Raw genomic sequence first — 72,089 nt, 5'->3', positions numbered from 1 at the left:
TATTATCAAAATAAAATGGTTGTTATTTTCCAGTGTTTACTTACAACATAATTATGTGAATTAATGTTTGGTCGAAGTCCAGATTATGCTAAATCGTGTTTCAAGGTGTGACAATATAAAAACACCAAATATTTGTTAGTTGTGTAAACTACGTGGTATCACGTGTTGTAGAAATAGTAAATGTAGTAAGCATATGCTGTCTTATGCACAGCACCATTCACTTCTTATAGCTAACTGGAAGCCGAAGTCACTGAGTAGAATATACTCACTCGATTAATCTCCACCAGCAGAATTACCAGCAACGTGTTTTAAATACACAGAGCTATGCACAGACCTAAAAATTCCTTAAAAGCGTAAGGATAACCTGCCTCATACCCTCGTACGGGTACGTTCGACCCTTAAGACTTAAAGTCCCCTGCCACCCTGGGTTATATCTCAGACGCACTTGTGCGCTATTTATAGCCAATTGGGGCAATGGTTTGGACCCTGCGCACATGCGCTGTTTCTGATTTTGCCATTGTATTCTGATCGTTGCCAATTATCTGATGTTTCGAGGGAACATGTCTTTAAAGGTAGTCAATGACCATAATAACAATTACAGAGAGCTGTGAATACACCATTCAAACTGATCTGCAGTAAATTATCGCTACTATCACTGAGAGGGATGGGGCAATCTCGGCTTTCAAAAAGAGGAAGGTTTACCGTTCATTTCTCTTTCTGGGGAATCATGCCGACAATTAATCAGTCTAAATTCGGTTCCTAAGCTCCTCCACCAGTGGCTCCTGATTGGCTGGATTTGTTTCAGTGAAATGCTGCCGATTTCTCGATAATCAGGCATCGGTTCATCGCATGAGTTACCTATTATACATGTTCCTATGATCATTAATATGATATTAATGATCATAGAAACATTTTCCACATCTTGACATCAAAAGTTCATCCGAAAACAGCCTATTTGGTGATTTATCCGCAACTACTTTTAGCGCGCATTATGAGTGATTCGGCAATATGAATGTAAAATACACGAAATTTCTGAAGAAACGCGAGGTTGAGCCTCCATCTTGGATCTTTGTCGGAAGGATACATCACGTGACATTTAAAATGGCCGACGTATGACCGGCTTGATTCCCCAGAGAGAGAAATGAACGGTAAACCTCCCTCTCTATGCGAGCCGAGATTGAGAGCTGAGGACTAAGTTAATATGGCGTGTATAAACGTTTAATTCGTTGCCTGTAAATTTTGAAGTAGCTTTGAAGCAGACATATATCGCATTTACATTAAATAGTAAATCATGCCTTATATGCAGAAAGTGTTAATTCTGTCCGAACTAGTTATTTGTATTAATACTCCTATATACAAACCGCTTTATGATTTTAAAAGCTTGACTTTGTTTTTATTTGTGTTATTACCTGTCGTAGCCATCAGTCATTGATAATTAAACTGGATATTTATAGTTGGGTTTATCGGTGGTATTAAACATTAGTCTAAATAGTGATCTTATTATGGCGTGTCCAATAAAATAAAACAATACATGAGCTAGAGATCATAGTACTAAAAGAAGGCTTTCGCACCATCACTGTGAAATAGTTTGATAACGACAAATGTTTACAGTATCTATAATAACATTTTATAGATCGTTTTGTCTGTATAGTTTAATTGCATAGATACACGAATATTCAATATTAACGAATAGCTTTATTAGTCTAGAAAAGATAAATTACCACATGTCAATAACACAAATACATCTCACCACTAAATGTTACATAGATGTCTCTATTCATTCTGATAGACATGTCTGATTTTTAGCTATGAATAGAGGGTTTAATAAATCTATATTCCATAATCACGCCATTATATTTACAGGGAAATCATTATTGCCGTGTCTGACTCGAGCTTTTACGTACTGAGTATCTTGGGGCCAGGGCAATTGTTGATTATTGTCAAAAGGTGAATGGCGGTTCATTCATCATGAGATGATGATACTCTACATAGACGGTAATGTGGGTCTCGGTATACAAACATATTATTTACTTCTATAGGATATTTAATGGTAGTAAATATTAATCTTATTAATAGTATACATCATCTTCTATAGTATATTTATTATACTTATTCTATCATAAATAAGCATCACTTTGTTATAACAAATAAACACCGTAAATCAATCAATAAATTACTTGAACAAATCAAAGATCCCTGGTTATATTATTGATGTATTAATGCGGCGGGACGATTTACCCAATACTACCCAATACTACCCTATACCACCCGAATACCACTCAAATATCACCACGTACTACCCAATACTACAACATAATGGTGCCAAATGAGCATATTACTTGATTTTTTTCAAAAATAGTGAGATATATCGTGGGAAATGTACTTCAAATGTGACGACCTATGTCTAACTGTTCCATTTGCCTCCCTATATCACCCAAATCAAGCAAATAATAACCCAATATCAAATGATATGTCAATATTGCATCATTATGTTGTAGTATTGGGTAGTATGTGGTGATATTGAGATGGTATTGGGGTGGTATTGGGTAGTATTGGGTAAATCGTCCCACCCTATTAATGCATTTAACGGAATGAGCCGATCTACAAGATGGTATTTAACAGAAAGCGTCGATCAAGAAGATATTATTTAGATGATAATTTAGCCTTGAATTTCAGAAATCAAACTTTTTAGGAGATGGCGTCAAGCGGTGAATGCAAAAGGGTCGTGTATGTAGGGTAGGATCCATGCAGGAATTTTTGCAGGAAGGGGTTTGTCAGGTTCCTGTTAAGGACATTATTTGACAGTTGACAATGCACGATGCCATCATCGTCTCCAAGTTACGTAGGCATACATACACACAGAGAAATCACCCACCCCCCCTGCTTGACGTTAATTTTTATTATGAATTAATAGGATCACAATGTGATTCAATTTTATTGATAGTAAAGCATTAATTGTGATGTCACATGTCTATATCATCATCCCGCGCTCTGGATCCGCCCCTGGTATGGATGATTTTTGATCGTATTCAAGGACATGGCACTACATTTCCAATATCTTAAAGTAACACCCTTGTCAAGATGTCGTTCCATTCAGCTAATTGTTTTGACTGGTGTTGGGCACCGTATACATTTTTCTAAACATTTGAACCCACTCTCTAATTTTGTCAAGATTTATTTCGTTTCTAGCCAAGACATATCGTTGACCGGGGTGCATTCTACCCAGTAACATATGACATGCCGAACTAAGATACTGATTAGTGTGCTGCGCAAGTGGTGCTTACTCTTTGCATAACACTTTATACCACTTCCTTTTTTCAGTTGAGAATTGAACCAAATTCTGTATCAAGATGGTTGTATTTGACAATTTCCGTTTTTCACCCACTATTATAATGCTATTCTATAATAAAGGGAACAAGTTGTGCACTGGACAGGGCTCTTACATTGCTAGAAAATCTGACTCTCACCGTTTTTGGGTTTCCTTAGCTGAGCAAATTGATTATACAAGTGGACTGGTAGCTCTTTTGGAGTCGATGTTCCTGATATTACCTACTAGACTCAGTATCTGAAATATCAAACTAAGAAATAAGACTGTAACGTTATTCTATATTATTATCAAGATGTCGGTATTGCATCTATCAGTATAAATAATGTATTGTTTTGTTCAATGAAGTGAACACGACTAAATGATTTATTGTTTACATTATTCTCTAGAAGAAAAACGTTATGGAGACATATTGGATTCACTCAAGACAAAGAATCAATTTGTCAATTAGGTATGAGTAATAAAATAAACCATACTATATTAAGACTGCCGTTAATCTAGAATGTCATTGATAAGTCATCTGGAAAATCAGAACCAGCAAGGAATTTGTCAACAATGTAAAACTAGAAATGGTTTAGCAAAGTACGAGAAAATATTATAACCACCTTTCTATCGCTTTCGAGACTTTTTAAGTATCAAGAGGCTAATAAGAAACATTTGCGCAGGCGTGCTCATTGAGGTAGAAGCCGGTGTGTGTGGGTGTGTGTGTGTGGGGGGGGGGGGGGCTATGAACGTGCTAACAAGATGTTAAACACCCTCCATTTTCTTTCCTATCCAGTATGTTGTACTGTTCAGTTCCCCACTGACTGTGTTCTACTACAATATTGTTCTTTAAATTCAGTTCAACCTCAGTTTTAATGGCGGTCTCCTACTGTTTTATTCTCTATATATCGTCTTCTTCTAATCTTAGTTCTCAGTTTACAAAATCAAGATACCGTGTAGAAACAGTGTGCACATATTTGATTTAATGAAACGCGTGATTACAAAAAAATAGAGAAACTTGACTAAGAAAAATGTAGAGATTAGTTTCAAATGTCACAACTGCGAGGGCGGATTTTTTTATATCTAAAAAAATCTCAAACTCTCATTTTAAAAGATTTGGCAATGAAGAAAAGATGGTTGTGAAGAGATTTATCTTTTCACACAGAGTGGCATAGGAGTGAGGAATCTTTCTCAAATATGTATTTATACAAGGTTTTACATCAGAAATATGGTGCCATCAGCTTAAATAGCGGAAGGTAGATAATATGGATCGAAATTTCAAATCTCAACATCCATATTAAATCTGCTAGAAGATAATTGTTTAATATATAATCATGATACGAGGGCTGGTTGAAAAGTTCTAAGACTGAAAAGTATAGATCAATTCGGCTGAAACAAACTTTTGCCATCAACAAGTACAATCCTTGAATGAATCATAGACATAAGAACTGCAACTTTAGTGTTATTATTGTCTTTATACTAGACTATCTTGTGAACCTACCCATTGAAATCACAAGAAATGGACAAAACTGGCTATTGGGCAGTCATGTACCTGCAACTGAAAAGACGAAGTCCAACACAGATACATGCCGACATGGTCTCCACTATAGGGGATACTGCCCCTTCCTTTTTCACAGTAAAGAAGTGGGCTGCAGCATTTAAGCGTGGCAGAGGGAATCTTGACGATGACCCGCGCCGTTTTGAAGCAGATCCTGATAATTTTTTGGCTAGTTTTGTAACCATGGATGAGGCCTGTTTCCAAAAATGAAAAAGGAACTAGCCGGTCGTAATTTTCCTAGTAACGATGACGTCATGTCAGCCGCGAACGACTTTTTTAGGGTGAATGAAGAAAAATAAATAAAGACCATCGACTTTGTACAGGTCTTTCACAGAACTTGTCAGCCAGCCTAGGTATTAACTATGGTAGTACTGTCTACAATATGGTATAATTATACACAATATGATATTATTGTCTACAATATGATATTACTGTCTACTATTGTCTACTATATGGTATTATTGTCTACAATATGATATTACTGTCTACTATTGTCTACTATATGGTATTATTGTCTACAATATGATATTACTGTCTACTATTGTCTACTATATGGTATTATTGTCTACAGATTAACAAGATCTCAGGAGCGACATATACTATATTTATTTTTAACTAACCTGCTGCCATGCTTAATTCAACTTTTAGAATATTTAGAATCAACAGGAATACAACGAGGAATGATAAATCTCTGATATAAATAAATCTAGATGATTTTAGAATAATTATTGTCTGAGGTTTTGATTGATAAAATAAAAAAGTCAGCCGAACGAGACACCAATGTCCATTAACGATATGACGATATCTATGTTATATACGTTATAGGTATAGCTTTAATATATAATTTATATACTGTACTAATGTGTAAATCACGCCCTAATGACCTCATGCGGTATATCCAATCTGTAGTCTAATCTGCCAATCGGTCTATAAAAGGACCAATATATTCCCTGCAATGAAGCAAGCAAGCATTTAGAATCAAAGGTATACTTACATTCTTCTAAGAAAAACCTGGTATCAATTCTCATTTATTCCGAAGTTCCTAACATTCGGTTTGTATTTATCGCCTTTAAAGAGGAACTATGTGTGATTTAGAGAAAGAGCTTTAATAGTACAAAAATAGATAATAAAAATTGAATATATTGAAAATTTCAGTTCAATTATTATATTTTGAGTGAAGTTATTAATGACTGCTTTTATCGGGTTTCAGATAGCTAATGTTAACGCTGTTAGTGATTATTGCCCAGAGGTTGCTATCTACCAAGTAACATCGGCGTCTGAAATATAAATCCAAATACAAGAGAAATGGTGTGCTTACTTTTCTATATACCCCAATTCGTAGTTTAAGATGAACTATTATTAGCCTGTTATTTGGAGAAGCTTGTAAATGTGGCTGATTTTAGTCATCTATAGTTTATCGGTAATATTTTATTAGTTAAATGAAAAGATATTTAACCTTTAACATTAAGAAGTGTGAAACCTCTTCATGGCTAGACGATCGATGTCAGTATTGACTTGATAATCTATAGAGACAATAAGATGAATATGATAATAATTATTACTTGTCACATTTCGTAGACGCACTATATCAACTGATACTTCACTTAATACATGAGAATACGACACTATTTAAACTATTATTGTAAAGTGACACTTCACTTAATACAACAATAACTAATGTGCCACTTATATTACATTTAATACTTGTACAATAATAAGTAAACTATTACAGCATTTCAACTTGACACTTAAAATTACGTATAACAATAACTAATTACAAAATTTCGAAGTGATACATGCACATGTACAACAATAACTAAACTATTTCAATATTTCAAAGAGACCCTCATAGTTGAAAAATCATACACCAATACCTAAACTATCACAACATTTTAAGTGACATTTACTCCTAATACGTGTACAACAATAATTAAATTAATACAATATTTTAAAGTGACACGTACATGTAATACATATACAACAATAACTAAATTATTACAATATTTCAAAGTGACACTTACATGTATTACATTATACAACAATAACTAAACTATTACAATATTTTGAAGTGACGCGTACATACATGTACAACAATAGTTAATTACAATATAACAATGTGACACTTACACAAATTACATCATTATACAACAATAACTAAGCTATTACAATATTTTGAAATGAAATAAAATGAAATGGGGGTTAACGTCCTACTGTTCTGCTCCGTCATACAGTGTGCTATGAGGGAAATTTTGACCGGGCAGCGGCACTAAGGCCTACTCTTATGTAGAATTCCAACTGTCAGGGGATCTTTAACGTACACGCCAATGTATACACGGGACCTCGGGTTTTAATCACCTTGGAACGACTAGACAGCTTTCCTTGTCATCCCTCCGTCCTGCACCGCTGACAAGGGGAAACCACGCCGGAAAATCCCGATGACCTTTCTCGGTATATGCAAGGATCGAACACACGACCTCCAGACTAGCTTACACACTTAGCCACCGTGGCCCCCACAATATTTTGAAGTGACGCGTACATTTAATGCATTACAGCAATAGCCAATTACATATACAACAATAAGTAAACTATAACAAAAGTGACACTTTACCCCTAAACGGGGAAAATGTGGAGATATGCCATACTATAGAAGTAGGTTGAAAATCGTTGTTGAGCCAGGCAGGGTAAGCTTACTCTTCCGGACACCTTTTACCACTGTTTGTCGTGTATTTTGTACACGGTGAACAGTCCATATGCTGATTACACTATTTTGCCTTATTACACTATTTTGCCTATACCGTTTTTTTAGGACTTCGAATTTTGTCTAATGGTTTGGATTGTTCGTACTTGGTTTTATTTTATTATAACTTGATGGCCAAACTTGACACGATTGAAAAACAATACATGCACAACCAAAACAAAAGTATGTTCATGGTCTGTTACATGACATCTTCGCCATACTGACACTTTTTAGTTATATTTTTTTTTTCCATTGACATAGCTAATTTTTTTTGTGTGCCTAATTATTGTTTAATGATACGGTATCAATAATACCCAAACCCTGTGGATTTGCTTGCTAATATGATTTTCATGTTATACAAACTACATTAGAGCCGCTGGGCAGCACATCGTTATGGAATTATGGACTCCATATGTTATTACATCCTATAACGTAAAATAATGGGCAAGACCAGTGAGCTGTGGGTTACAGCTACAGGAAAGGATTTTGAGTACATAAACTGATGTACACATATTTCCACTTTAAACCGCAATTAAAAAAAATCTTTGAAGAGATCTGATGTAAGAGTTTTAGGTTAAAAAATCTTCTGTGGTATTGATGTAGAAAATATAATGTCTAAGATGTCGTTGTTATCAGTATAGAAGACAGTAAATCTATGTCTTCAAGCAATGGATGTGTTGTAAGTTTAAAGATAAGACAAGTTTGTCTGTAACATCGTATAAGAGACTTAGAAGAGTGTAGCTATCAGAGTTCAAGATGGACATGTTTTAGAAAGTGTTTATGGGAATTTATATACATCAGTGAAAACCGGTTTTCTCTTGAGAACATATTGTGGCTTCAGGCTAGGATATTCCATCTATTAACTTAGAGTATCGTTTTAGTCACCTTGGAAACGATAATGCAACAGAAAACTAAATAATCAAAGACGGGTCAATAGTCGGTATGTAATTGTTTTGCACCGAATAGGATCCTTTATATTCCAATGCCCAGGAGAAGGGTAGAGACGAATATAAAAGCGTGAAATTAAAGTTTTACAAGTAGTGTCTACTCTACTAGGATTAGAAGAGAGAAAAGTTTAGTAGAAAAGAGTGTTTGAATTTAGGAGGGTTAAATTTCCGAGTGGTCTAAGGTATACGCTTTAGATCATAAGGTCTATTATTGAGCCAAGTTTCGTGTGTTTGATCGCCCAACCTCTTGGGATATCTCCTTGTCCTCAGGTTGCAACCAACTTCTTAAACATACATTATGCAAGAGCTAAATCTGTCTATTGCAGGTCTTTCTTTAGGCCTGGAATGTTAATTAGACATTAATTAACTTATCCAGACCATAATCAACTCTCGATGACATCGCTAGCCTGCGATGTTTATTGGATTAGGTTCCGATTTCCTGTTCGATTTCCATTCATAATTTAATTATTAAATGGATAATCGAGGCTATGATTTTTGTCTTAGTCTTTAGTAATGATGATCGAGGCTAAACCAAAAATTCAATCGCTAAAATCTCGGTTCATAGTTGATCAATTTGACTGAAATTTTCAGCAAATTCCATTTAAATTATCTAGTTTTTAACTATTATAGTGAGAACTGACAGCTCTTTATCTAATCTCCCAGAATGTATCTTTAAGCGAACCATTCAAATAAAATTGGACCACAATGTTAGTGGCACTTCTTTCTCACTATTATGATCTACCCAGTCGCCTCTACTTCGGACGGAAAATCAAGTCCAAACTATCGCTTCGTTTATTTATAAGAAGTGAATGGTGTCTTGAAAAATACAAAAAATACAATGTGTGCTTACTCTTTCGAAACATCTTAACCACCTATTTCATGACATTATTATAGATAAAATTGCAACGAGCAGCTGCTTTTTGTTGATTTTTTTTTAAAAAGAACTACGTTTTGATAAAATCGGAAACAATATTCTCGGTAATGGTTTCCTGATGTCACCCAAGGCACAAGCTCCGATGGCTTTATCGGGAATGGAAGTATGATTGTTACTGTATTACTTACTGTAATAACGAATATGATCAACATTAGATGTAATAAAAGAATGGATAAAATTAAGTATAAGAGTGTAACGACGGTGGAAATTTCAAAATATAGTATATGTAAGTGTAAGTTTAACTAGTATCTTATAAAAGGTAACACCGGTATAAACCTTTCTAATCACCAGATGCTCCTGTTTATTTACATTATTTCATCACTTTGTATCCAATATTCCTATCTAAACAGGTGAACTCACATTACTTCAAAGTAATATAAATACATATGAAGAGCAAATCCACCTTAAATAACATTGATATTTGCGCATTCAAGGCGAATTGCGTCCTGTGCTCAATTTTTACAGTAAAATAAATTTACCTTTCTCGAATGCGTAGGCCCTTAAAGTTCGACATATCGAAGAGCATAAATACCAAATAAATAGCGTTAAACTTCTAGCGTACTCTATCCGACTAGTTTCAAGTTCCCGGAAATTATTTTGTAGTTTGTCTCTCTATTATGGTGTTCCATTCCAGTCACTTACCGCGTCTCTTTTTTCAGTGTTAGGCTATAGATAAAAAAAAAAACCTACGTCGACTTTTTAACACGACGACGCTTACTAAAAGTAAGTTTTATTTTAGATGGACTTCCCTTACTAAAAGTAAGTTTTATTTTTAGATGGACTTCCCTAAGGGAGACTTCATTATTATACAGTTATTATATATTCTTAGTGACTAATAAACCGGGTTCTTAATAATTTAGCTGTAAATCCAATATTATTCATCATTCACAAACGCCATCAAATTAATGATATATACGATGCAAATACCTACCATGTGTCCAATACTTACTGCACTGAAAAAAAAGTACCAAACGGCAAATGATTTCTCCTGGTACATGCGCATTTCATCACCAAAACTATAAACTATATCCGTTTAGAAAAAGCGACGCGAGATCCGCGACGCGACGTGGGAAGTGGCTGAAATAGAACACCATACTCTATTTATTAAGATTTTGCTCATCACTCTCGAGCCTCTTTAGAAAGTGTAAAATTGTATCAGATCACCATATAAATGACTGGGGTTAAATATCGAGTATGGAATATCGAGAGATCATACATAGTGGGCAATTATTTCAATATAAGGATAAAAGATTAAAGATGAAAGGAATAATTTATAAATCATTAAATAGGGATATCAGTTAAATTGGACGAATCATAAAGACACAGTTCTTCTTTTATTGATTTCAACTGATTATAAATAAACTATAGGAAAAACTTGGGTAAAACGGGCCGCTCTCTAATTTACTAGTTCCACTGCATGCAACAACATGCTTTTCGCATTACCAGTATATAAAATCGTATGTAAATCAAGCACTGTTGTGCATATATTTTTTCACAAAATGGCTACGGAAAGTACCCAGGATACAAATCGGAATTACGGAGATTATTGATTGTATAACACAATCATTATCGAATGTAGCTTTAATTCCCGATACTTTTCCAGTTTGTTTTATCCTATTCACTGTACAAGAAATCAGTATAGTATTAGCATATGGAACTAAGATCTGTGTCTTAATACTAATACCACCCAAGTTAACCATGCATAGATGTAAATATTAGAACTGGTCCATGTAATCCAGTCGGTCTATGTGTAGTTTTTAGAAGCAGGATATAGGATTGTTATGTTTGTCTAACCCTCGTGATATTTGACTAACAATAAGACAGCCAGGGTATTATTGAAGCTTGTGTATTAATAACAAATGCCATGGAGGATAAACCAAGTCGCGTGTACCGTCTTTTTATATACTGCATATCTCATTCACAGACTTGGCACACATATTATACATATGGTCTACATGCAGATATGAAGTAGTAAAGCACTGAAATAAGATAAAAAAAAAGATAATGAAATGCTTGTGAATTAATCTTATCATTAAATTAAACTCGGGTATTTTAAGAAAAGCTGGCATTATGTTTACTATTTATCCGAAAGTTTAAAGGACAATATTGGTGCCAGTCATTATCACATATGTGTTAGAGCTGGTTAAACACATTCCAAATATATTTTTAACACAGAGATCATTGCTACGATAGCTGAGTAATACAGGTTTCCCGTATCGGAAGTGACGAACGCCAAAGGAAAACATGACTGACTGAAGCGACGAGTGATAACAGATACACGGCCGAATTTCTACTCACTAATGATTCCTTCGAAGACCAAAAGTTGTTATATGGGACTGTAAGAGGATATCTGACAATTCAATAAAGTTTAACCAGCTCTAACACATATGTGATAATGACTGGCACCAATATTGTCCTTTAAGTGTTTATATCAGCGTTTACTCCATGTTATGTAAACACAAATACTAATGTTTAACTCGTTTTAATATCAGAGAAGGGGTTAACATTTGTTTACATAATATCGAAACAAGATAGATAACAAATAGAAACATTAAAATCAATGGGGAGATGTTGGTGACCTGTATTATTTGCTTGATAAAGACGAGAGTATCCTTGTCGAAACGTCGCTTAGAATTAAACTCAGTAATTATGTACCTTGTGTTAATATGTTCAATTGCTAAATGCATATCAAGGAAGATGTTACACATGTTCAACAAATAGACTTTGTCGGGCCCGTCCAATCACTCACTAATCATTTATTACACACCCTTCCTTGTTGACCACCTTTTGGTCGATATAGACCAAAAAAAAACCCCGCTCTTGTCGGTTCATGTTGATTAGTATGACCACCCTTTTCGAATCGCGTTGGCATTACTACTGATTGTGCAAGATAGAAAAACGGTGTTTCTTAACTATTGTTTCAAATTCTAATGTTTTTTTCATGCGAATTAAACCCCAAAGTGAGTCTTCAAGTTTTTCACAAATATACATGTATATACCTCGATAATCCAAAGCACTGCACAATTTTCAGAACGAATTTTCTTTATCAATGCCATTATTTACCCGTGAACCTGCTAGTATGACTAGATCCTGAAGGATAATTTGCCAGACGTAACATGCGAAAGGCATAATTGAATATCCTTCCAAGTCTTATTGTTTAACGTCCGAATAACTCGCTCAAGTATAAATTAGCTACCAAATTGAAAATTGCCGCTTTTAGCTGGAAATAAAAAATTGCTGTATCCAAATGTTGGATAGTCACGTCATTCTACCAAAAATCAATTATTCTACATTTTTATTTATATCTCGACGGAATTCTTCTACTTTATCACCAGCCATAGCAACGCGTGCACTTCGACTGCGGGATCTCTATCACGTGGTATAGCGAGCAGACGATTCCCTTTCCGTAAAGCTGTTGAAACATTTGAGGCATCAAAGAAATTCAAGAGAAGATCTATTATTGTAATTATTCTGTATAACATATGTATGAACTTATTAACCATCTTCGGTTTCGTTTGTGTCATCATCGACATTCAAGGTAAGGTCACATTACAAATTTAGAAGTTAGTTGTACGTGTATATGCATTGGTATGTTCATGTGTCACTCCATGGTGCGTTAATTCTTACGTTGTGCAGCTATGACAGTTCAATCAAAATACAGAACTTAAACCATACATGTAGGAGGCAGAATAAAACGTGAAAAAAATAGACTTAATAATCTCGAAGGTCTATACTTATCTGGATTTCATCTCCGCATTTAGTGGGTTGTTTTTAAAAGAGAAAAGAATTTGCAAGCAGATTGAAATGGTTTGTTTTATGGTGACAGCTTATGCACATGTAAAAGCAGGAACTTTTATTTACACAAGAAACAGGATTTCAGAATAATCAATGTAAGGTCATACATGAATTCATTATAACAAAATAAAGATGTCAAACTCTTGTTATTCAATTTTTTAAGCGTCTACTAGTATGAGGGAATTTTCTACATAATGTCCTTTAGTAATGATGTAGCTAAAATTGACACAAAAAAATAATATAAGCAGACAGAATATTCTCGGCTATCGATAATCGATTTTCTCTTGAGTTTTTTCTCTCTCAGAGGTCATGTTTTATGTTGGATAACATATTTGAGATCGGAAGGTCGAGGTAAATTGATACACGCATGGTTTAAGTTGGGGATGTTTTTGCCGTGAGTTTTAGTGTAATTAGTATACGCTAGTTCAATCTGATAACATCAGTAAATAATGCACCTGTTTCCGTGCCAATAATATACAGAGACAGGTCTGTATTCCCTCGGCGTGCTGTATTACTGTATTATCATTGAAATCTTGATGAGCTTGTGTGATGTTTGAACATAACGGAGAGCAAATATATATTCCTAGAATAGATAGATCATAACTGAAAACTCGCCGTCACTGTTTCACTTTATCATCAATTTCAAGAAACCGTGAAAATAGATCTTTCACCGTTCATAATTATATCTACTCCCCTGCCTACCTTCTGCTATCCCTTGTGTCAATAAGTTTATCAGAACACGTTGCTCGAATTAACTACTTTAAGATAAGTATATTTCCTACCTAGATAAAGCGTGAACCACTCAGCACTATTCACTTACAGTACTAGCTTCATAAGTAATCCACTTTACTGCAAATAACGATGCTTACATAACTAATTGCACAAATTTATTTGGAAATTCTTAATACTAAATCTATAAGAAAATTCTTAAAGATACACACTGACGTAGGACCAATATCATTTTTCATTTAAATTAAGCACCAGTAATGCCAGAAAGGTGTTATTTGGATATTAATTGAGATGAATAAAACGGTAGGTTAAATTAAATCTTGGCATGGATGTTAATGGGTACTATTCAAATGTTTCAAATTTGTACATGGACACAAAGATGGCGGCTTAAAAGAAAGTCGTAATTTACGTTATTATTGATCCATCTGAATAATGTTTGTACCAATAATTTTTATTGTTTATCTTGTGTGTTGTCCTTGAAAACAGAATAAGTAAGAGTTTCGGTGACAGGTTTGGGATGGGCCATTGAACTCCCTTTCTCACCAGTCACGTCCATTTCCATCCAATGGCACTTAACAATTAAAATATATTTTTAATAGCTTTTAGGTGAACTATGTTACTTGTAATATTCTTGATTAATGCGTATTGTTAACTTACTGTAAACAAATGGTATTTTGGTAACCAACCAGTTTAAAGGGCATATGGCTCTATTCTTTGGAACCTTAAATGTGTCTAAAAGCCCATGTTAATACGAATGTATATAAAGTGATTTATATTCAATTTATAAAATATTTATTGTAATTTCTAATCAATTAGGCTCGGGGAAATACATGTACAGTCCAATTTGAACGAAAGTCGTTTACGTCTGCTTAGTCCATTTTTAAATTATTATTTTGTTGTTTGTCAATCAGCCATTACTAATTACTTCCGCATTGTCTTATAGGATATGTTTTGCTTTGTTGGTTACAAATGGCACTGGAAACCACAGAGTACACGACTCGTATACTGATTTTGCAGTGTTCATTGTGTCTTAAATATTGGATATTAGGATCCCTTAATTTCACGGCAAAATAACAACATCAATATTGATTGAAATGGACCAATATTGAATTCTAATTCGTATGTTAAATTTCTAATAACATGGGAAGTACTGAGTTATTGATTTAGCCCCTTTAAGAATTAATGTTGTTTAACTTTATATTTGAGAAATGTGGAGATTAAATAAGTTTGTAAATTATTGCTATTACTATTTTTATGATGCATTACTAATTGTACCGTCTATAGCCAATAGTGGTTTTCAAGTTCAATTGACGTTTGTTCAAAATATTTTGCTCGCAGGAGGTAAGTGCTTAGATTTTCGACAATAGGGTGAGCATACGTTGCATTTCTTTTCTTATTGAAAATGATAATACCTCTTTAAATCATGAACACGCCAAATTAAAAGTTATAGACTTTTCGTCTACTCGATATCATAGCAACTTGTTCATTTGTAAATGAAAGAACTTAATGGCCCAATCATTAATCATTAGTAACGGTGATAAACTGCACTCTATAACACCATGCTACTTATAATTTTGGAGAGGACGAAAATAAACATCTTCATTTATTGGCTAATAGTTTTCTGATATGATGTAAAACATATTTTTTTACCAAGGCAACTAAACTTGCGCCCAACAGCAGCCAAGTCATCTGAGCAGTTAGGGACCCATCATAATTAAGGTTTCGTAGGAAAGGGGAATAACTCTAGAAGTTATTACCGACAATTAATGAAAATCTATAGGATTCACCTTTTCATTACGACCGACAACCAATATAAATTTCCAATAGAAAATACAAAAAAATACTTAAACAATATTTGTTGTATAAAACATGTCTTATGAAATACTTATGAAAGAGAAGTTACTGTAACTTTAAGGAAACGAGTGGATGAGTGCACCAGCAATGGGAACGATTAACTTGGCAATGTGTATTAATTCATGTATTCTATTTATGGTTGATTTATTTATATACTCTTCAAAAAAGTAGGGGATATTCAGAAACAACACAAAACTGCGGAAATGCACTGCTGTTTTTATTAGAGGTAACCAGTGTATGTTAATAACAGGCCAATTGCCTACACATGAACATAAACAGTTCATATGGGCGGCTTATCTGACGGCCCCATTTCACTCGCAAAGAGGTACACCGCCAAAAGTGAAAATGGACGTTTTTGATTTTTGTCTTAATAATGAGTAATTACTCCACCAATCCTCATACATTCAGCAATTCGTCGTGGCATGCTCCTATTCAACCGTCCAATCACCATTTGGTGCAATTTGACCCACTCCTCTTGCAGTGCCACGGCCAATTCTTGCAGTGTTGTCGGTTGACGTTGACGTCGACGAACACGTTTCCCGATCAAATTAAACGTAACACACTAAAGCAAAGATACGCTAAACAGTAAATCTTATGCAGGAAACGATAGGAAAGCAAACATGGATAGATAAACCAGCACGCGACAGTTTTCATCAACCCTTCTATGAAGTGTCAAATTTGACAATGAAGCCCTCTCACGTGTATGGCGCTATTGTGTGTCGCATGTGCAGCTCAGTGGTTCTGTTGAGGCGATAAATTCTCCATCTGTGAACATACTCTCAAAGCGTGTCAAGTGTCCATGACTATTTATCATATCACAACCTGCATAGGTATTTGTATTTCAATATCCCCTACTTTTTTTAAGAGTATATATTATACAACATGAGTCTATAATTTATGTTTGTCTGTCAACAAGTTTAGTGGTACGGATATCCTAATTATGCTCGAAGGAAACTAGGATACGAATAGAAGACATTACCGACAATTCCAGATATAATTTTTGAAGATACTAATACGTATTCACACGTGTATGCAATTGTGTGGAATATTCAAATTTCAATTTTAAATTTTAATGGAACTTTGTTTTTCTTTTTATACAAAGAACCCATTATATAAAGAACTCATTACATCAATGATAAAGTGGCCAGATACACTGGGTATTTCTAAACCTAGTTACCATTCAAGATAACAGTTAATAGTGGAAGTTATCGAAGAAAATCTCTCAATATTCTATGAAGAGGAAATGAGTGTTATTTGCGAGATAATGGCAACTCATTAAGTAATGGCACTGACTGGCATAGAATTAAGAATCTTCTAACTTGATTTACTCCAAAGGTGTATTATTTAATAACTGGTATTTTAACTGCTAAATATTCATGTAAAAATAAGGACCAGTTGCATAGTTCTTACTGTACAGGGATATTGCAACTGTACTGTAAATACATGCGATTTGCATGGACATTAAGATGGCGTTGCGAGCTATCACTGAACCATTAATGTGAAAATTTGTATATTTTTTTTATATTTAATCACACAAAAATGTATCTTCGCAAATGTGAATGCAACACATGAGCCTGCATAATGGAGGAACTGTACATAGGAAGCGAGTAAATAATTGCTCCCATCAGCTTGGTAATATTTATTATTGGACGTGACTAGCATAACTAATGTAAAGTTTTCAAAAACTTATTATTTTACGGATAACCTTTGAAAGAGTTATAATTTTGAAACCAAATTTAAGATATACGTTTGGGTTTTTTTCGTTGTAATGAAACAAAAGCGAAATATCACAAGGTCACCAGATTCGAGGGTACCGAGTTGTAACATAATCAGAACATCTAATAACTATGGATTAGACTTCTTTAATTCAGCAAGACGGTAACAAACATTAAACTACACTACATGTATAACAACCAATACATATTATAATATTGTAATCTTTACGGCCATCACGTTTGCCTCCATGGTTCTCTGTTGAGCTACTCAACTCAACTAACTGAACTGACCACATCAGAAACCTAAACCAATTTATAGGTAAGGTATGAAGTTACATATTATTGATATTGAATAAAAAGAATTATGATGACAGCTGAATACTAATAAATAAATAAATTAAAGGTCGGCGGGTTCTCCGACATGACCATTTCAATATGGCAGTAGCTTATCTTAATAATTATATTGATGTTGGTAACAGCGGTTAGGTCAAAAGGACAGCAGCGATTTCACCCTTTGTTACACCCTTTATCTAAACTTCTACCTAGTTCTTAACGTTTAATAATATTGAATACATATTAACACTAATTAGATTTAAAATATCTGATATTCAGTAATTTTCAGTAAACTAATTATTTTCAATCGGGTCATAAACTTGATATGCTCATTAGACTTTTGATATTTTAATAAAATTGGACAGGAAGATTTGTGCAACACTCGTTTGTAAGAGCAATAAAATGTTTATTTCTAGAAAATGTCTACTGTTTTAGATAAGAGGTATAACTAATTACACGCACGGCATGTCTAAGTAAATATAGATCTGAGAGTCTTCAGTAGACAATTCAATAATCGAATAGATAATATTAAAATAAACGTTGGTTTGTCAGGTTATAGATTTCTGTGTATAAGACGGCTTGGTTACTTCGCTATTGCTATTATCGCAGTGATTGGGAGATTGAATTGAATACCCCTTATAGAGAATGCTCTCTTGTGGTGGGTTACAGGACTAAATTGCGATGTCCAGTGTTAGTAAAAGATCCTTTGACTGTTGAAATTTAAATGCTGTCTGGGCAAGATTTCCCCCATAGCACACTGTAAGACGTATACCCGTCTTCATTAGACCGGTAGGTGCAGGAAGTAGGACTTTAAACAGCATTTAATTCAATTATTCATTATCTAGCAGCTTTGATATTATTCCCAATCGTTTAAATTCAGATGGTCTGTACTCTTCTACTGTTCTATGAAACTGCCATTAGTATTTTTCACCGTTTTCCTTTTTAAACTATACAACCTCCGTTGTGTGTATATACAAGAGTTGCATGAGACTCACGTCCCTAATTGGCCTATTTATATTATTTTCTCCTTTGTCTATTCGGGCGAGCGGATTAGTTAAGTTATCTTATTTGGGTGAGGAAATATTCAACGAGCAACTTTCTTTTTACCTGTAGAAACAGGTACAGCAATAATAAGCTTGTTGCTTCTTTAAACTCTTAAAACACCATTATCTTGTCATCTATCACACATATAAAATAAATATACTGTTTCACCTCAAGTAAAAACTAACATTATCAGCGGCATGTACAGTTATTTTTGTACACTTTTAACAAAAACACATGGCTTTGTCTGTGATATCATTATTTCAGCGATTTAATCAGTTTAAAAAAGTTAGACAAACGTAAAAACAGCGAATAACAACAACCACCATTGCCAAAAGCGCTAGTTGTGCATTTTGGCATCGTTGTGGCATGTTGTTAGTACTTTATAATGTTGAAACCATGTACACATAAACAATTCCCGAAACGAAATACGCATTTATACAAATGTACAAAAAACTATTCTTAAAACAAATAGTGCAAGAAATTCAAAGACGTTTTAATAGTCGTTGAGGGTATTTGACTTTGAAATGATATCCTCAAGTTATTTAGCGTTGCCAAACATGCATATATTTCTCATATAATGAGGAACAATATTTTGCCATAACTTTCGTAGAATGAAGTGATTTCAACCGAGAGCGATGGCGGTTCGCATAGTATGGCTAACTATAACGCATTTCCTTGTGTAGTAGTAATATAAGTATGATTTTCATAATAAACCCATTTAATTCAGCTTCGAAAAACCTGTAGTTGAATAGCGCTGCGATCTGGGCCCCGTTTCTCGAAATCTAAACTAAAGATAAAATCCAAATTTTAGTAGATAATTATATCCAATCAAATTACTAAACTTTGGATTTTATCTGAGTTAAAATTTCGTGACACATGCCCCAGGACACTACGTGACGTATGCCTCTGCTTCAACTGTAGCTCAGTTGGTTCATCAAAGTAAGATGTCAAACTCCATTTCATTTCCTAATGTATCAGTAAGTGCGATTTTCAGAATGAACCCACTTCGGAGTCTGTCAAAGGTTCTTGATTGGCGGCTAAATGTAGATTTCATTTATCTGTGCTTCCGTTACAGAAGAAATTCCGATTGATGGCTTGATTCAGTCTCGACAAAAAAAGTTATCTTGTAGAAGCTAATGTGTCATAAAATGCGGGGTTTGTCTGATGAAGTGAGGCAATATGATCGCAAAATTACAACATTAGAGATAATATTATAAAGTTGACGAATATTTCAATAATATTTGTGTTCTACTTACATTTTGTTGATATTTTTAGAATGCAACCCCATGGAGTAAAACATAAAATATTACAGATTCTTCTATCTTACATTTCTCAAATACTCAAGTTCTTTTTATTAGTTGGCCTGAAAGATGACTGGCGCTTGTTTATAGAAAATAAAGTTACCGTGATATAAACAAGGGATGTTATTCAAGTTGGCAGCATGTACCAGAGCTAGGAGTCATGCAATTTCCAAATTAATCTGCATATTTAAGTTAACAATTAATATGGTTGAAATCTAATTAAAGACGATAAATTATTCTGACTCTCATCTGAAAAAAAAAACCCTTATAAATTTAATTGAATATCATGAAATGAATATTATGAACAAACTTTATTTGTTAAAAAAGGGTGGAAATGGTTCAAAGGCCATTTATTTAATGCTGTCCAAATTTTTTGCCAAAAAGTATTAATCGAATTTTACTATCATGTATTTCCGTATGTGTTATTGGAATTAAACATAATTATTCGTGAGATACAGCCAGCCCTAATGTATCAATGTCAGATTATTGGAATTTAATGCACAACTTCCTCTGTTACCATTATTCAAACATGGCCATGGCACTGCCTGATTTTGATTAACGATCCGTTACTTCAGAGAGTTGCACCTTGTGCTGTATATTATACTTGGCACATTATGATAAATTACATCCACAAGAATGATGTCAGTCACGGCAACCGTTCAAAGCTTCTCTAGTTTTTTTTTTCTCTCCTGAAAATGAATTCCATAATTTTGATTTATGGTATTGTGTTATTTTTGTATGCTTTGTGCGTGTTACATGAAATAAAGTGATTATTATGTGTGACATATTCGTAATGAGAAGCATACCGGTTCAAGGATTAAAAGGAGTGAATAATCTAAATTGCTTTGAAGTTAAACCAAGTTTTTTTTTTCAATTTATTATCCTGTTCTGAAAAAAAGAAATTTGACGCTTATGACTTTTGTGTGCCTATATAGGTGATATATTGTGACATTTTTACTCTATGGGCTAGAAGAACAGTAATATGGATGGTAATGTAACGATAAGTTTAGATATTTAGAGTATTTACACTTAGCCAAACAGCGAGCTTACAGCATTAAATTTGGAAAATTGAATATGGTTCCACTACACTAGTGATTCCCAACGTGGGGCCAGGGGGCAATTTGAATATTTAGGAGGGCAATTTGAAAATGATGTCAATAAGAAAAAACTTCAGTATTCCATTATCACTTTTACACCAAAGCAACTTTTGGTACAAATTACTGTCAGAAACGCCTGTCTCCCTTCCTCCATATATTATCGTGCACTTTGAAGAAGAAGGTTTAACCCTATTAACTGCTTTGTCTTTGAATTTGTAAATTTCCAAGATGTCGCCGATAACGTGATGCTTGGTTCCTGGTATACTCGTACTTTTTGGTTTTAGAAACAAGTTGTTTGGGAATGTCAAGTACTAATACACTATAAGTTTTGTATTACATTTATGGATGTATACTTTCATTGTCCTTTAGGATCGATAAAAAAGTGGTGGCCGTGTCAGGTGTTCTAAAATGAATAAAGAATAAACATACCCTGCTTGGTGCACGATGCCACACCTACTTATAGATAATCTCAGAAATACCTACTTGTTTGAAACAAAGTATTATTATGATGTTAGGTGTTAGGAAATGTCGCCAATGAGCGGTATACTTTTATCACTTATTCGCAATGTCCCTTTAAGAAATAGGTTAAAATATGTTAGGCAAGCTTGTCGCGTGCTGTAAATTAATATATTTGTGTTGAAAGACGTTGATTTCCTGTGAGACCTAATCCAACTTTTCATCACTATGATAAAACTATTAACTACGCCATTAAGCATTACTTCTACACATCAACCTATACAGAAAACAGACAATTTTAAAACATCCATATTTAACACTCACTAGGGTGAGATTGCTATGAATGCAAACAGCCAGTAAACATTGAAATTCGATGAAAAATACAAAGCCGGAATGTAGATGTTAGAAATTAAACGTACAAAGTCCAACCAATAGATTAAAACCCAAGAGCAGTATACCGGGTTAATATTTCAAGTAATGCCCGCTCAAAGATGCACTTTGTAAGAATGAGATACAGAGCTGGTAGTTTGAAATAAATAATGAAAATGGAATATATTGAAAATTTCAGTCAAATTACTTTATTCTGAGCAAAGTTATGAAAGTTGGAAGTTTTAATAGCAATAGCGTAGTCTCGATTAAACAAAGTCTCGATTATATATTTTTAAATTAAGTTAATAAATGGCAATCGTGTTGCAATCCATTAAAAATCAGGACCATCCGATGCTCTAGCGAGTAGATTATGGGATTGTCATGTGAATCAATGTCTGATTAATAATTTATATAACATATTATAACGTGTTGCAATCCATTGAAAATCAGGACCATCCGATGCTCTAGAGAGTAGATTATGGGCTTGTCATGTGAATCAATGTCTGATTAATAATTTATGTAACATTTGTGGCAGATATAGTTATTACATAATATGCCTTTAAGTGTTGTATTTTAATACTGTTTGTTTCGCTGTTTGTTAAGATTCGCGCACATTAGCATTTTTTTTCGCTTAACAAAAGTACTTTTGCGCTAGCGTTATTTTTGGAAGGATGACCACAAAATGTTAAAAATACCCAGCGCTCGAGTAAAGACTATTTTGGAACGTCCATACGGGTAGTGGGGATTTCGGTCTATATTAGATTACTTTGGTATATGCAATTTGTATTTCACGGGACATTCAGTTTGATACTTTGACAGCGTAGTTCCAAACGAAATCGTGGTGGTAGTTTGTAATTGTATTAAAGTTATGTCGACTATAATAAGGTAGATTGTAGGATGTCTGGTACCATTCACTATACATTATAACATACACTGTTCGTATTTGGTTGTTTATTACCAATAACTATCCGTTCACCTTCAAAAACCAGTTCAAGGGCGCGGACGTTGATGACCGAGTCTTCTTGTTAAAAATTATACTGAATATTTCATAAAAATAGAAAATAGGGGAGGAGACAATTATTAAATAACGTATATTAATTAGACGCCAGGGGCCAGAGAAAAGTTCCTTAACCAGTTACTCCATTGTAACCCGTCATCAGTGTGTTGAACATGATTTGTAAAAGATTTAATCTCAGATCCTTTGCCATTATTAACAAAAGAAAAATCGAAAAAAAAAACATCAACGAAAAACTTTATTCAATTTTAACTCCTTTAAAATCATAAAAGAATAAATGCCCGCATCGATTCGAGTTGCGTCCGTTGCCAGATAAATGTCACTCCAAACTGATTAATACCATGATCAGTATCCCCACATCAACCATCAAATTTACTCAAAACGTTTCAAGACTCTAGGTTATCTCTATAATGCGATTTTATCAATAATGTTTTTTTATGAATCTATAATCGTTTAGATGATTAGAAGTGACATGAAAAACGATTAATTCTTAACATTAACGCGTTAACATTAACTTGACCTTTTGTAACGATTTTCCGAGAAATGGGATATCAAAGACATGATACATTTTCTAGACCAAAAGCATTTCGTTTCTGACCAAAGAAAAACAATTTGTTTTTTATACATACTTCAGAACAATCTAAGACATTTTACTTCGTTTCGTTTAAAAATATATATAATCACCAAAAAGATATACCGACGATCTCGTTTCACATTAAACCTAAAAAACGACGGAGACGTTAAATCGTTAGATCACGAACTGAAAAGATTTATTCTGGATTTTTTGAAGGCGTCGTGAAAGGACCAATTTCTTGATCCGAACGGTCGCTCAAATATACTCGCGATTCATTAAGTTTTATTGACTGCTTGTCAAAGGTTAGGAATGCGCTTCGTGTAAACAGTTTTTATCGTTCAAATAGGCTGGTGGAGGATTCGTTAATCCAATCTCTAAAAGCAAATCGCTTATAATAGAGACGTAGAGAGTGGGAGATGCAGATTAGTTCTCTCTGGCTTTACTTCTATCCAATCGATCTTCCACTAGTCGATTAAAGGACCTTGCTTAAATTTGATGGTCGTCTAATGATTCCTTGTCAAACACTGACTGCCTGTTAGCTGGAGGATGTGTACGTGTTAGAGAAACGGGTGGGAGATAAATTCACTACAGGAGACGCAGTGTATATATATATACGAACCGATGTCGATCGATGAGTGGAAGTTTTAGGGTCGTGTAAACAAAAACACTGTGCACTAGTCCTAAATAACAGTCCGTCTATGGTTGAGATTTCAGCTCGTGTGTAGACATTACAGTTGGTTGTTCGTTGTCGAATTTTATACAAACCGGTCTGTGTTTCGAGTTACCTTGTATTGAAGCGGTAATGCTCCAATTTACTGTACAGACTACAGCTCTCTTAGATTTCACGTGCACATCTGGGAGTTATTTACCTTAGATGTAATATATAAGACCGCTATCCTTTCGGAGCCATGTTATACTTAATTGACCGTATCAGCGAAACCCATCGATGTTTTATACGGTTAATTACTTTCTTTAAGTATGTGATTATCGATTCTACTCTTATCCTACATTGATAATGGATTAAGAAACTGTCAATATGGAGGTATTAATGCAGGTATGTCGAAAAAAAGTTATTGTTTTTATTTCTCCAGAAATGGGACGTTTTGATGTTGTTTTTCAGAAATAGGACGTTTTGATGGGTTTTTTTTTTCATAAATGGGACGTTTTGATTTTTGTTTTCAGAAATAGGACGTTTTGAGGTTGTATATATTTTTTATATACAGTATTTATATATTTCTTTACCTTCCTTGTTTTATTTGTTATTCTGAAGATCACGTTCTAAAGTTAGGAGAGAATGTGGCTGGGGTTAAGGCGAGCACACGTAACAAATATTTAAAAATCAAAACACAGAGAGGTCAGCCGAATAAAGTGTTGAGTAAAGAAATTTATTTCACGCAGTACGATAAAACTTAATGAGATTCGACTTTTATCGCACTAAAGAGTAACAATAAATCCTGTTGAAAAGACGTTGCTATGTTTAACACTAACTACGCCACTGCTGGATATGGTAGGTTTGATTTCACTTTTAGATCGAAATCTGTTTTAGATACGACATTCATTGCTTTATGACAACACCAACAATTAATGTTTTTGAAACTACCTTGCTTCTCATATATTATATTTTCGTTAGTGAAAATGGGTATCTTAAATTTAAGTCTCTTCCAACACAATTGATTCTTTTGTTGAATTGACCAGACCTTACTTAGACCCTGAGTTGCTATGACAAATTTGTGCATGATTGGGCTTAGAGATAGTTTATTATTTCAATAATCAGGATCTGCACATTTCTTGTCCGCATCTGTGTGTGAAGATTGTGTCGCGGAGTACATAACATTCTGATCGAAAACACACATAGGAGTAAATAACTGTTTCTACACAAAACACACGATTTCAACATATTCAAACAGTCGCTTGTTTTAAACGATCTAAAGAAATAACGAACTAAATGTAAGCAAGACTTGCCAATAGAATTTCTCAGACGAATATATTTTTTTCTCTATCGTTTCAGGTTTATTTGCGGTATAAGAGTAGCTGAGATCCAACAACAAAGAAATTGTTCTCGAGAAAACGACCTCATTTATTTTCATACAACATGTGTTTAAAATTGAAGTAAGTAAAAAATATATGTTTAAACATCAGGCTTGTGTAAAACCAATATAATGATCAAAGACTGCCATTGATGAAATATCCACTTGACCTATCGACAATCGTATTGGAGCATCGTCGTTACTAGTATAAACATTAGAATGGTCAATGGACGTTGAATCACAACTCATGTCTGAAAAAAGCATTTCAGACTCTACATGTATATAACCCATAAGTTAATTTGAAATTTTATTGCGAGTAGAGACAGATTCATAATTTGTTTGGGTATTTTTAATATCGTATTGGATATCTTACATTCTGATTCAAAAATATGAATTGGCATTAAATCACGCTATTCATGGGTGTTTCTTAATAAAGGTTCCCGTTTTTAAAGAGTTATAATCATAAATATAGCACAGATAAGCACCTTTATAATGACATAAATAAACAAATGTTGCAGCCAAAGTTACCATTGTGATATGCCACTCGTAACACGATCAATCATGACTGAATCTGTTAATGATTTTGGGGATATCGCCTTTCTGGTGTATACTTCAGACTGGTTCCACCGGCTTATTGGGGCACGATGTTATCCATTGGACATTGTATTTTTACTGGGGCGATAGGTTAGGATCGGTTTTGCATGATTTTTATTTATAGTTTGTGAAAGAGAAAAGGTCAAGGATCTCTTTAAACAACCGTACGTCATCAGACTGGCTTAGGAACTTCTGGAGACAGAGTGCAAAGTAATAATGAAAGTATTCGACACATTATCGAGACATTCGAGTATTATTTTGTCTAGTTTATGGCAGTACTTGATGGACATACTAACGATTTAACATCAGTGCCCATTAAGATTCTCCACTGATGCGAGGGATGCTAACGATGAGTTAGAATTCCTGTCTCTCATATCTTATACAGGTTCAGAACGGCGACTTTCAAAGGAAAAAATGGCGGCTCTTTACACCGGAGATGGTAATACAAGTGGTATAAATCGTGAACTGTTGTCAGATGTAAATATCATCTGGTAATGATAACACTAATAGATAAACCTTGCTGTCAGTGCCGTAGATTAGCGTATTGTATATCTTACACATCTTACCCTATCTACATAAAGGGAGTTAAAAACGTATTGGCATTCCGAACATACAAAAACGGGAAAGAGTGGTGTGAAAAAAAGATAGACTGAAAATGTTTGGATATTCGCTTTGTTAAAAAAACAAAATAAGTGTTAGTGTTCTCCAAATAAATAGATATACGTTCGTGCGAGGGGTATATAAATCTATTACCAGCAATACGATAGACACGTCTTTTTACAAATGTTTAATAAGCCTACTTTATTTTACTATACTGATGGGGAGTGGGGTGGGGCGCTTTAGTTTGCAAGGTCTGTCATGGGTCAAGTGGCGTGGTTTCGACTTCTTGCTTTTATACGAGCAGGATTGCGTTAATCTCGTGGGTTTTTTCCGGGTCCGCCGGCCCAAGCGCGCGAGTTATTGGAATAAAATTGAACTATATGTTGTCCCCGAAATAATCTAGTTTGTGTCAAGTTAACACAAATTGAACAAAATATCTCAATTTGATATTACGGGGATATTTGATGACTCAGTGACTAAGACGTTGGCTCGCTAACCTGGAGGTCCCGTATTCGATCTCTGCGTTAATTGAATTGACCGAGAAAGTTCATGGGGATTTCCCGGCGTGCCCCCCCCCCCTTGTTAGTGGTGCAGGACGGAAAGTCTGGCAAGGGACAGCGTATGGTCGTTCGGATGGCACGAAAAACCGAGGTCCTGTTAACACATTGGCATGCACGTAAAAGAACCCTTGGTAGTTGGAATTCGATATAAGAGAATGCCGTAGCGCCGCTGTGCGGGCCAAATTTTCCTCATAGCAATTTGTATGGCGTATGTCGGTCTTCATCAGCCCAGTCGAAACAGAACAATAGGACGTTAAACCCCATTTCATTTCCGACTATTTCCCTGTTGTTTCTGCCCTTTTATACAATCTCTCATCTCAAATATCATCGTTAATTTGTTTCTAAAACATATGGAGAACACAGCGTATAAGTATATTTATCAAAATTTTATTATTTTGGGGAAAATACCCGTGCCGTTATAATACAGCAAATCATCTTTCACTCAGAAACTACAGAGATTTGTCCGCTTAAAACCGTACGGATGGACGAGAACGACACCGCGTATCAAATTAAGGAATTATCTGTCTTAGCGAGGATGAGACTCCACATTCCTCATTGATTAGGTTGGCTTTATTATACCGATGGAAACATCCCTTGCGGCGTTCAGCTTATAAGGAGACGCCAGATGTGAAATTAGATTCGTTCACGACACAAGAGAAAATGATCAAATTTCTCGACTTAATTCTAAAACCGTAAAATCTAATTATTTTCCTCGCTAAAAATCTTTTAGATCGACTCTACAAAGGGTACTCTTTATTCACAGCAATAGCCTTGAGAAATTCTCGTATCACCTTCCCATCATGCATTATATAATACGGCTAGCTAATTTAATACTCGAGTAATAAATAGATAGAAATGTCGATCATCATATCTGTTTACAATAATATGTTTGAATTGTGTGTAATAAAGTGTTTCGTTCAATCGTAGGAGAACCCCTTCTATACCGATATCCTAATATCCATGAATATAGTCCACAAGTAACCTTCTAGCAATAATAATCGATGTTCCGAACGGAAATAATAAAATTCTTTATGAGCTCCACTTGCCAATATATGAAACTAAATAGGAAAGTTATACCAGTGAATAGTTATGAATGGTGCTTCTAGCGATAATATGTAAATACTGGATATGAGAAAAACTGACCCCCGCCCCAGTCCCCAACCCACCTCCTTATCTATCCGAAAGATTTAAAGGGAAACGTTTGTATGCTATGTCTTCTAATAATGTAAACGTTTCGTAAATGTTTATTTCTGCCCCCTCGTTGACAATAGTATATACTCTTCAAAAAAAGTAGGGGATACTCAGAAACAATACAAAACTGCGGAAATGCACTGCCGTTTTTATTAGAGGTAACCAGTGTATGTTAATAACAGACCAATTGCCTACACATGAACATAAACGGTTCATATGGGCGGCTTATCTGACGACCCCATTCTACTCATAAAGATATACACCGTCAAAAGTGAAAATGGACGTTTTTGATTTTTGTCTTAATAACGAGTAATTGCTCCACCAATCCTCAGACATTCAGCAATTCGTCGTGACATGCTCCTAATCAACCGTCCAATCACAATTTGGGACAATCTGACCCACCCCTCTTGCAGTGCCACGGCCAATTTTTGCAGTATTGTCCGTTGACGTTGACGTCGACCAACACGTCCCCCGATCAAATTAAGCGTAACACACTAAAGCAAAAATACGCTGAACAGTAAATCTTATGCAAGAACCGATAGGAAAGCAAACATGGATAGATAAACCAGCACGCGGCAGTTTTCATCAACCCTTCCTTGAATATGTCGCTATTGCGTGTCGCATGTACAGCTCAGCGGTTCTGTTGGGGCGATAAGTTCTTCATCTGTGAACATACTCTCGAAGCACGTCAAATGTCCATGGCTATTTATCATATCGCAACCTGCATAGGTATTTTCATTCCAATATCCCCTACTTTTTATACGCCCACATTTTCATGTGGACGTATTATGCCGTCGCCCCTGTCCGTCCGGACGTCCGTCCGTCCACAATTTGTTTGTGGACACTCTACAGGTCACAATTCTTATCCGATTTTGACGAAACTTGAAATATAGGTTTATCTCCAAAAGATCTCGGTTCCTTTCGATATTGGCATGTATCGGATCGAAACTTCATGGATTATGGCCCCTGTTTGTACGAAAAATCACGTTTTTAGCTTGTGGACACTATAGAGGTCACAATTTTTATCCGATTTTCTTGAAACTTGAAATCTAAGTTGATAATCCAAAGATCTCGGTTCCTTGCGATATTCGCGCATATCGGACCGTAACTTCCTGAATTATGGCCCTTGATTGTAGGAAAAATCACTTTCTTGTTAGCTTGTTCTCTATCCATCTCTCGAAAATGTGGGCGTATCCTGCCTGGCAGCCGCTGGTTTTGAAGAGTATATAATAAAAAAAACGGCTCAAATTTCATTTTGTATGTAGTGTCTAAAAACGAGTCATTTCGATGGGACAAAACCCGAGGACCCATGTATACTTTGGCGTGCACGTAAATGAAACCATGACAGAATTTGAAATGAGAATAGACCATAACCCCGCTGTCCGGCAAAATGTCGCCCATAGCACACTGCATGACGCATGCCCGTCTTCATTAGCCCAGTCGGGGCAGAATAGTACGACGTTAATCCCCATTTCATTTTATTTGTCTAAATGCCACTCAACGTTACTCGCCAGACGATATGATATAGATATACCAATCTATACATCTAACAGTGATAAAAATGCTGTACTGCAGCTGAATTGATGAAATATTGATAAAACTGCCAGTTCTTTCAATCTTACATTAATCTAGGAATATGACATAAACAGAAGTAAAGATCAATGAAAACATACTTAAAATATACGTTAATAAGAAAATAAAAATAGTTTTTATCTGGGCACCTCTCAGGTCTTTATGAAAGGTATTTAACTTTAAACCTTCTTTGAAGAGGGTGGGGTAAGGGTTAGTGTCATAGTGATCTAGGGTGTCGCGCTTCGAGCTCCCGCGGACCGGACACCTCTGGGTCGTGGTTTCGATACCTGGTGTGAGGGTATGTGACTTGGAGATGCGGACGCCTTCTCTGGTGTCTTCACTCAGGAAAGGCCCCTGCGCGTGCGCTAAGATAATAAAAAATACGGTCGTGGTTTCAATCCCTGGTGTGAGCGTATGTGGCTTAGAGACGCGGGCCTCTTCTCCTGCCCCCCCCCCCACACACACACAGGAAAGACTCCTGCGCGTGCGCATATGATAGAAAATAATAAGGCATGTCTGCGATATCACCCTGCGGACCTTGAAATTGACACAAGTGGGTCGGAACTCATATAATACTGTAATATGAATGTATATAAACTGATATACATTCAATGGTTTCCGTTTTTACTCTAATTTCAAATCAGTTATGTTCCGCGAAATAAGCCATCAGTCTCAATCGAATGCAAATTTCTAGCGCCTGGTTATTCCAGTCTACATACGCCGTTTGGTTTGGTGCAATATGTCTAGCCTCGTTCCTCGAGTCTCTTGCTAGAATTGGGGCTGAAACGCATTATGGTACACGATTCGCGTACCAAGGGTAAAATGGTTTTTTTGTCTTAAATATTGGATATCAGAAGCCCATCCTTTTCCGGTAAGATCACAGCATCAATGTTGATTTAAATTGACAAATACTTTGTGTTTTCAATGTTGAAGATTTTGGATGATATTGACTTAGAGACTTAGCTACTTTAAACACTACGAAGGACAACAACACCTTCTTAAATATGTCATTGTATTTTATAGTTTCTGGATCCGAGGTATTTTGTTTATGAGCAGTAACGTCTTTTAATGACAATGTAAACAGTAAATTATTGTAAATATAAACAGCGAAGAAAACAATGTGAATAATTGGATTTTAAACATAAGAGTGGAGGGACGTCTGTGCACCGAAAGTTTCGTATTGAATTACTTCTGCTATACTGTTGGATTATTTCCCGAATTTTATACAATATTATATAATTATTTACCACCGGATGGCGCCAATAGGTCCAATTCTATTAGAAAGATGGTGCATAGTTTCATAATGTTACGTTTTATATTGTAATTCTATATTATCTCCTGTATATTCAAATTGGCGACATTGTCGTATTCATCTGTACATTGATTGTATTATAGGAAGCAACATCTTCTTCGCTGAAATGCCATGTCAATATACCCAAATCTGTGACATTCATAATATCAATATCAATATCTAGAATTGAGAGAGAGAGAGAGAGAGAGAGAGAGAGCATTATATGTATTCTATTAATATCTATTTGTTTGTATATTTTGTAGGTAATACAGGGAAGCTTCTGTTATATACCAGTATTCTTATCAAGTTAAGCGTGTGATATACAGACCGTTTGTGTTACATATCAAATACAAACATATTGAATAAAGGTGTACGTGTGGTTATATTTGATATAAACCACCTTTCTTATTATGATGACTAAACAGAATATTACATAACTTCATGATGGGAAATTATTTCGCCTGATTATTCATACATGGTGTATAAATTAAATGAATAATTTATGAGCTAACAGTTATATGTTTATAAATCAAAGAAAAATGGTATCGGTGCCGAGTAAAAAATGATACATAAGCATTCCAGACGGAATATACCGGTATTCTTATCTTTGATAGAAGCAGGGTTCCTAGCAATGCGATGATATATATGCCTCGTGATTAGCCGTATAGTCTACGAATATACATATAGTACCGCGAACTTTCCCTTTCTGATGTTATATAAGTCAAATGTAGGTGGTGTGTTTCTTAGCTTCAGGGGGTAGATCTGAAGAAATTCGTCACGAGTGATGAGCTATATAATAACAATTACAGCCAAGCCACTTACGCCGGTAAAAGTAATTCCTAGTAAACAGATGGTGCCTGCTCACTAAAACTCCAGATGCTAAGCCAAAATGAAACACATTAAGCCGGCACCGAGAGTAGGTATGTTAATTCGTATAGCCGCCTAGTGCAAACTGTGTACACAGTGGGAACTATGTATTAATGAAATTCAAATGCTATTCTAGGAACGGGGATGTTTTTTTTATCTTGGATATTTTCGTTCTCGAGTGCTTAAATATTTTGATATCCAGAACGCAGTGTTTGTAAATAGATGAAATCTGATCAGAACGGTGGATTTACATAAAGATCCAGGAAAAAGTGGACAGAATTCCGATAAGTGCATAAAACAGGACAGGATTGTCAATATTAAATGTAAGAAATGGATTAAAAATAAAGATCTTTGTGAACATCTTTACCTTGCTTGTCATCTGTGATTTATACACAGATGTGACGAGTTAAAGAATAATTGAGATGTCATAACGGAATTTAGAATTGTGTAGTGATTCGTCAGTAAACAGTATTATATTTTAAAATGAGTTGTGTAGTGATCCGTCAGTAAACAGTATTACATGTTAAGAATGGGTTGTAACGTTCTACCAGGCTATATTTACCGGACAAGAAGACGGAAAGCCATATGGCTGTGTTTTATTTGTTCTGTTATTTTGTTGTTTATTAACTTAATTCCTAGAGAAGCAACTCATCAAGACGACGACTATGGAGTTGATCCAAATTACATCGCCAGGTTTAAAGAAAATTTGGAAAAGCAATCAGGACAAAAATGTGTGCATCCTCAATTGGATCCGTTTCATCCCTCCGTTGTTAACTTCTTTCATGATTACCCGAAGGTGACTTGTAACACAGAAGACGACTGGGTTTATGTTGTGAACGGTACGTTTCATATATCTCGCCGAGCTACTCGAAAGTATGGCAAAATTACGTGTGAATATGCCCCGGTTGTTCGCGGTCCTAATGATTATTCAGCTCGGCACATGGAGCATATTAAACCTATGCCCGATGGCGCGGCAATGGTATCAGACTTTTTCAAAGCAGCGTGTGTGTCTATAAATGCCAAACGCTATTTTAATATTCATTCGGGTATCGCCTATAATGAAACATTGCACAAAAGAGCGGAAAAGGTCAAGTTGCCAAAAACTGCTCTAGGGCTAGATGTTTTAATGTTTGGTTTTGATTCTCTATCTCGAATGACGTGGATCCGAAAATTACCCAAAACAAGAGAGTATTTTCTCAAAACTTTAAAAGGAATAGAATTAGAAGGATATAATATTGTAGGAGATGGAACTCCTCAAGCCTTGCTGCCGATCCTCACGGGAAAAACAGAGGAAGAACTTCCGGAAGCGCGGAGGGGACAGGAGGGCGCAAAGCCTGTGGATGATCATCCGTGGATTTGGAGAGATTTTCAAAAAGCTGGCTACGTTACAGGTTGGGCGGAGGACATGGCTTTTATAGGTACATTTCAGTACCGGATGTTAGGTTTCAAACATCCACCAACCGACCACAGCATGCGGCCATTTTATCTCTCCGCTGAACGAATGTATGGAAGAAATAAACCATTTTGTTTGGGTTCAAAATCGAGACACAAAAACTTCTTTAACTGGCTTAGAGACATATTTTTAATGTACACTAAAAAACGTAAATTTGTGTTCGGATTTCATGCGGAAGCTAGTCACAACGATAATAATAAGGTACAAATTGTGGACGAGGATTCGGTCGAGTTTTTAAAATATTTAGAAGAAAAAAATTATCTGAATAGAACTATTTTAATCCTTATGAGCGATCATGGTGCGCGATTTGCCGATATTCGACAAACGGCTCAGGGTAAGGAGGAAGAAAGGATGCCATATTTCGCCTTCCGATTTCCTCCTTGGTTTGAAACACAGTATCCAGAAATTGTTAAAACATTCAGAACTAATTCTCGTCGTCTAACAACACCTTTCGACGTCCATGAAACATTCCACGATATCTTAAACTATACAGGTTCAAGAATGGGGGATTTATCTCAACGAGGAATAAGTCTATTTCAAGAAATACCAAAAGAAAGAACGTGTTCAGATGCTGGAATCGAACCACACTGGTGCGCATGTCTACAATGGAAAAGTGTGAACCAATCGGACGCAGTGATACAGCAAGCTATTTCTACTGCCGTCGCAACTATTAACGATTACACGGAACCGCATCGTCATAAATGTGCTCTTTTGAAATTATCTCGAGTGACTAGATCTGTGAAATATGCTACCAATTCAAATATTTTGAAATTTAAATCCAGTTCCGATCATGACGGTAGAGTGGCAGATTTGTCTAGCCGGACTAAAGGTGATGAAAATTATTACCAAATAACATTTTTGACGACACCAGGTAACGGCCATTTTGAAATGACCGTGAGACATTCGCTTAATACAAGTGAAATCACCGTTAGTGAAAAAGAGATAAGTCGTATTAACAGATATGGTTCCGACCCAGAATGTATCCAATCCGAATATCCCCACTTAAGGCCTTATTGTTATTGTTTATAACATATGTAGATATAGTATATATTAAATTATGTAATATCCATGATATCATCATCATTATAAACACTAATTACATTTCTTTAACGTTAATAATTATTACCTGGCGCTCAAGTCGTTATGTGAAAAGATAGTCAGTATTTTAAACTCTTGTCATTATTTGAAACTCTAGTCAGTATTTGAAACTATAGTCAGTGTCTGAAACTCTAGTCATTACTTGAAAAACTCGAGTCATTACTTGAAACTCTAGCAATTGTCTGATACTATCGTCATTAATTGAAACTCTAGCGATTGTTTGATACTATAGTCATTAATTGAAACTCTAGCAATTGTTTGATACCATAGTCATTACATGAAACTCCTATTCATTATTCGAAAGTAGTTATTATCTGACAAATTCATTATTAACGCAATAGTAATAATCTAACACAATAGTTTTAATCTAACGCACTAATTACTTATCTGATGTTAGATATAAACATTTGTTTATTGTTCATCTGTCACGCAAGGTAATAAAACCATATTATATTTCTTATTTTTTTGTGTATAGTAATAGGAATGGTATAACTGTAATTTAAGAAAACATGTCAAGCCAGTATAATAAATGCCACAGGGGAAATAGAACATACGGTTTAATGGGAAGAACGTTCAAATTCATAGAAATCTATTTGAAAAAAAAAACCATCTTGATTTGTCAGATACAATGTCTGTAGGGATTATAATAATTATGTCATTTGTATATAAAATATGGTTTTGTCTGTACATGAGCTTTCAAGGATTTAACATTTTAAGTGATCATTATTTGTATAAGGCATATCGAACACAAAATCAGAGGATATATTCCAACAAAGTGTCTGAACTAGAAATTGTAATCTTCTACAATATCAATCTAATTAAAATATAGATCTATATTTCGTTTCGTTTTTTATACTTTCGATTGCCCACACTACATGTGTAGTAAAGACAAGTAAAATCGAAATTTTGAACTATAAAAACGAAACGAAATTGGATCTGTGTTTTAATCAGATTGCTACAATATCAGAATTTATTAAAGAACGAGTCTCACATCTACATGTATGTTGATGGATGCAAATGTCAACGAATCTTGGAAACCTTACACGAGTCTTGTATAACTATCTAAAGTTTGCTCTAATTTTTACAATATTAACTTAACTATCAGTTTTGACTTTGGATATAAGGGTGACCATATTTCCCTGAATACCAAAATTATAGAGATGCGTGATTATACATTCACTCATATAAATCGACAAGGGTGTTTCCTAAATGAGTTACATAAATAACATAATCCCAATAAGCAAATCGAGCGATCAATTAGGAATAGCTTGATATTTTGATTTCAACCTGAGGGCAATTCGGCAATTTCGTCACATTTTGGCATTTTATTTGCGTACTTAATGGGCACCTAGTGAAATTTGGCCTGCTGCTATAAATTTATACTAATATAATATTATGTATTTAGACTCATTATATACATGTACATGCATAGACTAACGGCATAATATGGCCTCTTTATCACAGTTCGACACAAGTTTGGTTTAGTTTATTATGCAGTAACCAACAGTTTTACTGTAGAGTATGTTCAGCACTTGACATTAGAACAGAAGACAATAAAACCTATCGACACTTATTTGAGCTTCTCCACGGAGTCAATTTCATATACCTTTCAAAATGCGCTCACCATAAAGAAAAAACGTTGACTATAACTAATATAAAAAGTAATACAATAAACTAGGGCTACAAAGAAAAGTATGTGTCTGATGATACAGATTTCTCAATCCATATTATGAGATTGATGGGTACAAGAATGGAAATATCACGTCACTTCTAATAGTTGAAAATATAATTATTTCAAATCCATCTTAGCATAACTCCAGTTCGTATAATATGTTAAATAATATGTTATGGTCCTGATGTTACGTCAAAATACAGCAACTTTTAATAGATGTAATATTAGGTCATGCTATTTATGTATTAATCAAATCATCCCAAGTCGTAAAATTATGTTCTCTCGTGTGTAAGATCATTGTTATTTTCATATATAACATATTAACAATGTACTGTTTGATGTATCACATATCATTTATGTATATATTTTTCATTTTTTATTTATAAAATAGAAGACCGATTGTTTTAGACGTTGGCTATTAAATAGGTTTATTTCATGACTTTTGTGTTATTATATTATGAATACTGATAACTCGAAGTTTTACAGAAAAATGTGCTGAACAAATGGGGCAAACAGTGAATACAACCAGCACCTTGCGAAGTGAGTCCTGCGAGCCCACATGGTTCAGCTCATCATCTGATATAGAAAACACCGTCAAAACAAGATCATCTGAAACTTGCTACGGATTCCTGATATTACTGGAGTTGGACGAATTATTTCGTTGCCAATAGTTTCTGGCGAAACAAATGCCTATAACAAACGGGCGAAGGAAACAGGTCAAGAAATATACTAAGGATGTTAACCCTCAGTAAACAGACTACAGTCCACATAGATTTGGCCATCGGAATGGGCGATCGGTATTTTGAGATGAAATTAATTGGGTTTAACGTCACAATTTTCTGCAAAAACCAGGATAATGAAAAAGGGCACATGCCGTGTAATGCGCTATGCGGGACACTGACTATAGACAGTGGCGTTTTTTGCGCTTACTTTTAATCGCATTCCAACTGTCAAAGTTTATTTCTTACATGTACGCCAACTATTAACCCCAATATTTCGTCCAATCCGAATGACTAGGCGTTGTTTCTTGCCTGACCCTCCGTGTTGTGCCCCAAGCATGGAGAACCCCTGTTGGTAAATGCCGAGGAACTTTCTCGGCCGTCACTGCATGGGTAGAACCAAGGATCTGACTGGGCCAACGGGAAAGATAATTTGATAAAACATGGTGACGACGCTGAAAATTATTCGCTAAATCGGTCAATAATTTGTTATATATCTTAAATTTTTTGACATTTGCACAAAGTCGTTTAGACTTCATTACTAAATTTGTACAAATCGATGGACTGTTAAACGTTAATATATAAGATAATATATTAGCTTCAATAGTTTTCTTCTCAGGACGATGGTAAAGTAGCGGTATTCGAGCATACTATAAGGAGAGTCTATTTCCAGGGTGGTTTGGGAGTTAAAAGACTGTTTTACATGTACGCGCGTGCTTTCGCACGTTACGTGGAAATGGTCCCACTGCATTTGTATTAGACCGACCTTTTCTTTTCACCGGCAATTAGGCGCACAAGGAAACCGGCCTTTTTTTCTTTACTGTCATTGAATTGCATTGACAAAGATCAGATATTTACATTCTAATTGACAGAAATTGAAGATTCTGTGCAATTAATGGTCGTAGTCTTATCTATATAGGCTATTATAGTTCCGTAATCGTTACTAGTAAGTATTTAGAATATTGCGTACGCACACACACAAAAAAAAAGAAAATCAACAAAAAAGGGATTTGTTGAGGCTTAGGCTTACCTGTTTTACAAAATATTTTCTATTAAAACCTTGTTTTGTAAAAGATTATTTTGATAATAAAGAAATTGATCTAAGATATGCATTCTAATGTACTCCAAATAAATCTATTCTATACCAGTTTCAGTAAGTCAATGAGCATTCAAATTATTGAAATGTGTTGAAACTGATAAACTCTGAAATAAACCTTTTTAATAAGAAATCAATAATACACCTTATTTTATTTATAAGTTTAATTCCTTATCTGATTTTTCCTTTTCCCTGCTCGAAAATGAAAGCTTTTATGTTTTCTTCTTGCTTTCTTAAGAATATTGACGTTTAAGCTTTCAAAATTAACCCTGCTTTTATATATGACATGGATACTGGATATCATAGATCAATGGAGATTGAAGATTTCCTAAAAAGCAGAACTATGATATCGTAAGATTGGAAAGGGTAAGTCATAGCAAATACTTTAGTTCATTAGAATATGAAATTTCTATTATATTCTCATTATCTTGTCATGAGGATTGCCCATTTTCATAAAAGGAAATAGATCGAGTTTTCATCATCCGATATCATTTTATTCCGCTGGGTTGTTTGCTTATCTCTAAGAATATCATCTAATGCAGTACAGCTATAAGTCCGAGGTAAAGATTCGATGGTTGTTCATTAAATTATTAATTATAACCACTGACAACGGCAGCAATAAGAGATATGAAGAAAAAAATAAGAAAAATAACTTATATTATTACCTTTGAACCCGTCAGTAGGTGTATAATACGAAAATGTACTCGATTCCGCCTGAAGATTTCATTATAGTACGTACGCAATCTCAAGTCACAACAAGTAAATTTATCTATTGATAAACGAGCAGACTATTATCATGGTGGACTTCAATGAAAATAGATATTGCGGTCTTTACCCCAACTCAAGCATAATTGTGGTTTGCAAACCTTTGGAGTTTTGTTGTATGTATACTGATTGTGACACACTATTATCAAATGACGTGTATGTATTATTCAATATTCATAATCAAAAAAAAACCCAACAAAAAACAAAAACCCCTTAAACATGTGTTCACAATACGTATTGTGACTTGAATCTGAAAAGAAAAGTCTGTAAGCAAACCTGATCTAGTCTATAAAAACAGTTCTGCTGTTAAATGTCTTTTGAGTGAAAGCTGCAACGACAGCAAGAAAGCAATTATGCATCCGGGCAGATTGTTCCTTGAGCGGAGATTGATCATGGTGTGTACAGATATACTAATTTATTAAACGTTTGCTACGTTACATTGCATCATGTTACGTTACGATCGCTTCTACTGTTCGAATACGGGGCTGTTGAATAGTGAAACATCAGTAATTAGATATTGGTGCAATATTCTCCGGAAGTTGTCACAAAGTCTAGGCCACAGTCTTGGCCTGGTTTAAAAAATCTAAGGTAAACATTCTACTTCTAAAATCATCCCAATGAAACGGAAGTTCACGTATTGACTTTAGTAGTTTTAGTATTTTTGGAATAAACAAGATATAGAAAACGATATGAATAAAATCTCTTTCAAACTAATCACGTGGAATTGTCTTGTAATTGGATTGTTTGTAATGTAAAGCACCGAACTAATCTGACTGGGTGGAGACACTAGAGTCCCCGTCTTCATTACCCCAGCCGGAACAGAACAGTAAGACGTTAAACCTCATTTCATTTCATTTCATTTCGATACTGGAGTCATGTCTCGGGTGATTCAGCATTGCATTAACACAACACAAACTTGTGATTTAAACCACCATGTATACAATACACGATTTTAAGTCTAAAGTTGCAGGAATTGGAAGTGGGTGCTATCTGGAGTCTTTTGTATTGCTAGAGGAAATTCTATACACGACAAAGATTCAATCCGTATGAAGTTGTTGAAATTGATTAATTTCAAGGCGACCGAACTCAACGCGCTTTACTTGTGATTAAACTGCCACAAGGGAAGAAATCGCAAATCGTTGCACATACAGCTAGTGTCAAATTATTCTGGCTGGAAGAATTCAAGACAGAATTGTTTCTAATTTGCAAAGGAGTTGTATTCCCAACAGATGTCGCTCAACATGAAGTCTTCTGTTAGAAATTAACTTTCTAAATTATTTCTTAATATGTAGGCGTTCTTTCATCTCATTTTGTTCTGATGTCCATCTTGCCTGATACAAAAAGGATGTCCCAGCAGATTTAAGCTTGAGCGAACAATATTTTCCACTGAGCTAAGCTTTAACTGATACTTGACAAAAGAATGTTACTTGTGTATTATATAGTGTGAAAAAAGTCATCAGTTGCCAAGAAGTGTCAAAGCGACCCTATCTTCGCCATAATATTATCCGATGGCATAAACGATCTACGCAATTTTATTTAGGTAAAAATAAAGCATTGGATTGGGTTGATATGATATTGTACTTGTTTCGAAAGATAACATTCATTGGTTTACTGTGTCGACTGTAGAACACACACGTTATATCAACAATTCTTTATCTCATCCGAACGTTGACATAGTTTAACCTAGATAGTGCAATAAATAACTGCATAAAAACAGGGAAATCGTTTAAATAAGGGAGCACACCTACTCCTTGAGGACTACTCTTTTTAAAAGAAGTCTATTAGCTACCCGAATTCTAAGATGGCGCCATTTTCAAGGTCGACTTTCAGGCAACGAAATATCATTTTTTGCGATAAAGTCACACCAAAGTGTTATATTTTATTCATCCTTAACATATATTTTAAGTTTCTTCTAAATCGGACATAAATTAATTGGGGCTCTAATGGCTCCACAGACTTTGTACATAATTCACATTTTGTCTAAAAGGCAGGGGACATAACCCAAGACATTGCGGTCTGGTGTAGACCAAAATCGGATAAAAATTGTGAGATCTCCGTACATATTTTACAATTACATGTATACGTAAACGGCAGGGAGCCATAACCCAAGAAGTTGCTGTCCGATACACACCAAAATCGAACCTATCCGAGATATGTGGGACATAAACATACTGGCTATTAAGTTGGATAAAAATTGTGACCTCTAGATTGTCCCCAAACAAATGTGAACGGACGGATGGAGGGACGGACATGGGCGACAAGATAATACGTCCACAGGAAAATGGGGCTGTATAAAAGTGATCTTAATCGGTCCAGTGGGCAAATTTCTGTGACTGAAGAGCCGCAAATGACATCCATCTTGAGGAAATGGCGACCATTTTAGGTAACGTAATTTACTTAAAGACACATTATGCGAGATTAGATAAAGAGCTGGTAGTTCTCACTATAATAGTTAAAAACTAGATAATGTAAAGGGAATTTGATCCTCACTGAACCGAGAAATTAACGATTAAATTTTCGGCTTAGCCTCGATCATCATCCAATAAACATCGCGATGACATCGAGAGTTGATTATGGTCTTGATAAGTTAATTAATGTCTAATTAATAATTTAGTTGATTATGGTCTGGATAAGTTAATTAATGTCTAATTAATAATTTAGATAACCTTTCAGGCCTAAAGAAAGATCTGCAATAGGCCGATTTAGCTCTTGCATAATGTATGTTTAATAAATATTAGTGCTTGTATCCAGATTTTTACCACTTAGCTGTCCCACTCAGACTCAAAGTGGAATCTTAATAGTTTAAACGGAGTCGGTTGTCCAATAATGAGTTTTATTGTTCTGAACAACACACCAACGGACCATCAATGGCCACCAAAATAATAAATATATAGCAACATCTACACTACGCTCCATATAGCTATGTTAAAGCTTAATAAATTTTTTTTTAAAAATCTAAATGAAAGCAAACTGTCTGTGGATGCAGGGAGTTGATTAACATTAATCTAAGTCATATCAATCGAATTATTAACTTCCTCACATAGTTACTTTGGTCGTAGTGTAATGGCTCTTTGTAGAAATCAAATCTTCCGTTTTTGTTTCCTTTTAGAGTTGTGAAGTTTTTTTTACGCACAGTGCGATTTAACTGTCTATCCCTAAGACAACGCGTGCATCATTTTGAAGAAAAGTATACATTATAGTTATGCCCCGTATAAGAGTAATTTATTTGTCTGGGTTCAGTATAAATGGACAATGAAGTACATCTTATAGGAAATGATTTTATAGACAGAATGTTGTCCGGGTTTCATCCTGATTTATTATAAACACTAAGAACATCCAGAAAACTACTGCTCGAATAATATGTTTTATTGTTCTTAACAACACACAGCTGGGTAGTTTCGACTAACAAAATTTAATGTGGCTGATGATGCTGTGAACTGAGAAGGCCCGCGAGAGATAAATGGGATTTAACAACGATTGAACACTAACTGGGTTATTGTGGTCTAACATGGTACACACATGGTGGTAGCTACTGGGGGACCCAGGGAACATCACGAGGTTAGACACGCCACCCCACTCCACGGGAGCAGCCATAGACCACGCCCCCTAATAGAAAAATCAAATGAAATGGGGTGTAACGTTCTACTTTTCTGCACCGACCGGTATAATTAAGACGGGCGCCCTATTAGAGCCCTGAATCAAAGGTAGAAATAAGGAATATCCGTTTAAAAGGGTGCATTTGGAAATAGATTTATTAATCCCGTTGGTTTGTGGGCGATGAATTGTTTACTAGTAGCACACATATAACTGACGAAAATTTACAGCAGACCAATGATTATTTGAAAGGTGATTAAAAATAGCTGACAAACTTTTGTTGGTGTGTGAATGATATTTGTAAGTCTTGGGTCCTGTCTCCAGTAGCCCATTTGGAACATCAAAGTAAGACGTTAAACTCCCGTTCCATTTTATTTCAGTTTGGGTTTGTGCTCGTACATGTATTCGGATTGTCAATTCACTTAAAAAAGGAAACATATAATTTAGCACCAGGTCATGATAAAGGATGTCGGATACATTTGAATGCCATATTAACAGAGAACATTTCCAAAGTTGAAATACATCACATTGTAATGGACCGAAGATAGCACTTCCGGGATGTTGAACCTTCAACGTGCGAATCAAATCAGGTATTGAACCAGTCTCTATATAAACGGATAGCGTTTACAGTGGCATGGTGATACGCCAATCAAATATAATAAGACATTTAGTGATAAGAGTTGAAGCATGTGTTATCTCATCTCATTGGTTAGCATCTAACAATTTATCTGACCCTTCTACTTTACTTGACATGAATAGCCTCTACCAACTGTCAATCATATATAGTAATCTACATATCGATGATAAGTGATAATAATATACATGCTGTAGATTGCACATCATTCGGTCTAATAGTTTATACTGCCAACACACACAAACACACCCCATCGATAGACAAATAATCAATAAATTGTTCCCATGCCAACAGCAGACAATTAGGCATTTTCACGCATTGGTGTTATCATGGCATGCCCTCACTTCCCGACTCGCGTGCTCGGAATAAATCTTTTTGAAAGTCACCATGACAGCTCATAAATTAAGATGTAGATTCTTTTTACAATTTTATATCAGACAATAGTTGCATGATCAAATCTACAGTAATTCTTAAGAACATTCTTGTGCTTAGATTTTAAGTAGACTTCAGTGTAAGCACAAGCACGTTATTGTGTGTTCCAAGACAAAACTTATTTACAACTTTGTTCTTGTCACTCTCAGTACAAGTCCCAAGCAAGGTATACGGCTTGCTTACCAGCCTTAAGCCTGTTTCTGCTTCAAAAAGATGGCTCACCGTAGCGGTATTTGACGGCATTTTCTACGTCTTTTGATACCAAAGAGACAATAATTGAAAGACAGAGAAAATCCTTTAGAAACATATTCTCGAGAAGAATGCTATAGAAAATTTCGCTTCTACCGTGAAACCATTTTATTTATTTACCAGTTAGTAAACAACACAAACACCCGGGCTATTTTAAGATCAGGTACTCTCAATTATTCAGCCTGTTTGCATGTGCTTGCGGGGTTTTTTTTTTAGCTTGTGGCACATTTTATGTCATTATATTTATGACATAATTTGCATACCAAAATTGTTTTTATGACGTTAGAGAGCATCGTAGTTTCAGTTTACTAGTCACAATGTGCTTAGACTCGTACTTGACTTGTGCTTACGTAAGAACGGTTTTGAGAATTTTCTAGAGACGGTATTTTATCAAGTTTCTTATGTAAGAAAAAGTGTAGCATGACTTTGTGCTTACTTTAAGAATTTTCTAGGAACCGGCCCTGGTTCCTCCTTGTAATTTAAGTGGTGTAGCTCAGAGGGCTTGGCAAGTGACAGTGTATAGTCTTTCGGATGGGACGCAAAACGGAGGTGCCGTGTATACATTGGCGTACACGTAAAAGTTCCCTTGACAGTTGAAATTCAATATAAGAGTAGGCCATAGCACCACTGTTAAGGCAAACTTTCCCTCATAGCAGACTGTACGACGTATCTTCGTCTTCATTAACTATAGTCTAACCGGAGCAGATTAGTAGGACGTTAAACCCTATTTCATTTCATTCATTTCCACCACTGTAGTACACAAAGGCCGAATTAGAAATGTCTGGCGAATATGCATATCAACCCTTGGCTTGCAGGTCCTAGTGCTTGCTTGTGCCCGGATAATGTACCATAAATAGCTTGCACTGTGGCATATAGTGTATAAAGTATTTTCTGCATACAATTGACATGACTGTCATTTCAAATCAGTGGGCCTACCAGTAACCGACGGTGACACAGTGGCACAGACATAACGTTATGACAACTAAGGCATAATTAATGATCTCATAATTTTGTCTGAATTAAACCTGGGGTTTAATCCACGATTAAATGAATACAGCTTTAGGTTGACCACAAGAGGTATTATTTTATTATATTGTACCAACAAATTGACAATTTGATTAAAGAAATCGACAGATTCGATCGCGAAATCTAGTCTAGTGAGTAGCATTGGAAGGGAGACGACTCTTGTGATTACCTAGATGGTGTGAGCCCACAAAGTTTATTCCATCAAAATATTTTTACAATCCCCTGCCGGAAATGTTAATTCACCAAAACCTTTCAAACTGCTAATCCTAAACAACAATAACACAGATACTGGTGTCAAGAGGAAAGAGGGGTTCGAAGAAGAAAAGACTAGATGAAGCGTTTCGTTACCCCAGAAAGGAAAGGATAGGAAGGGCATACACTTCGACCAATCGCTTATAGTCCTTTATGTCCTTAAAGCCTGTTTCACTATTTCTTTTATTTTTTTTTTTATCTATTCCTGGATTTTCACTTTTTAATTTAAACCAACAAGAAAGGTGTGATTAATCACAACTACGGGGGTTGGCCTTCATAGATATAAGCGATTCCCACGGGGTTTCGAGATAAAAATAATATTGAAGTGGAATATTGATCCGATAGTTTAAATTTAGTTTTACTTGTCTTTACTACACTAAGATCTGAAAGAGTTATTACCGGCGTTTTGGTTGAAGGGAGGGATAAGCCAATGAAACGGTCTGTTACAGCGACGTCTTGGCGTGCCATGCACGGAACTGTGGGTAAACCACTAGAAACGTCAACGCTGATTGATTAATCAATTTCTAACGTCATACGTCAACAGCCGCTCGTACGACTCTTGACACGAGCTTCGAGTACAACTTGTCAGATATTCATGTAGTGTAGGCCATCAAAATTATAAAAAAACGAAACGAAATATAAATCTGTATTTTAATCAGATTGATGCGTACTTGTCTTTAGCGCATTGTACTTTGCAACTCGGCCGTCGGTCGCTTCTCAAAGATCCAAGATGAACTTTTGAAAATGTTCCAAGGATCATTAATATGTAACACATGCAACGAACCGATGCCTAATTGTCGGGAAATCGGCAACATTTCATTCTAACAAATCCTGCCAATCAGAAGCCAGAGATAAAGTTAAAGTTATCTCTGGGGCCGAGATTGGTGAAGGGCAGAACTCAGGGGTACCCCCAGCCCGCCCGGACTGGCCACTTATTTCGCTCACATCAAAATCAGATGCCAGTTGCGTTGTGTTATATATTTTATATTGTACAACATTACAATTTGAAATACTTTTGTAAACAGTTTTTAGATTACGTGAATTTATTGAACAATCAAATTTTCTGTTTTAGTACACCGGGTTTCGTTTGTTGTGAAGTATGGGGAATTGTAAACCCAGTGGATCTGGCGTGTTTCGGGTTACAATATTTTTTAATCTTTTGTAATTTTTTTATTAACAATCCATTTTTTAAAAAAACCGAAACTAGTTTGAAATTTGAAGTAGAAATAATTAAAACAAATTTAGATTTCATCAGTTTCCTGGGCTCTGGGGTTTTAAAAGTTGTTTCAGTTCTTCTTCACCATTTTTGGTCAACTTTTCGTTATTGTTTGAAATGATCAGTTCCATGTTGTCTACCCTGGGTTTCTTATAAATATCGCCATTAGTTTCCTGCAAAAAAAATAAAAACATTCTTATTTGCGTGCTTATACTGTCCCTACATATTATGACTCATTATATTTGGTGGTGAGTCTCATAAATGTTTCCGTACATTGGAATGCACGTAAAAGATCCCTTGGCAGTTGGAATTCGATATAAGAGTAGGCCGTAGTGCCGCTGTCCGGGCAAAATTTCCCTCATAGCACACTGTATGGCGTATGCCCGTCTTCATTAGCCCAGGTTAGGAGCAGAACAGTAGGACGTTAAACTCCATTTCATTTCATTTTCATTTCTCATAAATGTTTCCGTACAATAATACATTATTAACTAACCAACTGATTGCGACGTATTTTTTTCCGGTTTCGGATGCATCAATCAGAAGAGTATTATTGAGGGTTTCGGAAAAGATCACCAGCTTTGATTTACGTGACTTGATAATCACTACCATCACTTACAGTAAGCATACTTGATTACCGAAGGATTTACACGCGTGGAATTTGGGGAATTTTGTACTTTGTGGGGCTTTAGATAACTGCTCGGGGCTAGGGGGAAATGTTTGCAAGAATTTTCACCTGGAATTAACAACTAAAATACTTCTGGGACTGTTCCTTTAACATTAATACAAGTACCTGTGTTTCAGGAATCATTCGACATTGTAAATATTCACGAGCAGTTTTTGGTAAACATCCACATAGCCATGAATACGCGGGAAAAATATACTTTGGATCCACGTCCTCAACACCTACAAAAATGACAATAATATAATTTTTTAAATATAAAACAGTTATGTATTTGCTAGCCTTTAACGTCATTCGCGACTGTCATTTTTCTTAAACATCCACATAGCCATGAATACGCGGGAAAAATATAAATTGGATCCCATGAATACGAGGGAAAAATATAACTTGGATACACGTCTTCAACACCTACAAAAATATAATTTCATATCCTCTTAAATCTTGTTTATATTACCACCCGGTTTCCTCCCACTGCTAAAGACCCCTACGCGCAAGCGAATTATTGAAATAAAATTAAACCATATGTTAGTCCCGAAATGACCTAGTTTGTGTCGAGTGGACGTTAAACCCCATTTCTCTCTATATATATATTACCACCATTGTATCAATTCGTAAGTAGTGTTGGGAGTATATAGTATGCCGTTTGCACGATACCCTTTGCCATATAAACTAAAGGGTTGACGAGGTTTCAGTATCTATAATACGTACCTGTAATTAAACTGACTATAGAACCAACAAGAAGTACTGTAATAACACCTATGCTACCAAACCACATATACGATATAGAATAAAATCTATCCAAACCTTCACTAAAATTATACATAAATAAACAATTCATACATCATTTGGTATTGTTAGAAATACATTATAAATGGGCAATGTCCATTAAAATATCTAAACGGGACAAAAGATGTTGGAAATTCGCCGAAAAATATAGTATGGGGCCGGGATTGTCATTTTTCCTCTGGGCCCTTATTCACGAAAACTTAAACCAAGTTACAACCGAAATTTTAAGAAATACTGCAACTTCATTGGATATATGCAAATTGATTTTACTGGTCAGCCAATCGAATTGCAGTATTTCTTAAAATTTCGATTTTTATCTTAGTTTAAGTTTTCGTGAATAAGGGCTCAGATTAGTGAAGAATCCTTGTATATGAAGTAACTTAAAAAGGCTACGTAGGGTATAGCGATTACATTGTTTGCCTGTCGATAGCTATCGAGGTTGTTTTATTTTGGAGAATTTAGATATCGGTTTAGAGACACGTAGGTAAACTTCATTTCCAGCAAACTATCAACACAAGCTGTCATTACGAGATTAAGAAATACCGCCATCCTCGATTATGTTTTTGAATCGTCACGTATGTGAACCAAAAAAAAGGGCATTGACAGGGTATTAGGGAGCGTCGTTGGAGGAACCTATGCAAGCGACACATGGGCCATTGACAGAGAGTTAGAAGTGGTTATCCTATGGGCATAACCTAAATGGTGTTAACGAGAATATAGAAAATATGAGATTTACTCTGGTGACAGGATATCTCCATGTATCGTATACAACAATTAATTTATCTTAAACTTACGGTTGTGGATCTAATAAAGTTGTTTCTATTGTTGTTGATGTAAATTCTGTTGTTGTATAATTGATGACAATCGTATTATTATTATTCTCAACCCAGGATGTTAAATTATCAACCGGACAATGATCTGTTGACGCCGGTGGTAACCATGGAGTTTTCTTTAGTGTTTTAGAGAAGCTAGATCCCATACCAAGCCATGTACATAAAGCCAGACTAACGAGAGTTCCTACTAAAGCTCCCTACAGTAATAAAACAAATCAAAAGTTAATTCAAGATTCCGTTTTTGTTGGGGTTTTTTGTTTGATGTTTAGGCAATTTCAACTTGAATTATATGTTACTAGTATGTAGTCTTCTACAAACAGAAAATTGCACTCTACCTTTTTGTTTGCCCATGGAAATAATGAGGACAATAAAAATAGGCCAGATAGAGGACCACCAAATGCTGACAATACTGTCCCTGTTATCTGCAAAAAAGACCATGATCCTAATATAACCATAAATCAGATGTACAGATCTTCCGCGGAGGTATTTTACTTAAAATAATGTTCCATCATTTATATAGAGGATGCTATTACATTGGTGGTAATAATATATGTTACTTGTATTAATGTTCCGTCTATTATAAAGAGAATGGTACTAGATTAATTGTAATATTACTCTGCATATATTTACCTGTATCAGTGTTCCACCTATTTGTGCTATTAACATAGCAACACCACACGCCAAAATACCACTTACAACAACTGTAAACATAGCATAATAAATATAATACAGACACGCTTATAACTTCAAACTGCCAATGACAACGACTGTAATCATATCATGATGAATATAAATACAACCACTACTTCAAGAGAAAGAGAGACAAAGGGGCTTGAACGTCCACTCGACATAAAGTAGGTCATTTGGGTACTAACATATGGTTCAGTTTTATTGCATTAATTCGCTTGTGCGTAGAGGTCTCTTTAGCAGTGGGTGTGGGGGTGGAGGACCCGAAGGGCCCGGAAAAAACCCACGAGCTTCGACATGCTACCCTACTCCATGTCACTTACAAGACCTTACGATGCAACGCGCTCGCGTTAACCATTCGCCCCCCGCCCCCGCCCACTACATCTAAAGTAAAGCTTGTCATATATAAACCAACTAGAATATAACTCAATATTATTTGTTTGTTACATATATTTATATAGTTTGGCCACCATAATAATTTTGTATTATCTATCTTTTGAATTTTTACAGCGTAAAAACCAAAACAAAATGGAATATAGAGAAATAACCATAGTTTAAAACATACACAATATAATACACAAGAAAATAAAATTATTCACTAATATAATATAGACAAAAAATAACGAATATAAACAAATGTTACCATACAAAACATTGGAATATACATATAGCCATAGTTTAAAACATACACAATATAATACACAACAAAATAAAGCTCTTCACTAATACAGACAAACAATAACGAATATAAACAAATTTAAGCATACAAAGCAGAGGAATATACACAAAACCATAATTTAAAATATGAACAAACTACAATTACAATATAATACACAACCCAATAAAGATATTCACCAATATAGACAAACCAACAAACGAAAATAAAGAAATGTAACCATAAAAAAACAAGGGAATATACACAGAACCATAGTTTAAAATATGCACAAAACCATAGTTTAAAATATGCACAAACTAGATTTACAATAATACACAACAAAATAAAGTTATTCAGATATATAGACAAACAAACAAATGAAGATAAACCTTCAGTTAGAATAGAGAAAAATCAAGCACTTTGAAAGTTTTAATTAACCGAGAACTTACCTGAAAGTTTAGCTATAACTGTTCCTTTCATCTCAGATATATCGTTTTTAACAATTTTTTTCACAATGTCTTGAAGGAAAATGGCTGACATACTGCTCAGTCCTGTAGAGAGTGTGCTAAAATACAAACAAGATATGCGGAACATACACATATCGCACAAATTAGCCCGGCAACCAAACCCCACTTAGAGACTTGTCGTGGAAATGCAGTACACCTAACGATTTTTGATGGATTTGCAATATGGGTAGATTCGGAATCAGGATGAAATTGGGGAAATTGAAATATCAAAAGTGGCCGCCATGAGGCATTTTCTGATTATTATGTCATGCTGAATAAAATTGTCGTATGTGTGATATCGACAACTGCCAACAGGGCGGCGTTTGTAACCTCAAAAAACATATATATATATATATCAAAATAGGTCTATAACATCAGTAACGTACCTCAAGGAAGCGCTGAAAAGAGACGCAATAAACAATCCTGGCATTCCTGGAAGGTATCTGAAGATATCCATCACCATATATGGTATGACCTAAGGACAATAAACAATATTATTATATATATAGGATTGTATGGTATATGTGATCATAACATTTACATGTATATAACAAATCCTGGTTATATTGAAGCAATATAAGCTAAAATGCCCATGACACCCCCAACCCACACAACAAAAAATACACCCAAACCCTACCCCCCCCCCCCCCCGCAAATTGAATTATTGAATTGAAAACCTTTGCTGTTGAATTTACCTGTATATAATTAATTTGATTTTTACCTGGTTTGGATTTGTTATTTGATCCGATTCCAAAGGGTCGCATTCTACTGTCTGATAATAAGCATAAGCTACAATTCCTTCATAACAAGCCACGGATATTGTTAGGAAAAATAGAGGAGCCGTCAAGAAAATAACCCTAAAATATTAATAATAACAATTAAGATATAATAATGTATACAAACGTGCAATCGATGATACAATACGACTTACTAATGAAGGTGAAGTAAAATGAAATAAAATGAATTTAATGGGGTTTAACGTCCTACTGCTAATAAAGATAAATCCAAAGCAACCCTAAAACATAACATTGTTCACTTGTGATGTTTTATAATAATTCCTAATTTTTCATGTCATGGTATATATATTTTTCAAGTTGTGCCAAACGATACATAATGTGAAAATTAAAAGAAATATACACAAATAATATAAAATATATACAAAACCCCCCAAAAAGAAAACCTCTAAAACATATTGTTCACTTATGACGTTTGATTATCCATCAGATGCATATTTCTATAATTTGTAACAATATATATTGTTAGGTGTGTCAAACCAAAATTACAAAAGTATACCATATAAAAGAACATAGTAACAGCACAGCATAACTTACTTGTAAGCATCTCTTAAACTTTTAGTAGAGCTTATTCTTTGGCATGTTGGCTGATTGAAACCGAATCCTAATCCTCTTATAAATGATCCAAAAAATAAACTCCAAAACGTATGCCTTATTGTTGGGTCGGTATCAAAGCTGAAAACCCCAGAAATAAAAAAAGTATAAAATTCTAATCGCGAGTCAATACAAAATAGTTAAGTTATATCAGTGTTGCTACAAGGCTACCTCTTACGTCCGCTATAGTTTATTATATGTGTATAAAAACAATGAAATTTCAGCGGATACTTACTTAAAAAGATTAAATCTTCCACCATCCATAGCTTTGTTCCAGACAGCATCAGCTCCACCAGCATCTATGGTGCCCTAGTATAAATATAAAATTATGTTGTAAATGAAATGAAATAGGATTTAACGTCCCACTGTTCTGCTCCGATTGGATTAATAAAGACGGGAAAATTCAGTGTTTGGACACCCGGTGTTATTTTGCTATTGGAACTTCAGTCACTTGTACATGTTTCTTGTGGTCAAGTCCATGGACTGTTATGTCTTGTCGTGTGAACTTGGGTTTAGCCAGGAATTTCTGAAGTATATTCTTACCTTAATTAAAATGGCAGCCATCCCAGAGAACATGACTAAAGATTGGAATACATCAGTCCATATAACAGCTTTTATACCGCCCTGGAATAAAAAAAAATTGTTGCCCCATGTTTTTTCACTTTGAAGGACAATGTAAAATAAAATTTTAAAAACATACATTTTTCAAACATTATCTAATATTTAAAAAAAAAGAATACTCACTATGGATGTGTATATTACAGCTGCTAAAGCTACTGCCGCTATTGAAATCCACTGTGGAAATCCACTAACTGAAACGATTGAAAGGTTAAAATTTCCTAGTGTTAAAAGATGAAAGCTCGGATATCATAGATTCAAAGGGGAAATACTTCAAATTGAATTTTATGAAAAATAACTACATATCTGCCAAATGTAAATAGTGTAGGATTACCTGTTCGTACAATAAATGTAAATAACTTTTCGTAATATATTCCAATGAGTTGGGCATGGGCTTGTTGACTGGGAATATTATAAAATAGTCTCAAACCACTAGTGATTTCCAAGGAAATTAAATGGGGGGGGGGGGTCAACGTCCTACTTTGTGGTCTGCTTGACTGTGAATATTATATAGTTCCGAACCAAAAATCCAACTACAAACTTGGGAGATAAAACGACCGTTGTATCTCTAGTAATTTTTGGGGGCATGTAGTATGTGTTGCGTGAATTTAAATTGGAACATGAACCCTCCCTCAATAGCGTATCGATGTAAAAGCTTGATTTTTTGATGTTTACAACAATTAGTACCTGCTTCTAGAGCTATTCCTGGTCCAAACAAAACAATACCCATATACCATAACTAAAACACAAATAATATCAAATGTATTATCTTTAAAAATGCGACAAGATACAATATATTATGATAAAGGAATGGATTTAGTTCATTTGTATGGCGGTATGTGTCAGGACCGGTGGCTGAAGGGGGGGGGGGGGAGGTATCACCACCCGAGAGTAGAATTTACGAGACATAGTCTTTCCAGAGCAGTTGTTTTTGTGTAGCTGTCGATTCTGGTGGTGATCGGGCGTTTGAGGGAGCTTTTCCGAGATACGGGGCGAGTGGGGGCTTAAATTAGTGGCAATGTTGAAAGAAAAATGACATACAGCTCTACTTTTTTCAAAATACTTTAATAATAAATGACTTAAGGGTGTTTATTTGCATTTCTTTTAAAGGATGAGGTAATCGTTAACCTGTCACATCTAGTTGTGCCGGTAGATCTTTGGTAAAACTATCTCTGGGTACGAAAGTTCAAAGATTTTTATTCTCTACCGTCTTTCAAAGCGTTTTCCTAGAAACTGATAGTATTGAATCCTTTCGTATTAAGAGTTCATTTAAAGGAGGGGGGGGGGGCAGATGGTATTTTTTAATAAATAAATTACATCTAGCCTTAATGTTAGGTGATGATTGGTTTATTACGAAAATGTTGAATGAATCCCTTCATACGAAAGGATTCAAAACAACTAGCCCCTAAAATTAGTAAAATACAAACAGTTGGAGAAGGAAATTAATCTTTTAGTAATGATCATCATTGATATCTTGTTGTTGTCCAAGGGAACTTAAATGCTGTCCAGTACAGGGATCAGATTTTGCAACCTGTTCTTCTTCCGCTTATGCAGAGACATGGGCCTGGACTAAAGTTTCAACAAGACAATGCTCGACCCCATACAGCAATTGCTACCCAGAATTTTATAAGAAATGCCGGTGTCCAAGTCCTGGATTGTCCGTCGCTTAGCCCCGACCTTAATCCTATTGAACACATCTGGGACGAACTGGGTCGACGTTTTCGTCAGCAAGTGAATCCACCAGTGTTTACTAATGTTCTGAGACCCATGAGAAGACGTTGTGTGGCAGTACGAGACGCTAGAGGAGGCCACAACCGTTACTAAACACTTTATTCCGATTGTTCTCCAAGTCTGTGAATTTCATTTTGGTGGGGGGGGGGGTACTGTGACATCACGAACGTTATCAATGTCAAGGACTTTCGGCGAGACGTATTCTTGCTTTCTGTTGATGTCAAGGTCGTCTGTGCACAACATAACACTAAAATAGTTGCCTTAAAACAAATATTAAAAATCTAGTCCCAAAAATCCCGAGTGTCAAGTTTTTAATTTGGCTGAGTATATGATGACCCTGATGTAAACAAACAGGTAACATCAAAAAGTTTGGTCTTGAAGTATAACTTCCGGTTTTATTAAGAGTTCAAAATGATAGGTTTTCCCACTTTTTTACCATACTCAATAATTCACAGTGTAACTTAATTGTTGACGTGACAAGGCGTGACCTGACGTGAAACACGTCAGTAAGCCTTCGGAGTTCTAGTTTATTATTATTATTATTATTTATTACAACAGAACAGAAAACAATGTGCTAGATTATAAAATCTTAGTTCAAAATCAAGGTAATTCTTCTAAACATGAAGCATTTTTATATGAGACTGACTGAACTGGGGGCTATAGCACTTAAGAATAACTATTTTTTTATTCAACCTCTCGCCTATATTGACTAGTTCAAGGTTGTTATTTATTAATGAATATATGTTGTGTTGATTATAATAAAAGCGGTAAGGTTGTGGTGAAATACTGTTGTCAAAAACACTTTGACGTTGTAGATCGATTCCGAGTTGGTGACACTGTGAACAATCGCGTGGTAAAGACTGGGTTAGGGAAGGGACGCAGTCAGCGTTACGTTATTGACATGTCCAGTAAAGTCTTTGCAAACCCATACTATTTGTTTTCTGTTATGATCAAACGAACCCATTTTGTTTAAAAGAATAAAATGTGTAGTTTAGTGCAACACATTAATTCATGACGCTAAAATCTGTTCAATTCTCAAAACACGGGTTAAAGTTACAACACGATGTCTTGTCACCATTTCTATTTAGATCTTGATTTTTTTTTATTAAATCCGTGTCGAGAGTTCCGTTTTCATTTTATAAAGACTACTTTAATAGATTAAAACCAATGATGCGTGTGTAGACTTTAATTAGCTAGCGCATTATGATCACTAGCTAATCCGTACTTTAACAAAACATGATTGGTTCATGAAAATATTTTGCTTCATGGAACCATTTATTAAAGGTACACATGTCTGAATTATAGCCTGTCGACTGTCAAACACAGCAATAGATTACCCCTTTATTTGGAGGATGCCATGATTACTTACCGTTGAGAGTAATCCTAGTATAGTACCTATAAGTCTAACATACCATGATTTATATCGCATCTCTAGATACTGAAATAAAGATTGGTTAATATTATCATCGGTATAGAACATTACTGAATCAAATTTATTCATTTAAATTTTATTTTATTCCAAAATGGGTTCCTTCAAGCTTATCTTTCGTTTGCTACCAATTTTATGCCTACGTTCAGAGGTAAATGACCAATTAAAGTGCGTGCAATGATATATACTCTTAAAAAAAGTAGGGGATATTCAGAAACAATACAAAACTGCGAAAATACACTGCTGTTTTTATTAGAGGTAACCGGTGTATGTTAATAACAGGCCAATTACCTACACATTAACATAAACAGTTCATATGGGCGGCTTATCTGACGGCCCCATTTCACTCGCAAAGAGATACACCGTCAAAAGTGAAAATGGACGTTTTTGATTTTTGTCTTAATAATGAGTAATTCTTCCACCAATCCTCAGACATTCAGCAATTCGTCGTGGCATGTTCCTAATCAACTGTCGAATCACGATTTGGGGCAATCTCACCCACTCCACTTGCAGTGTTGTCGGTTGACGTTGACGTCGACGATCACGTCTCTCGATCAAATTAAACGTAACACACTTAATCAAAGATACGCTAAACAGTAAATCGTATGCAAGAACCGATAGGACAGCAAACATGGATAGAAAAACCAGCACGCGGCAATTTTCATCAACCCTTCCTTGAAGTGTCAAATGACAATGAACCCCTCCCACGTGTATGGCGCTATTGCGTGTCGCATGTGCAGCTCAGTGGTTCTGTTGGAGCGATAAGTTCTCCATCTGTGAACATACTCTCAAAGCATGTCAAATGTCCATGACTATCTATCATATCGCAACCTGCACAGGTATTTGCATTTCAATATTCCCTACATTTTTTGAAGAGTATATATCATACGATTGTTCGAGGGGAACGAATTGGATATTGTTGAACTGAATTTAAATAAACCACACTATTGTTTCAGAGATAACGATAAGTTTCAGGTAAAGAGTTGTCAACAGCTGTTACATCTAAATATAAAATGATAATGATATTTCGATTTAAAGGTTTTTGTGGTTAAATAGAGTATTATATTTCCTATAGCATAAATATACAATAATATTATAGGTATTATATTTTGAACCAGTTTAACCTATAGTTATGTGCGAAGAATAACTATGGGCTGAACATAAACGATTCTGTGATTTTGTACTGATTTCTATACAAAATTTGGTGAAATTGTGATATTGTTTATTTTATCTATCCTTTTAATGGAGAATAGCCCACGTGGCAACACTCAAGAGCGCGTACGTGCATGAGGTTCAAGATATAAATCTTTGCGATACACAAACTGGAAGTAAACATTCACAAAAATCTGTCAGAAAATGTAAATTCAAAAATGTTCTTCAATGTTAGTCTTTAACCATATTGAAATGAAATGAAATGAAATGGGGTTAAACATCCTACTGTTCTGCTCCCCTAAACATGGGCTAATGAAGACGGACATACGCCATACAGTGTGCTATGAGGGAAATTTTGCCCGGGCAGCGGCACCACGGCCTACTCTTATATCGAATTCCAGCTGCCAAGGGATCTTTTACGTGCACGCCAATGTAAGCACGGGACCTTGTTTTTTTCGTCCCATCCGAACAGCTGTCCTGAAAAGGGCTTTATTATGCGGGGGTTATAAGTACGAGACATTGTTGTGACTATAAACAAAATATTACTATTTTTTGATATTATTTCAAGGTTTTATAATTTATGTCATTAAACAAATTACCTCGAATATACTGGTTATCTTCAATGGATGGATTAAAGGAACAACAACAAAGATGGAAACGATTTTAGACAGAAGGTACCCCCATGTACATATCCACCACTGTATTCCATATACGTAAGATTCGGCTGGAACCCCTAACATCATTATAGACGATTCGAACGATACCAATAATGATATCGCCACCGGTAAAAATGTCATTTTACGTTCCCCGACTAAATATTCAGACGTGGTTCTCTGTCGGCCTCCAGACAAAGCATAATAGATTCCAATTCCTATAGAAATAGCCATTGTGATGCTGAATATTATGTAATCGGCCACATGGAAGTGATGGAGTGCGTTCACCATTTTGTTGATCTGTCAGCCAAATTTCTACATTAATAAACACAGAAGCATTAATGAATTGATCTAATGGACAAAAGCAATGGCACTGTTTTGACTTCAGAGCCTATTTTAAGAAGATAAAATAAGGGACCCCCCGTATGGAAAAAGTATTGTCTTATTTATCTGCAATAAGTACAATAACTCAGCTGTAAAACTTATACGACTCATTTTCTGCCCATTTTATTAATTTTTACCCTTACCCTTTGTTTCTTAGTATAAAGACTTTGTATTAAACACATTAAAGAGACGTGAGAGAGAGAGAGAGAGAGAGAGAGAGAGAGAGAAATGGGGTTTAACGTCCACTCGACACAAACTAGGTCATTTCGGGACTAACATATGGTTTTAATTTTATTTACATAATTCGCTTGCGCGTAGGGGTCTTTAGCAGTGGGAGGAAACCGGAGGACCCGGAGAAAACCCACGAGGTTCGGACAGGCGACCCTACTCCTTGCCACGTACAACCGGGGATTCGAAACCACGCCAGTCTACTCAATGACAGACTTTATGATACAGTGCGCGCACGCTAACCATTAAGCCATCCAACCCCCTAAAGAGGCGTTAGGTAAGATTAAAAAAGAGCTGACAGTTCTCGCTATAATAGTTAAAAAATAGATAATGAAAATAGAATTGCTTCACTCTGAACCAAGATATTGGCGATTCAATTTTAGACTAGCCTCGATCGTCATTTCTAACGTTGGTACGATAATAAAAAAAAGTCTCGATTATCCGCTTTTACGTTAAATTATCCATCACAAAATGTATTCAAATCCATGATAGCGAAGGCCTAAAGAAAGACCCCCAATAGGCAGATTTAGCTCTTGCATGATGCCTGTATAACTTACCCCTAAAGGAAAAAATTCTTTTTACCACAGTGCCTGCCACTATCTACACAAGTGATAATCTTAACAGAGAGTAAACAATATTTAACCATAATTATAATAATAATAATGAGGTATATAAATTGGCCATCATGTCTCACTTCGTGTTTATACTTCAAACAACTAATAGTTTACTGATATTGCTTCATACTGTGTATATACCTGAAATGTGTTCATCATTCTACCGTCCAAGTTATGCCTTTCAATTTTAAGTGACCCCAAAACAAATTGTCCATTCATTTGTTACTATATTTTCTAATTAATATATACTCTTCAAAAAAAGTAGGGGATATTGAAATGCAAATACCTATGCAGGTTGTGATATGATAAATAGTCATGGACACTTGACATGCTTTGAGGGTATGTTCACAGATGAAGAACTTATCGCCCCAACAGAACCACTGAGCTGCTCATGCGACACGCAATAGCCCCATACACGTGGGAGGGGTTCATTGTCAAATTTGACACTTCAAGGAAGGGTTGATGAAAACTGCAGCGTGCTGGTGTATCTATCCATGTTAGCATTCCTATCGGTTCTTGCATAAGGTTTACTGTTTAGCATATCTTTGCTTTAGTGTGTTACGTTTAATTTGATCGGGAGACGTGTTCGTCGACGTCAACGTCAACCGACAACACTGGAAAAATTGGCCGTGTCACTGTAAGAGGAGTGGGTCACATTCCCCCAAATCGTGATTGGACGGTTGATTAGGAGCATACCACGACGAATTGCTGAATGTCTGAGAATTGGTGGAGCAATAACTCATTATTAAGACAAAAATAAAAAACGTCCATTTTCTCTTTTGACGGTATATCTCTTTGCGAGTGAAATGGTTCCGTCAGATAAGCCGCCCATATGAACTGTTTATGTTCATGTGTAGGCAATTGGCCTGTTATTAACATACATTGGTTACCTCTAATACAGCAGTGCATTTCCGCAGTTTTGTATTGTTTCTGAATACCCCCTACGTTTTTTGAAGAGTATATATATGAACGGTGTAAATAATATATTAGGAATCGTGCATGTAGATTTTACGACATAGAAGAGAAATTAATCACGTATGAGAAATGGTGAATGTTTCAGCTTCACACGCATATGTGCATAAATGAAACCCAATGGTAAACAAATCATGAAAAGAAATCAGATAAATCTTCCTCCCTCTATTCAATAACCTAGTTTCAACCTCTTTTCTGGTCATGAATGTTAATCAGTGCGTCAGCCCGAAATCAACAGAAGTAAAAAGAAAATGACAAAAATTGTATCAAATGACTCATGTTTCTATTTAAAGGACAATATTGGTGTCAGTTATTATCACATATGTGATAGAACTGATTAAAAATGTTCCAAATATAATTTTAACACAGAGATCCTTGCTACGATGGATGCGTTTTAAAGATTTCAAGAAAGGGCAGTGACAAACGCAAAAGGAAAACAAGAGTTATCCTTCTCTTTAACTGACTGATGTGACGAGTGATAACAGATACACGGGCAAATTTCTGCTCACTAATAATTCCTTCGAAGACCAAAAGTTGTTATGTGAGGCTGTGAGAGAAATCTGATAATTCAAAAAAGTAATCGAATGTCACTAGATGAGGAAAAACGAGCAAAATAGAAATAGTCAGTACATCCTCCTGGTTTTTATTCATTCTATACTTTTTCAATTTCTCTCATTTCCACTTATCTAGTGACGGTCAATTTTGTTTTTGAATTGTCAGATATCCTCCCACAGTCTCATATATAGGGTGACCCGTGCACCGTACATAAAGTTGGTCTCGGCACGGCGAATGTACACGCTTCTGTGTCTTATCTTGAAGTGATTTCTCGCATACACTACCCACTCAGCAATAGAGTCTATGATACTATAAATAGCCATCGCACGTGCAATTCTCTACACTTCTATCAACTATTACAGCCGTAAAAAAATCTATTGTCGACGATTCTGAATAGCGGTAATATTTAGCTTATTGGTTATTACAGCAGCTTTAGAAATTACGTTCGTTTATTTTTTAAATTGGTTTATCATTAACTGTACCATTAGGAGCTGCATCTATTGGATTAGTACAAATAATATCTCTGAAATACTTGCGTTGGGCAAGAACATGATACTAGCAGCAGTTTCATTTTACTTTTACAAGGTTCTTAAAACAATTGTTGAGTTGCCTAATGTGCGTGTTTCTAAATTCAATTTATTGTTCCAGCTGTCTGTCATGTTTCGTAAAAAAAGTAGTCCTGATTATCCCGGCCTATTAATCAAACGTACAAGGATCGGCAGACTGGTTAAGCCTCTATCTTAGCAATGATCTATGTGTTAAAATTATATTTGGAACGTGTTTAACCAGTTCTATCACATACGTGATAATGACTGGCACCAATATTGTCCTTTAACTAGGTTATTTGCCACACGAATAATGTATCCCAAACAGGCTACCTGTCTACAGTTAACTCCGCTTCTCGAAGTATTAAGTAGACGGATCGCTGTGCCAGGCATGTCTAACGGTGATGATCTGGTCAACAGGAAGTACCCCTGATAAGTACTATTGATCGTAGGTATTTCAACCATAGAGTGTTTCGACAATAGCATCACAGTGTTGAGTTGATTAATCTTTTTTGCAAATGGCCACTGAGCTATACGATGTGCTTAAACACCTTTAAAGTAACACTATGTCTATGTTATACGGGGGATCACGTGGCTAAGTGGGTAAGACGCTGGCTCGCTAGCCTGGAGGTCGGGTGTTCGATCCATGCATTGGCCGAGAAAGTTCATCCAGATTTTCCGGCGTGGTTTCCCCTTGTCAGTGATGCAGGACGGAGGGCCTGACAAGGACAGCTGTCTAGTCGTTCGGATGGGACGAAAAACCGAGGCCCCGTGTACATATTGGCGTGCACGTAAAAGATTCCTTGGCAGTTGGAATTCGATATAAGAGTAGGCCCAGACAAAATTTCCCGAATAGAACACTGTATGGCGTATGCCCGTCTTCATTAGCCCAGCTTAGGAGCAGAACAGTAGGACGTTAAACCCCATTTCATTTCATTTTATTTCTATGTTATACGCCATTCAGTTCATCCAAGTAAGCTAAACAGTTAATACAATTTTATTTAGTTATCGTTAAACATTTGAAGGTAAAAGAATTAAGACAGAATTAGATTCAACTCTTCGAATTCAAAAGTTGTGCCAGTTCTTCTTCTCCATTTTTGGTCAACTTTTCATCATTGTAGGAAATGATCAGTTCCATGTTATCTACCCTGGGTTTCTTATGTATGTCGCCATTAGTTTCCTGCGAAAAGAATAAAAACTAGTGCCACATATATTGCTTCTATTCGAAAATCTTATATTAGATCAGACAATATGACCCCTTAATAATGGTTCATTTGCGTCAATATCACACACACAGCTTGATCTTTTCAGTCGGTTCCTTTAATTATAAATTAAAAAGTTATGGATGTTATGGATTATAGAACTATGATCCTATATTTTGACTTCATAAGCACCAATACATGGCGAACAACAATGGCGTATCTTTTTCGCTTCTAAAATTAGTGCAATCCTGGCGAGAATATTCTCTGAAAAAAAACATTGTGAACTTGTAAGAATATATTAAGAAATTTTTTTAATAGTAGGCCTACCAATTTTTCGGGAACCATTCGACACTGCAAATATTCTTGTGCAGATTTTGGTAAACATCCACATAGCTGAGAATACAAAGGAACAATAAATTTTGGATCCACGTCTTCAACGCCTATAAGAGATAACATATTACACATATTTCAAAATGACAAACATGATTACAAACAAGTGTTTCCCCCCCCCCCCCAATCCACACACCTCCCGAATCTGGCAATTTTTGAAAAATACATGGTCTCTAGCATCAGTTTGGCGTATATCTGCGGAGACTCGACAAGGTCACTTTCAAAACACTGGCAAACCAGACTGTGCGGGAGCCTATGGTCCATACCAATTAGTCATGCAGCTGAAAAAAATAAACTCGAAATGTAAGTATGATTCGGCGAAAATTAGAAATTGTTTGAAATGTAATACCACCTGAAGATTATAATCTCTAGCGTATATCCAGAAACAATAAATTCCGTTGAATCCAGAAGAATTTGAAATAAACGAAATAAAAAATAATTTTTTCACAGATAGCAGCGATGTGAAAAAAGAAAGCGAATATGCCAGACTGGAGACAAGGCAAATTCTAACAAGCTCGAGGTTTATGGGAGATTGGGAGAGATTGGCCACACGCTTGACGCGCCGTATAGCGACAAAACAACGAATTATAACTCAGATTCAAATTTTCAAAAAAAATATGAATTTGGTACAATGATGAGTCTCTCTTCAGTGATACCTTAAGTGCGCCTTTTTGCCCACAAACTTTCTGATTCTGAGAGCACGTCTTTTTTATTTCACAGAGCACACACATGCTCCAAGACACGTTAATTTAGGCTCTTTCAGTTCGTAGAAATATATCTAATTCATCTCCAATAAATATCTTTAACCAACTAACCTTAGATAGTTTGTAGGCACCAAAGGTAGTGGGTACGAATAACCTATGGACAACAGACATGTACTGGAAACTCTGTAGCCAAATGTTATAAATCCAGTCATGTAGTTTCGGATTGTAAGTAGTAAAAGATGTCGTACATGGGGCAAGGTATGCTTAGTTGTTTGAGAACACCAGGTCTCACTTATCTGAGATGCACAGACAGCTAAATGTTGTATACATGGGTGTTGAAATGACAATGTCACTGTTACTCAAACGTTAATATAATATAATACGCCATTATAGCTATAATACGTACCTGTAAGTAAACTGACTATAGAACCAACAATAAGTACTGTAACAACACCTATACCACCAAACCACATATACGATATAGAATAAAATCTATCTAAACCTTCACTAAAATTATACATATTATAAACAATTCACAAATATATTTTATCTTGGCTATTACATTATGATTATTATACTGGTTCCGTGAACAATGGAAACAACTCAGAACACACAACAATATAACCGTACAGGCGCTGTTAGCTCCGAACATGCAGTAAAGTTTGCTGGATGAGGGCGAAGGGGGGTCGCCGGTCGCCCTTGGGCCCGGGTGCTAAGGGCAACAAATTTCCCCTAGACTCTGCCATTACAAACGTGAATTCATAATTATATTCAGATTTATATTTCTGCTCAGCTATAAATGGCAGCCTTAATATTATTGCAGTTTGCTTTTTGTGGTAATAGAGTACTGAACAAACAGTGATAGTAGTCTCTATCATTCAGATAAATATTCCACGAAAAGGTCATTGGCTAGATTATCCTGTCTTTTACATTATCATGAACAAAGTCCAAGGGAGGTAACTAGCCCTAAAACAAGATGTCGACGTCCATGAAATTAATTTAAGAATTACCATTTCAGAAAATCCATTTTCATGCCAGTTCAATATCATCACTCTTAATATTTTTATTGTAAAATGTATCTCTTTATGGACCATATCTATGTTGTTGTTTTTTAAATTAATCCTAATTCGACGCCACAATTCATGTTTGTTGATAATAATGCATAGATTTACGGGATAATCAACCACATAAAAAAAACTCTGGGTCACGCATGGGCAATGGAACTTTTTGTCAAATGTACGCTGAAGACTAGGAGGTTATGGGTGACCGAGACTACAGTGATAGTAAATGGGGTTGGGAACCTCTGATTTAAGTTGAAAGAGATTACTACAAGGGCGGTCACTGCCACCGGCAATCATATAGTCATATATATAATCGACGTAATCAAATATCCGACGTCTCATTCCCGTTCACGCACGCACATTCAGCTAGTCACTCTCTCCAAAAATTAAAGTTTAAAACTAAAATTTCATGATTAAAGCTAGTCTAATCATAAACTAACGGTTGTGGATCTAATAAAGTTGTTTCTATTGTTGTTGATGTAAATTCTGTTGTTGTATAATTGATAACAATCGTGTTATTACTATTCTCAACCCAGGATGTTAAATTATCAACCGGACAATGATCTGTTGACGCCGGTGGTAACCATGGAGTTTTCTTCAGTGTCTTAGAGAAGCTAGATCCCATACCAAGCCATGTACATAAAGCCAGACTAATGAGAGTTCCTACTAAAGCTCCCTGTAATGAAAAGAAAAATACTCTCAATAGAGCATCACACTGGGCTTTGTTACCAGAATTCAAATCAAACAAAGAATTAAAATCGAAGCAAATTATATGTATTTATCTAATCGGATCAGCTAACGTAACGTCGAAAAGTACAGACACTCTATTTTGTATTATTTATTTTATTTACTTTTTAAAAAATATAGCGATCTACCTTTTTGTTTGCCCACGGAAATAATGATGACAATAAAAAGAGACCAGCTAGAGGTCCGCCAAATGCTGACAACACGGTTCCAGTTATCTGTAAAAATAGGTCATTTGTGAGAAAACCACAAAATTATTTAATTTATATATAAATAAATTAGAAGTGGTATCAGTTGTTCTTGAATCAGTAAGCTTATTTAATGACATTGACCTTTACTTTTAACTAATATAAGAATACTAGTGTGGACTTATATTTGAGAATCTAAAGCTGGCCGTCTAAAATAAAGCCTCGGTGCAATGGCAACCCTTCAGCTGTCACTGGCCAAATAATAACAATGTACTTTTGCAATATGAACTTTTCCAATTGTCGGTGGTGTGGGCGGGTCGCCTGACAAGGAACAATGTCTAGTTTTGCGGATGGTATGGAAAACTGGGGCACGTAAAAAGAACCCTTGGCATTTGGAAATTTAATTCGAGTATGCCGTAGTGCCGCAGTCCGGACAAAATTCCCCCATAGCACACTGCATGGAGTATGTCCGTTTTCATTAGACCAGTCGGAGCAGAAACGCAAGGCGTTAAACCCCATTACAGAGAATGGCACTAAATCTGTGGTAATATTACCCTGAATATTATTTACCTGTATCAATGTTCCACCTATTTGGAGAGAATGATACTAGATGAGCGGTAACATTACCCTGAATATATTTTACCTGTATTAATGTTCCATCTATTTACAGAGAATGGTGATAATATTACCCTGAATGTATTTTAGCTGTATCAATGTTCCAAATATTTAAAGAGAATTATAGTGGATTGGTTGTAATACTACCTTGAATATATTTTACTTGTATAAAGATACTAGATTGGTGAATGTCATCCTGCATATATTTACCTGTATCAGTGTTCCGCCTATTTGTGCTATTAACATAGCAACGCCACACGCCAAAATACCACTGACAACAACTGTAATCACATAATAATACGAAACTCACACATCACTAGTAAACACAGTTTGTACACCAACAAATGTTTACTGCACATTAAGATAAACACCATGTGTCTAAGTAGGCTTAATAGCCCATCGGTGGATAGCGAATGTCCTCGAAATCTTGTTTGCAAGATATTCCTAAATTTTAGAAAGACCATGCTTTTTAAAATATATCTAGATGTCTACACAGTTTCCATTTCCAGGTTCCATATTAGGACATTCCTTGCATAATAGACCAATCCAGGGGCGGATCCAGGAATTTTTGCAAGAGGGGGTTTGCCAGGTTCCTGTTAAGGAAATATGTCATCATCGTCTCTAAATTACATAGGCATACATACAAATTGAGCTTTTTAAAGAGAGAAATCATTTTTTGTAATGATGTAGGAACACATTGTGATTTAATTTCATTGATGCAAGGCATTCAATTTTTTTATGTGGCTGAGCAGGGTGGGTACCCCACCCCCCCCCGCCCCCCCTGGATCCGCCCCTGCAATCAAGTAATTCGTACCTATGAAGTTTGGGTGTTTAAAAGGGGTGTGCGCTGAGACTTATTCAAGCATCCTTCCAACAAAATTGATGTAGCGTTGTTGCTGATGTTTAGACTGATGCTTATATATGTAATAGCATAGCTGCTTGTTACTTGTGCATTACTGGATTACTTACCTGAAAGTTTAGCTATAACTGTTCCTTTCATCTCAGGGATTTCTTCTTTATAAATTTTCTTTACAATGTCTTGGAGAAAAATAGCTGACATACTACTCAGCCCCGTAGAAAGCGTGCTAAAATACAAGAAATTGAAATTTATTTTACAAATTGTGTATGATGGTGGATCAGAGAATGTTACATGTGTTTGTATAATCATGATACGATACAATTTATTATTATCCATTGTAAATGCACACCCATCCTAACAAAGGAAATCATTCTAACAAAAATTGATATATTATATACTCTTCAAAAAATGTAGGGGATATTCAGAAACAATACAAAACTGCGGAAATGCACTGCTGGTTTTATTAGAGGTAACCAGTGTATGTTAATGACAGGCCAATTGCCTACAGCGACTTATCTGACGACCCCATTGGACTCGCAAAGAGATACACTGTCAAAAGTGAAAATGAACGTTTTTAATTTTTGTATTAATAATGAGTAATTGCTCCACCAATCCTCAGACATTCAGCAATTCGTCGTGGCATGCTACCAATCAACCGTCAAATCACGATTTGGGATAATCTCACCCACTCCTCTTGCAGTGCCACGGCCAATTCTGCAGTGCTGTCGTTTGACATTGACCTCGACGAACACGTCTCCCGATCAAATTAAACGTAACCCACTAAAGCAAAGATACGCTAAACAGTAAATCTTATGCAAGAACCGATAGAAAAGCAAACATGGATAGTATCAACCAGCAAGCCAAGCGGCAGTTTTCATCAACCCTTCCTTAAAGTGTCAAATTTGACAATGAACCCCTCCCACGTGTATGGCGCTATTGCGTGTCGCACATGCAGCTCAGTGGTTCTGTTGGGACGATAAGTTCTTCATCTGTGAACATACTCTCAAAGCATGTCAAGTGTCCATGACTATTTATCATATCACAACCTGCATAGGTATTTGCATTTCAGTATCCCCTAATGTTTTTTTGAAGATTATATATGTAGGTAGACCATCTTATGAAGCACTATACAGTTTCGGCAACCAAATCAAATATGTATTGATATGCATCGCTATGCATCGAGGGTTAGATGTGGAAAGTACAGATGCCCGCCCCCCCCCCCCCCCCGGACATTCAACGCGTTATGCATTCTGCTTCCTCTGCTACATATTTTATTAGCCTTGTGATCGTCTAATATTGTCTCTGGGTATATTTGTAATTTTCTACTGGTTAGGACTCCACTTTAAACGTCGTGAATATATTCTCAACTTATTCAGTTTATGGTTACACACAGAAATAACAATATCACAGTTCGTTTCTACATTTTATGTCAAGCACTGGATATGTAGGTTACAAGCATAGACTTAAATAAAGCCAATCTCTACTCTCTCAACCCCACCAATTCGCAGAATGGGTTTACTGACAGAATGCCTACATCATATGGCTTCTACGACTTAACGGGGCACGCTGAAACCAGATGGCGTCTCTTGAACCTCAACGGTCTATCCCTCTTAAGAATCTACATGGTGTCTGACTATCGCCTGTTCCTGGTGTTTTACGTCCACTTCCACCAAGGGTAATATCGTAGACAGTGGTTTCCTAAGTAGGTAAGACACAATGTCTTTGCAGGGAATATTCCTCTCATAAGTGTTCAGACCATAGGATTTATCCTTGACCTTAGACCCCATGTCCTGTTATTCTCACAATATTTCATAAACAATTTAATTTGCGTTTCAAATTATTCAAATAAACTTATACGTTAATATTTGACAATGGAGGAGGCAGATAACATGTATTTATCAAATTATAAATCATGTATCATATTATCACAGATTTGCGTTGTTTCACGTGCTGTTTTGCTTGCCTATGAATCTGTAAACAATAATTAGTTATGGCCATACTATTATTATACATACGTGTTGTTTTACACAAATCTCGTCATCCATGTTATTACACTTATTACCTAAGCTTTAGAAAATGAGCATCACAATTAAATCAGTAATCACAATTAAGATCATATAAGATCGACCCTCGAAACTCATATTATATATAATAATATACCCTAACGCATTATACCTTTAACACGACAGGTTAGTGCAACAAGAACAGACCAACACGAACGCATTAGTTACAGCTTCTGTTTATGGAAACCCTTCGGCGAAATTAAGAAAGCCTTTTAAGTTGCTATTAGCCCATATAGGAAGGAAATTGTACCGTCGTCATCATGTCTTATTTTACGGTTTTATAGATGTCTATAGCTGATTACACGAATACATGTTTTACAATATCAGGAACTAACCTCAATGAAGCGCTAAATAAAGACGCCATAAACAATCCAGGCATTCCTGGAAGGTATTTGAAAATATCCATCACCATATACGGTATAATCTGAAGAAGTTAAAGGATATTGATATTAATAAATACTGCTCGTTAATTATCACATGTAATATTCTCTAATGATTAAAGGAATATAAAACGTGATAGAATAATGATCTAACCCACATTATTGTCACGCATATTCTGGTTTATGTTAGGCTAAAGCGACTGCTTTTTCGAAGGTTATGAATATTGATAATTTTAGTATTTTTCAGTCGAATATCAAGGACAATGTTGATGAAACCCTTTGCTCTTGATCGCATCTCTTTGATATGTTCAATATGGCAAATCTTGAGTAAAACATGATGTTTATCAGATTGATCTTTCACTTGCGCAGCGCACACGAATTGACTCAAAATTGTATCTAAAGTAGTTGTGCCGTGAATCCAAACTTGGCAACACTGTAACGTGAGCTTTCATGGAAAATAGCACTATAACTTTGAAGAAAAATCAACAAAAAGGTGCCCTTGTGTGTACTTTAAACTAGGTAGTGTATTTTAAAACTAGATTTTAATTAATACCTTGAAAAACCTGCAGTGGTTACCCCACCTCATTAATAATTCAGTCGCCTGTATTTAAAATACATTGCAACAAAACTGATTAACAACTCTCACTATTGTGTACAAAGTGACGGTATCAATCGCTCGTATAATCCGAAATGACATCCACAGCGCTCCATTTACCGAGTAACCCAAACCCCGGGCTTGCAAATTGTCACTACAACACTTCAACATAGAGATTATGGATACCTTCGCTGATAATCCTGGATGTGCCCCTATGTAAGAAATGGAAACACAAACCCACAAATGACAGTACCTATCATTCGCACATTCCGCCCATGACAACTTGTACGTACGATGCCCTTTTTAGAGACAACGATGGTCCAACGAAATTTAGAATCCAATGAACGCAAATGTATAAAGGGATACTAAAATGTATCTAACAGAACTGAAGACAATACCAGGATCAAGTTATGATAAAACGCTCGTGTCAAGCGTTTCTGCTCTATTAAAGAAGATTTTTCAGAACATTTTCTTTCTTACCTGGTTTGGATTTGTAATTTGATCGGATTGTAGAGGATCACATTCTACAGACTGATAATAAGCATAAGCTACAATTCCTTCATAACAAGCCAGGGACATTGTAAGAAAAAATAGAGGAGCCGTCAACAACATAACCCTAAATTATTAATATAAAAAATAAGATTAAAAGATCTGTAGAAATTGTTTCATTGTCTATAGATATAGGTGAATATTTGAAAATAAAAACCCATCATCTCGACCACTTTATTATGTTTTCGTTGGCCTTTGGATTCAAATATCGGTGCAAATCATCGTTGTGGTTTCAGCTGTGTCGGCATAAATGTTTGCGACGAAATTCTGTCAAAAATTTGTGTAGTGCGTAATTATACCACAATATACATTGCTGAACTGTTTGAAGAAAATACAAAGTTATGAAAAAGCTCTGATATGAATCTTCAACTTACTTGTAAGCATCTCTTAAACTTTTAGTAGAGCTTATTCTCTGGCATGTTGGCTGATTGAAACCGAAACCTAATCCTCTTGCTAAAGATCCAAAAAATAAACTCCAAAATGTGTGTCTTACTGTTGGGTCGGGATCAAAGCTGAAAATTCCCGAAATGTTAATTATAAATGGACATGAATGTAAATTAAACATGGTTAAGTCATATCAGGGTTGCTACAAGGTTCCCTCTTACATTCAACCCGATTAATTACATCTGTAAAATATTACTTTGATAGTGCAGCTGAATCTTACTTAAATAAATTAAATCTTCCACCATCCATAGCTTTGTTCCAGACAGCATCAACACCACCAACATCTATGGTTCCCTGGTTTAAATATAAAATCATGTTGTAAAAGTAAATATTTTGTGTGTTGTTGTTTAGTGCTTGGACACCCGATGCTACTTTGCTAAACTTCCAGTGGTAAGGTCCATAGACTGTATATGTATTTTATTCTGAACATGAGTATAGTCAGGAATTACTCTAGTCTATATATCCCTACCTTAATTAAAATGGCAGCCATCCCAGAGAACATAACTAAAGATTGAAATACATCAGTCCATATAACAGCTTTTATACCTCCCTGAAATGCATAAATTATTTTGAGAGTGACTGAAGTAATTGATGGATAATTACAAAACACACTAATCTAAAATCTACTTGGCAATAAATCATCGTTGCACAATAATGTTTTACGGGTAATTAGGGTTGATATTGTGCAGACTTACTATAGTTGTGTATATAACGGCTGCTAAAGCTACTGCGGATATGGAAGCCCATTGTGGAAATCCGGTTACTGAAACGGTACAAAAATTTATTTTAATAGCATTTTAGGATTTTATCATGTGATTTGCTTTGTTTACTCTCCCGTAAAACCAATGTGCTATGATTCATTTGTATTTAAGATCATTCCATTTACAATATTGTCTTTAAACTCTGCAAAGCAATGCGCAGGGAACCTACTACAAGTTCAACATCAATGAATAATAAACAAATAATATGGGGATTATGTACATTGTGCATGTGTTATGGTTTGGGTTTATAATATTTAAAACAATATGTTACCTGCTTCTAGAGCTATTCCTGGTCCAAACAAAACAATACCCATATACCATAACTAAAACACAAATAACCGAACACACTGATTTAAAATAGCACTGCCAGTTTGGTTGAGATTAAAATTGAAATTGGCAGATTCGTTGGATATTGATATATTTCGTGGAATGATAGTTGCCAATTA

The 72,089-nt window shown here is 35.5% G+C and overlaps 3 protein-coding genes across 4 annotated transcripts; 1 reads left to right on the top strand and 2 right to left on the bottom strand.

Moving 5' to 3' along the window:
- Positions 1-12,885: 12,885 nt before the first annotated feature.
- LOC126819225 (uncharacterized) lies at positions 12,886-37,129 on the top strand. 2 transcript variants are annotated; one of them, XM_050547159.2, is made up of 3 exons: positions 12,886-13,021; positions 25,774-25,874; positions 31,864-37,129. In XM_050547159.2, exon 3 carries the CDS (start codon positions 32,988-32,990, stop codon positions 34,947-34,949), a length of 1,962 nt encoding a protein of 653 aa, XP_050403116.1. In that variant the 5' UTR covers positions 12,886-13,021; positions 25,774-25,874; positions 31,864-32,987; the 3' UTR covers positions 34,950-37,129. The 2 variants fall into 2 exon arrangements, with proteins under 2 accessions (XP_050403116.1, XP_050403108.1); XM_050547151.2 differs by lacking the exon at positions 12,886-13,021 and adding an exon at positions 24,171-24,819.
- A 9,292-nt stretch (positions 37,130-46,421) lies between these two features.
- On the bottom strand, positions 46,422-58,999 carry LOC126819238 (sodium-dependent multivitamin transporter). Its single transcript, XM_050547177.2, has 17 exons — positions 58,960-58,999; positions 57,737-58,105; positions 55,926-55,994; positions 53,513-53,564; positions 52,952-53,019; positions 52,751-52,831; positions 52,443-52,516; positions 52,151-52,288; positions 51,541-51,676; positions 51,206-51,294; positions 50,763-50,878; positions 49,602-49,672; positions 49,307-49,393; positions 48,933-49,168; positions 48,061-48,161; positions 47,464-47,576; positions 46,422-46,846 (listed from the first exon to the last, which is right to left on the bottom strand). The coding sequence occupies exons 2-17, from the start codon at positions 58,079-58,081 to the stop codon at positions 46,709-46,711; spliced, it is 1,914 nt and encodes a 637-aa protein (XP_050403134.1). The 5' UTR covers positions 58,082-58,105; positions 58,960-58,999; the 3' UTR covers positions 46,422-46,708.
- Positions 59,000-63,796: 4,797 nt separating this feature from the next.
- LOC126819260 (sodium-coupled monocarboxylate transporter 2) lies at positions 63,797-71,636 on the bottom strand. The gene is made up of 11 exons (XM_050547209.1): positions 71,578-71,636; positions 71,352-71,432; positions 71,103-71,176; positions 70,813-70,950; positions 70,370-70,505; positions 69,250-69,338; positions 66,962-67,077; positions 66,203-66,273; positions 65,321-65,407; positions 64,968-65,121; positions 63,797-63,891 (listed from the first exon to the last, which is right to left on the bottom strand). Exons 2-11 carry the CDS (start codon positions 71,382-71,384, stop codon positions 63,881-63,883), a joined length of 909 nt encoding a protein of 302 aa, XP_050403166.1. The 5' UTR covers positions 71,385-71,432; positions 71,578-71,636; the 3' UTR covers positions 63,797-63,880.
- Between the last annotated feature and the right edge of the window lie 453 nt (positions 71,637-72,089).

Source organism: Patella vulgata, chromosome 1 (assembly GCF_932274485.2).
Source record: "Patella vulgata chromosome 1, xgPatVulg1.2, whole genome shotgun sequence".
Lineage (NCBI taxonomy): Eukaryota > Metazoa > Mollusca > Gastropoda > Patellidae > Patella > Patella vulgata.
Note: the sequence above shows the minus strand (reverse complement) of the source record. Positions and strands in the feature narration are given on the sequence as shown.

What these genes read in the sequence shown, in the direction of transcription:
- LOC126819225 (XM_050547159.2), top strand. Translation starts at nt 32,988, where the DNA reads ATGTTAAGAATGGGTTGTAACGTTCTACCAGGCTATATTTACCGGACA.
- LOC126819238 (XM_050547177.2), bottom strand. Translation starts at nt 58,081, where the DNA reads ATGGTGAACGCACTCCATCACTTCCATGTGGCCGATTACATAATATTC. An exon ending in AGGAATAGCTCTAGAAGCAG is followed by an intron (nt 53,020 to 53,512) that starts GTACTAATTGTT and finishes CAATCGTTTCAG; the next exon opens with TTAGTGGATTTCCACAGTGG. An exon ending in AGTTTAAGAGATGCTTACAA is followed by an intron (nt 51,677 to 52,150) that starts GTAAGTTATGCT and finishes TTAATATTTTAG; the next exon opens with GGTTATTTTCTTGACGGCTC.
- LOC126819260 (XM_050547209.1), bottom strand. Translation starts at nt 71,384, where the DNA reads ATGTTCTCTGGGATGGCTGCCATTTTAATTAAG. An exon ending in GGAAGATTTAATTTATTTAA is followed by an intron (nt 70,951 to 71,102) that starts GTAAGATTCAGC and finishes GGGAATTTTCAG; the next exon opens with CTTTGATCCCGACCCAACAG. An exon ending in AGTTATAGCTAAACTTTCAG is followed by an intron (nt 66,274 to 66,961) that starts GTAAGTAATCCA and finishes ATGTGATTACAG; the next exon opens with TTGTTGTCAGTGGTATTTTG.